The 71,631-nt window shown below is 50.6% G+C and overlaps 1 protein-coding gene across 1 annotated transcript; it reads right to left on the reverse strand.

Annotated features, from left to right (window-relative positions):
• Positions 1–4,738: 4,738 nt before the first annotated feature.
• TUNAR (transmembrane neural differentiation associated intracellular calcium regulator) lies at positions 4,739–49,312 on the reverse strand. The gene is made up of 2 exons (XM_076003617.1): positions 49,050–49,312; positions 4,739–7,282 (listed from the first exon to the last, which is right to left on the reverse strand). Exons 1-2 carry the CDS (start codon positions 49,059–49,061, stop codon positions 7,097–7,099), a joined length of 198 nt encoding a protein of 65 aa, XP_075859732.1. The 5' UTR covers positions 49,062–49,312; the 3' UTR covers positions 4,739–7,096.
• Positions 49,313–71,631: the final 22,319 nt, after the last annotated feature.

The raw sequence follows: 71,631 nt of genomic DNA on the forward strand, positions 1-71,631 counted from the left end.
GGCTTCTCACCCAAAAATTGTGAATGTGCATCTGTTTGGGAACTGACCCGAACATTAGGTAAGCTAACCATGTGTGGGCTCCGACAGAACCTACAGCTGTTCATTCTGGAATATGCAGGCTGGTGAGGAAGGAGCTTAAGTCAACCTTTCCCAGCTGGAGGTCCCAGAGATGAGGTGGCCTGTGGGCATCTCAGCAGCTTTGATTGTGGCTGGGCCACGCTGATGATCAGGCAATCTGTGCCTTTGGCTCTGCATGGTAGAAACAGTTCCTTCCTGCTTAGGAGAAAGATGGCAGCTCAGGGGGAGGAGGGAGATGAAAAACAGTCTTTGGATCTTGCCAGAAGTAAGCACAGACTCAGTTCTCTGTGCTTGTTCTGACTTTGATTCCTTTAGCTCCAGCAAGACAGATACTAGTTAAAAGCGTCATTCTTTTATTTTTGGTTAACTGCAATGCTTAGGACTGTTCAGCTATTACTCCACCGCTTCCTGCCCTTGGGTGGGAGGTGGGATGTGTCCATTGTCTCAACTGGATGTCGAGTTGTGTTGCCCTCTTGGATTAGGGGCAGATGACAGAGCTGGGGGCCCAGACTTTGAAGCAGGTGTCGGCCTCCCTAGCGGGCTGCTGTTCTCGGGAGGGAGGTGGGTGTTACTTTCCCACGGACACCTCCAGTCACAACTCTCTCCACGTTCTGGAAAAGCTTCCCCATTATTCTCTACTAGAAGTGGAGAAAGGAAACAAGCATGCCCCTAAACAAAGAGTCTTTTAGGAGAAAATTTACAGATATCATGTGATCTAATTTCTCTGTAGCCCATATTCTGGGCACACTATATGCAGGTTTGCCTGTTTATGAAAAACAGACAGTATTCACAGTCTGTTCACTGCACCTGCTTCCCGTGAGAGGGAGGAATCACCACAGAGTGGTGTAAGAGGCTCTTCCAGCCCATAAGGGGATCTTTCTGGAGAGGTCCCGTTATAAGGGTCCTGCCTTTAGGGAGGTAGAGGCCACAGGGTCTTCTGGGAGAGCCCTCTCAAAGAGGAATCACGTACTTGGCCCCTGGAAGTTTCTCTTTGCAATGTGTGGCACGCTCACAGCCAGTCTGGTTCACGGAGGAGCTACTGGGAGACTGCCACGATGGCCAGTGGGATTGTGCGTGTGGAGAGCAACGGAGCAGGGAGGTGGGTGACATTCTGCAGACAGCTGATAGGAAGGGGGCCCTGAGCCAAGCATGGGCGTGGCAACATGCAAAGGAAAGGAGGTGAACTGAGGTCCTGGGGCCCAGAGGAGAAGGGGAGGGAGAGACAGGAAGATTTCTTGTGCTTTTGCCATTCTGTGATGTACACAGGGACACCAAAGACAGCCCACCTGTTCTCCCAGGCATTCTGCTGGGAGCTGGAGACACACTGTCTCATTTAACTTCCATAATGACCTGTGATCCAGATGTTATCACCTTGTTACAGAAGAGAAATCCCAGGTGAAAAGAGATTAAGTGGTTTGGCCAAGACCAGCACAGCCACCAGAGTCCTGGAGTCTCAGAACCAGGCTCCCAGCCCAGGTGATCTCCCTGGGCTCTGTCTGAATAGCCAGCTTCCAATTTGCCTGATTGTTTGGGAGACTCATTAAAAAGACGCCCGCAGCAAGCCCACTCTAGAGCTACTAACCAGAGATCCTGAGCAGAGGCCTAGGATGGGCATTGTCAATCAGCTTCCAGGTGATTCCCACCATCACTTAGTTTGGGAAGCAGTGACTTATCTGGATACTACCTTTGACGTGGGCTGTAGAGGACACCACCTGAGAGCACTCTAGGGGTTCACAAGGGGGGGTAAGGGTAATGCTTGGGATGCTTTAAAGAGCAAGGCTGAGAGGTTTGTAGCAAATCACTGACATTAAACGTAAGGCCAACAGGAAGAGAACAGGGACATTCAACAATAGGGTACCAAACAACCAGCCCAGTGGCTTGGCCAAGTGGATTCATTGATATTGAAGTGAATTCACAACTGCCAATGAAAAAGCACGGCAACAATGTTCATAGCATGAGGCCATTGTGTAAATATGATATCCAGTCTACTGTCTATGGGAGATGTCTGGACGGCCTTCAAGGATGCCATCTAGAATGCTCTTGGACCCAGTAAGTAACAGAGATGTGGGGAGTTGTCCCCTGTGAGTCTGCAGGGAACACGGGGACAGAGAATGAAGAGCCTGCCCTGCCTACAGAAAAGGAAAACGGTCTCGCCAAAAAGACGCGCGGGCTGCCTGCTCCATAAGCTATTAGCACTGGGTGCTTCTGGGTGGTGAGATTTGGAATTTATCTTAATTTAAAAAAATTCATATAGCATTTTGAAAATTGTAACTCTTTTTCGAGCGTGACTAAGCATGTGTGATTTATGAAAAGACAAGCACGAATGAAAGAGTAGGACCCAGTTGCTGTGTCAACTTCTGCCCTTTTTGTTGTCGGCATGGGAAACCCTTTTGGGCCCTCCCTGCAGGTGCCATGAGAGCTGCTGACATCTCTGCTCTGGGGGGGCGAGGACAAGAGGCCCCCAGAGCTGTGCTTTTGTGGCTAGGATGCCACATCCTGGGGATAAAGCAGGGGCAGAGCTCGGGATTCCTGCGAGGCCATTTGCTCTGCTTAGAAATCACAGAAACACTGGCTGTGGGAAACAGCCTTGGCGCCCAGCTCATAACCAGAAGCCGTTTCCCAGGCTACCCTTGAGGCCCCTGGACTCCTGAGCTGTGCAACTTTGGGATTCGGCACAGTTGGATCTCAGCTGCCTCACTGGTTAGAACAAAAGAAAAAGTCTTAGGAAAGGGTCTCTCTGCTCTGCCCCGCCTCATCCTGTAGCCCCAACCGTGGGGCTGTGGACCCGTACCACTCTGTGGCCCGTTAGGACCTGGGCTGCACAGCGGGAGGTGAGAAGGTGCGTGGGTGAAGATTTGTCTGTATCCACGGCCACTCCCCATCACTCACATCACCGCATAAGCTCCGCCTCCTGTCAGATCAGCGGTGGAGGCAGACTCTCACAGGAGCATGGACCCTACTGTAACTGCACATGCGGGACCTAGGTCGTGTGCCCCTTATGAGACTCTAGTGCCTGACGATCTGAGGGGGAGCTGAGGCGGTGATGCCAGCGCTGGGGAGCAGCTGCAAATACAGATCGTCAGCAGCGGAGAGGTCTGACTGCACAATAAATGTAATGCGCTTGCATCATCCTGAAACCATCCCCTGCCGACCCCCAGGTCCATGGAAAAACTGTGTTCCGTGAAGCCCGTGCCTGGTGCCAAAAAGGTCGGGGATAGCTGCCGTAGAGCCAGTGAGACCCCAAGACCCTCCTCTGCCTTCAGTGTCCCTCACATTGAACTGGAAGGTCCTCGAGATGTCCCCTCCCCTCTGCTGAACCTTGGGGCCCTTGAGATTCTTTCTTTGGGGGTTTAATTATCTGCCTTTCACGGTAAAGGTGACGGCAGTGGCGCCTGGAGCCCCCGCCTGCCGGCCTGGGGCGTTGGCTGAATCAGCCCACCTTTCTGGGTCTCACTTTCTATATCTGTTAAATGAGGTGGCAAACAAATGAGATGGAGGGTGTGAAAGTGCCTGTAGCACCTGCCCCAGGGTTCCCCGACTGCCTTTCTGTGCAACGGGATTCACTCACCCTTCCCCGGGGCGCTCGCTGCGGGCCAGGCCCGGCCCTCCTGGCGGAGTCGGGTAGCCTGCCTCCCTCAGTCCTCACCCAGCTCCTCCGTTACTACCCCCGCTTCACAAGTGAGCAAAGCTGAGGCCCAGATGGCAGGAGGCAGAGCTGGGACCAAGGACCAGGTGGTTTCTGGACACAGGGCAAGCAGCTTGTGGCTCCAAACCACCGGGCAACACTGCCAGCAGCGGGCCTGGCCCTCTGCCGCTGGGACCCGAGCTCCTGGAGTAGCTTTGGGGGGGGGAGTAGCTGAAATGCGTCGGTTCAGCCACACGCTCTGGCAGAGCTGCCGGGAATCTGCGCGGTGTCGTGAGACAGAGCGGGCCAGATGGCTCCCAGGGAACCCACCCCGCTGCCCGGGCCACGCACGGCACCGACAGCTTGTGGGCGAGGGACAGAAGGTCTGCTGCCGCTAGTTTCTAGCTGCGTGACCTTGCAAAAGTCAAATTCACCTTTCTGAGCCTTTTTCCTCATCTTGTAAAAATGGGAATAAGCACACACGTGTCAGGGGATTGTTCTGTGTGTCGCAGGATGAGTGGGCTGGGGGTCACTTTGGGTGACACAGCCCTGGCGTCACTTTGGGTGCTGCTACTGTGGGTCGAGGCGCTGGGCTCGGGGCTCACTTAGATGCTGAGAACCGAGGGCCACCGCCCACCCCTCCCCCCACATCCCCTCGCCATGGCTTCCGACCAGGGAGACCTCTGCCTTTGCCCGGCGCGGTTCACGGTCCCTGCTGAATTAGAAAGCAGGTGAGGCAGGGCGCGCTGGAGCCGGAAGGAGCAAAGCTCTCTGCCTGCAGCCATGGATGGCAGTTTCATCTCCAGACTCCAGGTTAGGACAACCGGGAAGAGCCACCCAGACGCTGTGCGGAGGACTGCAAAGGCAGTTTCTCCCATGAACAAAGTTTACATTAGGACACTTTCTCGAAAAAAATCACTGGGGCTTCTCCTTCCAAACGAGAGAGTTTCCATTTAATCACATCACATTCAGTTTTTTGTTTTAATAAAATAAAAAGTATGTAGAAGCAGAGGAATGACACTGAAGTTTTTTATATTCCACGAAGCTGGGAAAAAAAGACATCGATAATTTTTTTTTCCATTGCACCTTTATTGTTTACTTTGTTCACTGTTCAGAATTTTCATACAGTCTTTCTCAAGTCACAGAGTCTGTGAGGTGGCTCCTTCCCCTCGACATGCTGGTTTGTTTCCGCCCAGCCCCTCTCGTCCCCTGTCCTCACTTGTATGACATTCTGCCAGTGCCCAAGGGGTTCCCGGGGGGGTTGTTTTCACCAGGGAGGGGGAAGGGAGGTGTGCAGAGCTGGCCCTCAGCAAAACACCCGGCTGTGTGTCCTGACCCCCCAGGGGTCTTTCCTGGACGTTGCCACCTCTGTCCCCTCTTGCCCAGTGGCCTCCAGGCCCCACAGAACTAAGGAATGGGCCAGATTGGAGTTTGAATCCCAACTCCACTAGTGACCATGTGGCCATCTCAGGGAAGGTTCCTGGTCTCTTTGAGCCCTCCTGTCTTCTTCTACAGCGTGGGGGAAGGACTCCCTCTCTCACGGGTTTACCATGAGAAATCAATAATTTAAGGTATATAACATGTCTGGCACGGTGCCTAGCACACAGTATGCCCTAAATACACCTTAGCTTCCTTCCTTCTGGCAGGGAAGAAAAGACATCTGATGAATCAATGTCAGAATCAGGTGCCCTGGGGCACTGGCTTTATTAAAGAGCCTGGTCCCTTAGCGGAGCCCAAGAAATGACTCTCTAATGGTGGAATTGCAGATACCATTGCGTGGAGTGGGGAGAGATCTGGAGGCTGAGACTTCCTCGGCATCACTTGAATCCAACCAGGCAGACTGCTGCTGCTTCTGCCCACGGGCAAGGCTGGCACTGGCAGAAGGAACACGGACACTTTAAGGCCGAGCCACTGTAGCCAGGCAAGGGCCCATTTCCGGGGGCAGGAGAACGGGGCTAGCTTGTATTTATCTGACCATCCCTGCCAGAGAGGAAGCAGCTTCACGTGGGTGTAAACAAGGAGCTTTAAGAAGCACAGCAATCCCTTAGGGCATCGTTACATTCCCCCTAGTGTCCTCCTGAAGTCACCTGTCACAGGGATGTCCTCACGGCCTGAACCACCATGAGCTCTCACAGTGGGGAGCTTATGTGCCATTTGCACCCCAACTACTTTTAAAGAGGATCCCAGGCGTCTTGCTAAGGGAGGGACTATGCACCTAATACTGAGCTTCCTCCTGTGTTCTTCCCCTCGCTCACAGTACACGACCATTAAAATCAAAATCTGATAAACGCATGGCCACAAGAATGAATAATGCTGCCAGTAAGTAAGAAGCTGAATATTCCACCCAACAGGTGATCTGCAAATGTAGCTGCGCTCTTCTTCCTCAATGGTAGTCCTTTTCTTTTTGTTTTTTCCTTTTTTACCCTTAAAGCTGATCTGTGTCACTCAGCCCTTGTTCATGCATAATTCTCAGTAAGGGTATGGTGCGTCTAAGGTCTGCATGCCCACGATCTTCTTACATCTCTGATACAACAAAATCCACTCAAAGGACAATCTTAAAACATGCACAGACCAAAACCATGGCTGGTATTATGGAAACATGTCCTCCAGACCAGAGACAGAGAGAGAGAGAGAGAGAAAGAGAGAGAGGGAGAGAGAATGTGAGAGCGCAAAGGTAAAGGATTCAAGACAAGAGACTAGAGCAGCTCCACAAAGAGCATCTTGCAGTCGATGGGGCAGAGCACAGAAAACCACGGAAAGCTCTATGGATCTGGGAGCGCCTGTCTTGAATATTTGGTTCATGCTAAAAAATAGAGCACATTTATTAAAAATATATATTTATAAACCTTGATATGAACAGGTACACACGTCAAGCCAATGGAGAAAGAAAAATAAGTTATCTCCCTGGTATCAAACAGTCAGACACTGGCGGTGGAGTGGGGGCCTGCACGGGACTGCGCCCGCGGCTCCCCGCCGCACGGCCTGGCGGGTGAAGACGGAACACCTGCTCTGGGAGACACACGGCTGGGCCCCGTCCCCCCTGTTCATCCTTCCGAAAGCGCGACATCTGTCAGCAATCTGGGGTAAGGAGTTTCCGCACCCCTCCGCTCACGGGGGTGTCGAAGGCTGGTCTTCCACGCGCTCTCCCGGGGCCCCTGCCAAAGACGTCGAGTTCCTTGGGGTGTGAATGGGTTCTGTTGGATTCATTGTGCTTTAGTGTCTGCTCCTCTCAGCAGGATCGGTTTATTTTTGTGACCTTTTTTGAGGTTCGAAGGTGCATTTGGTGGGCCGGCGTGTGTAGGTGCAGCCCGCTTGTTCTCGCAGGGTGGGGCCACCCGTCTGCGGACATGCAGGACCCCCGTCTCCGGCCATCCTGAGGCCGCGCTGGGCCATTCACAGAGTGGTGTATATGTATACAAATATGATGACGATGAGGTTCAGAATGGTCCCGATGATCCCCAGCATGGCAAGGACACTCTCCTCTTTGCTTTCTTTTTCTTGCCCTCCTCTGTCTTCATCATTTCCACTCGTGATTACCATCTTGGTTGCAAATGTCTTTATCTTCCTCACCAGGCTAACCTGTCATTGGAAAGAGGCAGCACAAAAGATTATTGTTTATAAGCGTCCTCTCCATAGCCGGGCAGACCTGCTGGGGGTGTGGGGGAGAGTGTGATTTCATGCTGGGGACTAGACCACAGGTGGGGCGACAAATCCCATGGCTCCAACCTCGGGACATCTCGCTCTTGGCCACCGGGAAACGGGCTTATCAATTTCAGGGATGCACGTCCTGGCTCTGGTTTAGAGAGAGGAGCCCTGAGGTGCAGCCTGGGCACCACCTGCTTAGCTGAGCGTGTTTGCCCCATGTCCCCTGAAGCAGACACAGAGACGGCTGCACAGCAGTCAGACTGAGCCCTGCACCCTCCCCCGTGGCAGCAGGAATGTCACGCTTTCACATACGGAGTGGGTCCCACCCAGAAACGTGCTGCCCTGAGTTTTCATGAAGAATGTAGACCCGGCCGTCTACACTGGCTGTGGTGTGGGTAGGGGTGGACAGGACCCAGGGAGGGCGATTCGCTGAGACCAGAGAGGATGGTCAGAGGTCTACACACGGTGCCGATGAGGCAGCACCATGAGGAACTCGCAGAACTCCCTGGCAGAAACATATATCGGCACGATCACCTACAAGAGTGAAGGGACACACGTCCTACAGCCGGGCACCTGCTCTCCCAGGTGAGCACCCGAGAGAGAGCTGCGCTTCTGTGCACCTGCAGACATGGACAGGCACGCTCTCGACCAGATGTGTGGCGGTAGATCCACACAATGCAATGTCACACAGCAGTGAAGCGAATGAACCACGGCTACACATGACAACAGGACTAATGCAGACACTTAAAGAGAAAGAGCATGTCGCGGAAGAATATGTACGGTATGATTCGATTCACAAAGACTCAAAAGATGCAAAGCTATATACTATATTGTTTTAGAGATGTGTATTTTTATTCTTGTAAAAAGTAGGCAGCGGTTAACACACAAGCAGGAGAGGGGCCTCCCCGGGGCAAGAGCAGAGCGGGATGCCTTCAGATGCTGTCGTTTCCCATCTGTTAAGCTTTGGATTGTCCCTTTAAAGTGTAGGCATGTGTTCTAGCTATTCTGTCGTGTGTATAATGTAATTTGCAACAACCAACATTTCTTTTTATTTTTTAAGACAGAAAACCTGACCATGCGGGAGGCACTGTGGGCAGCTGAAGCCTTCCTTTCCACTGATTACTAATCCAAACCACGTGTAACATAGATCTATGGCCATACCACCCTGGACGCCCCCGGTCTCGTCTGATCTCGGAAGCTAAGCAGGGTCAGGCCCAGTGTACTTGGATGGGAGACCGTATGTAACGTAGCACTAACGTGGGCGTGGTGGCGGCAGCCCGTCTTCTTGCTGGGATGAGACCAGGACCAGGCCAGGCCCCCCAGCTACGGTTTCATCCATGCTTCGGGGTTGTGATGGCTAATTTTATCTGTCAACTTACCATGGGACGCTGAGATTTGGTCGTAGGTTATTCTGGGTGTGTTCCGGCTGCACGTGTGTTATGGATGGGATACAGGTGTGGACTGACTGAGTGCAGCAGACCGGATGTGGGCAGCACCTTCCCATCAGCCGGGGGCCTGGACAGCACAAAAAGGCTCATATTCCAGGTGGATTCCTCTTGCCTGACTGCCCTGAAACTGCTATATCAGCTTTTTCCTGCCTTTGGACTGCAACTGTTGAATTCCAGGCAGCCCTTCGTGGGTCTGGAGCCTGAAGCCTGCAGTGGACTGGAACTACACCATTGTGTCCTGTGCCTCTGGCTTGCTCACTCACCTGCAGATCTTAGGACTCGCTGGTCTCCAAAATCACGCGTCAATTCCTTACAACGAATCCCTTTATATATGTGCATGCGTGCACACATATATGTATATGCTGTAAATATGTACGTATATACGTGTATAGAGAGAACATATGTCCATCTCCTACTGGTTCTCTTTCTCTGGAGAGCCCTGACTAATATGCAGTGCAGATGGCATCCCAGGGCAAACATCCGGGAAGGATCACACACAGGAATCCAGGAAAGCGGGAGGATGGCTGGAAGATGAAACGTCTGCGCGCCCCTCCCGCTGAGCATGTGAGGGCCGGGCCACGCTTTGCAGACACAGAACACAACGCACGCAAACCGATGTCTGTGTGAAGGGGAGGCGAGCCCATCTGTGAGGACTGGGAGAATGAATGAAAGTCCTAGAGGGAAGTTTCATTCCTTCGCAACTTTGGTTTACTAGATAGACTTACAGTGGGCTCCTATTCCCATAGCTCTTCGAGGGAAAGCTGCCAGTTGGATTTGTTTGGTTTTTTTGCTTTTCTTTCGCCCTGATGTACTCTTCATGATGTACAGCGAACATACAGAAAACTGCACAAATTTTAAATATGCAGCTTGATCCATTTTCATATCTGTTTAGCACCCAGATCAAGAAGTAGAAACTTCCAGCACCCAGGAGCCTCCACGGTGCCCCAACCAGTCACCATCCCTTCCTTCTGAACACCATTATCACGACTTCTAAAAGCATAGGTTACTTTGGCCTGGTTTTGAATTTTAGGTAAATGGAATCATATAGTATGTCCTCTTTCGCGTCCTATTTCTCACCCCTAACATTGTTTGTGAGATTCGCCTATGTTGTTGTGTGTAGCCGTGCCTCATTCATTCTCAGTGGTGAGCAGATATGCATCATATCAACATACCTGCAATTCATGTATCTAGTCCAGGCATCCTCAAACTACAGCCCTCGGGCCACATGCGGGCTGCCTGCCCATTTATCTGGCCCTCCAGGTGTTTTTGCTCCCTCTGTCTGTCCTGCTTAGCAGCCGACTCGTCCTGGGCCCACAGTGCGCACTCTCCAACGGTCTAAGGGACAGTGAACTGGCCTCCTGTTTAAAAAGTTTGAGGACCCCCGATCTAGTCTATGGTTCATGGGCATTTGGGTTGTTTGAAGGTTGGGGCTATTATGCATAATGCTGCTATGAAGATTCTTCTACATATCTTCTGGCAAACATATGTATATATCTTCCCCCAACATTTTATTCTTTTTTAAATTTTTTTAATTTTTAAAAATACATCAAAGCACCCAGATTCTCACAGTCTAAACTCCACCATTAACATGTTACTGTGATTGCTTTATCACAGTATCTTTCCATCCCTAATCCGCCCATCTTCTTGCCTGGGGTGCATTTCAAAGTAAACAGCAGATAGTGTTATACTGCCCCTTAAATACTGCAGCATGCATATTTTCACTAGAGCTCAATGTTTATTTACAGTTTTTTTTTCTTTTGATGTAAAATGTATACGTGTGCAACTTCCTATTGGCTACATATTCTCAAGAGAGGAGCTGCGGGGCACAGGCTGTGCATGTGCTCGATGCTGGTAGGATACTGCTCAACAGTTTTTCAAAGTGGTTGTGTTTGTTTGCCTGTCTGTAGGTGCTAAATTGATCCCCATTTTATTTTGATGACTCCACAGCCCAGGCTTTGCATAAAGTCACAAGAAGGTGGAAGTAACCTTAGAAATCCACTCTCTTTTCTGCCTGAAACAGACTTGTATCTGAGCGCCAGTCATCTCTTTAACGGGGTCTCTTGATCATTGTCTGTCTTAGACTTCGAGCCCCAAGACGGGGAGCTTCTGAGTCCCATTTCCAAGCACGGTGCCTGCCCTGGAGCGGGTGCTTAGGAGAACTGTGCTGAATGAATGAGTGGGTGCTGGGGGGAGACCTGGCGCCTCCCGGTCTCTGTAGGGCAGGGAGTACATGGCCAAGGTCAGTCTAAAGAGATGCAATTAGTGCTGCCCTTATAACCAAAGGGCCATCATCACAGCCACTCAAGCAAAACAAAGTGCCTGCCATGGAGGCTGCTTGGTTTCAAGGCTTAATTTAGCCTCTTCTCTGAGTTAGCCCGAGATAACTCTGACTCAGGGGGAAGTGGAGGGGAATAATCAGGTCAGCTGTGTTTACTTTCTGAGGACTCTGCAGCAAAGCAAAGGCCCGGAAGAGGCCTTCTCCAACTCACACAAGAGTTGCGTCCCAGAAGTTTGTTTCTAAGTTGCTTGGGTCACCGGCCTGAATTTCCCCGTAGCAACCTTGCTGGGAGTGTGCCTGGATTCCCAGAGGAGTTACTGAGGGCGTCACAGGAGGGAATGGTGAGAATATGGTTCTCTTTGGGAAAAGGTGACTGGCCAGGGTGGGGAGGATGAACAGTGGTGGTGGAGAGAGGCCAGGAGATTAGCCTAGAAACCAGAGCAGAGACAGGGATGCACAAAGCATCCATAAAACAAAAGCAATAAACAGCAAGCAAAGGCTGAGGTCTGCAATGTCTGTCACAAAGCTTGCTACAAGGGTAAACATTCATTTATTCATTCACTCATTCCTTCCTGCCAGGAGCTGGGTGGAGGGGGGCGTGGGGATTGGCTGCTAATGGGGAAGGCATTTCTTTTGGGGGCAATGACAATGTTCTCAACTTAGATTTTTGGGATGGTTTCACAACTCCGTGAATAGACTAAAGCTGTCCAATTATACATTTTAAATAGGGAATTTTGTGGTTTGTGAATTATATCACAATGAAGACATGGATTTAAAATAAACAGCATTTGCGATGGTATCTGAAGTATAAAGTGCTTAGAAATAAGTCTAACAAAAATGTCTAAAATTGTATAAAGAATACTACAAAACTTTACTGAAAGACATAAAAGCAGATCCCATAAAAATGAAGATATACCATTTTCACAGGACACAAGATTCAGCATCCTAAAAACGTCAGCTCTTCCTAAAGTGATCTATAGGTTTGTTGCAGTTTCGGTCAAAATTTCTAAAGGATGTTTGGTGATATTTGACAAGCAGATTCTAAAATGTATGCCAAAGTGCAAAGGGATAATAGCCAAGATACTTGCTGAACAAGAACAAGGTAGGGGATTGGCCCCATAGCATACCGTACAAGCCTTATCATACAAACCTTAGACAAACAGGCCAAAGGAACAAAAACGGAGTTAGGCTACATGGACACTAGTCAATGGGGAGAAATGGATCTTTGATAAACAGTGCTGGAATAACTGAGCATTCATATGGAAAAATAAATAAAATCAAACCTGTATCCCATCAATTCCAGATGGATTATAGGCAACTGCAGAAAGGGAAAACCTGAAAACCTTCATAAGACAATATAAATGAACATCTTTATGATGTTGAGGTAGAGAAGGATATCTTGATAAGGTTTAAAGCTCAAACTATAAGGAGAGACTACTAATAAAGTCAGGGACATTAAATCTAATATCTCTGTTTATCAAAAATATCATAAAAAGTGAAAAGTTAAGCCACAAACTGGCTTGTACTAGATATATCTATTGTATACTGGTATACAGTAGATACATAATATATATCACGCTAGTACCAAATGAGTAAGAACATTATAAACTTCCAGTAGAAACTGGGTGCCAAGTCCAGGCACTTATCAAAAGAGTAAATGGCCACAAAGAAGCTAAACTTCAGTAATGAGAGAAATGCAAATCAAAACACAGTGAGCGAGCATCGAACAACCATCAGATAGGTAGGAACTAAAACATCTGATAAGGCCACCAAACACTCACAAAGGCTGTAAAGCAACAGGGACCCTCAGACACCAGTTGCGGTAGTATCAACTGGGACTGTCACTTTGGAAAACAGGATGACATTATCTCACGAGACCCAGCCATCGCACCCTGGGGTACATTCTCTGAGTACACCCGCACACGTGCACAGGGTACGTGGACAAGAACGTTCACGGACAGCATGTCAGTGTGAGCGAAATGCCGAACACAACACAAACAGCCATCAGCTGCGGCCTGGGTCTGCTGTCATATATGCCTAACCCCGGGATACTAGACAGGGTGGAGGAGAAACGAAATGCTGGAACATGCCCCGGCATGGATGAACTGCAAATATAATGCTGAGTGAAAAATCACACTGCAAAAGACCACAGAAAGGATGCTTCCATTTATTTGGAAAGTTCAGAAACGTGGACAACCTAATGCTATGTTGTTTGGAGATATAAATGTGATAACACTACAAAGGAAAGCAGAAGAATAATATACCCGAAAGCCAGGGTAGAGGTTCCCACTAAGTGGATGAGATGGGGGGACGCTCGTGGAATCTCTTAACACTGGTAACATCTCCTAAGCTACTAGTGGATACATGAGTGCTTGTCCTGTATATCTTATTTATTCAATGATTAATGCCAACTAATGATTTAACAATTATCACAGCAACTGAATAATTGCATAATTAGTAATAAAACAATACTGACCATAAAAACAAATAACTTAATAAAAACAACTTTAAAAAACACAACAGGGCTTTAAAGACTGGGCATAGTAAGTGCTGTGTGCTAAGTGCCAAAAGCAGCCCTGCATTGTAACCAGAAGGGCAGCCACTTTTCTGGAAAAACAGAGCGCACCTCATCAGCACCCCTACAGCCCCAGGATGATGGGCAACTCGCTTTCGAGCAGGTTCCCAGCAAGCTGGTCCTTTGCTGGGTTGCTTCTGATAAACACACTTGAGGGTTTTTAATCGCTTGCCTAATTGGGACCTGTGTCTTGGAAGCTGAAGCACAGGAGCACAAGGCGATGCAGCGCCGTGCCTGTCCCGGGCGTGGAGGCTGCAGGGCAGCTGCGATAGCCCTGCAGGGGGAGCCCGGGTTCAGTGTGGCCCCTGGAGTCCCCACCGGTCAGGGCAAGAAGATACCGCTGCTCACCCTGCCTGCCCAGGGGCTGGCCCCTTCTTTTGGTAGCAGTGTCTCCACTTAGCTCTGGAAAATTACCCTTCCCAATGGAGGCTGTGAGTCAAGTTGCCAAAGGGATGGGCCTGGATCCAGGCTAAGCCCATAGGATGCTCTCTCTCTGGAGCCCGATCTTAGGCAGGGTGAAAGGGGAGGGGCGGTTGCAAACGCTGACTCATCCTAGCCATGGTGCAGAGATGAGATTCCATTAGCTGCTGCCATCTAGATGCCTGGAGCCAGGCTAGCATTTGCCCTCTTTAAAGCTCAGTTCACCATTTTATTCTATCCCATGATCTACCCCATATATCCCTGCAAAAATAGTGTTGTTGCTTAAGGCACTTGGAACCCATTTCTTATCAATATCTGTTGCACGCAACCAAAGAACTTTTACTCGTACAAAAGGGGTATTCGAGTTTATTTTGTTTGATTCTTTCAATGCCCCTTAGAAGGACTCCACTAATTGCTAATCGAGCCTCCTCTTGAATACCTACCTCCCAATCATTCTGGAATTTACCACCTCTCAAGACAGCATATTCCACCCATAGCTTAGTCAGGAAAGTTCTTCTTTACTTTGCACCCACGGAACTACTTGTACAATTAGGAACTAAACAAAAACAAGTACTCATTCTCTGCAAGGCAGCATCTCAGTTTCTGAAAAATTGATATTGAGCAAATGACTACTCTGGCTTTGGATACAGCTGGGATTTAATCTTGTCACCATGGTTTAACCAGCTGTGTGACTTGGGCAAGCTGCTTCATCTCTCTGAACCTCAGTTTCCTCATCTATAAAGTGGGGGTACTGCTTAGCTTGTAGGATTAAAGATAATGGTTGCTAATTGCTTAGCTCAGTGAATGGCAGCTACCATGATTCAATGATGATGATGATGATGATGGTGGTGGTGATGGTGGTGGAGGCTTGTGCTCATGGACCCAGGAGCCCCTTTTCTCCAGCTAAGCACCCCCTGTTCCCTGCCTGCCCAGGTAGCCCCTCTTAATCATGGTCCCCTGTCCTGGGAAGGCTCAAGCTAAAATCACAGAATGCCTAAGAAAAACATTGCTACGGAGGAAGTTTTCTCAGCCCGGTGGGGCAGGGTCATCCCCTCCCACTTCTGGAGGCAGCACATCCATTAATGCTGCCAGGAACCACACCGGCTTTGGGGCTGCTACACCGCGCTGTGGATTCACAATGCCGCACAGCCACGTTGCCCCCTCCTGCTTGTGGGAGGTGAGCGTTTTGACCCCACAGGACTGCACATTCGCATTACATTCCCGGGGGCTGACCTCTGCCCATCGTTCCGCCCTGTTGAGATCACCCTGGCTCCTAGGTGATTCTGTTTTCCTGCAGAGTCACTCTCGTTCCAGCTTCAGATAATCCACGGATTGGATGTGCACACCCTCCAGACTGTTGTATAAATGACTCCCCTTTCAATGTCTGAGTAGGTTTCCAGGTTAACAGCAAGTCCCTCTGTTGCTGTTTCCTCCCCTCCTCCACCCCGTCCTGCATTTCTCTCCATCTTCTCTCCAAGGATGCCATGAAGTCCAGCTGGGACTGACAGGTCTCCAGGTTGGCGACCCTGCTGCAGAGGCCATGGCAGAGAGACACCCAGTCTTAGGAACCCATGCTGGGGCCTGGTGCCCTCTGCCTCTTCTATTCGCTTGCAGGTCCCTTCTTTATTACTGCACACCAAGTTCTCGAAGCTGCCTTTAAGAATCAGAGCTGGATCCTTGCCACGCCACTCAAGGCTCAACAGCAAACGGGGAAAAGAAAAAAAACACAGGATTACAACTCGCTGAGGCATCACCTGGCAGTTAGAAAAGGACGGTGACAAAGACCAGGTGGCAAAAAGGAAGATGTCCACGCTGGGATGAGGTGAAAAACACAGGATATTAAAATTCAGGTCTGCCTAGGACTGCAAGTAATATTTTTAAAACCTCACTTGTCCAGGGAAAAAAAAATGCCTGGGGGAAAAACTCAGGAATTTCCTGTTTATGTTAATTTACTTCTATCCCATTCAAAGCAAGCAGCATATAAATAAACAAAGCTACCAAGACGGTGCCTGCTCCTATTTTCCTACAATCCTGGAAGAACCTCACCACCTAAGTGACAAGAACAATGCCAGAGTGCAAGGAGAGATCTTTGTGTCAACATCTCTCTGCCTCAGAGGCTGAATTTGAATGGGAAAGGGGTCGCACGGCGTGTGAAAAATGAGGACCGATAAAGGTTCTGACGGCCTTTCTAGAGCAGAGCAGAGACGCCCGGGCGGAATGGGAGCTGGCTCTGGTGTCATTTAATTCTAGTACAAGCTTGTTTTTCAAAATAATACTGGTCTCCGAACTAAATCTTTGCTCCCCGACACGCTAAAATGTACCAGGCATCCACGAAAAAGAAAGAAAGGACTGTTTCGTCCAAATCCATTTCATTATTCACTCACTGCCTTCTCTGGAGTGGCTCAGGCTCCATTGGAATTCCAAGTGCTTTTCCGTCTTGGGAACATTTCCATATTTTGGGGTGAGGAGGGTTCATTCCGATCATATTTACAAGGACAAGCTCCTGCCTGGAAATTTAGAATAGCTGGTTGACAAATCTAGTTCATGATGGCAGAGCGGTGAGGAAGCATCAACTTCTCCCCCAAGAAGAGACTTCAGGGGCCACCTAAAACATAGTAGCTCCCTCAGGGAGCTGAGACGCAGGCTTTGCACAAATATCCTCTGAGCATCTGCAAGGGGCCCTGCACTAAGCAATGGGCGTGTGCGAAAAGACAACACCTCTGGCCTTCCGGGAGCCCATGGTGCAGTGAGGGGAAAACACCAACAGATCAGCACGGTGATATGAGCCCAGCATTGCCCCGCAGCACGGGGCATCCCCACCTGCCTCGGGGGGTGTGCAGGGCATTGTCCCCAGGAGGTGGGCAGTCAGAGCTAAGATGTCTAAGGCTGGTGGGACTAGCTCAGCCTACAGTGGGAGACAAGGGGCATCGAGGCAGGACACTGGCAGGTGCAAAGAGAAGTGAACGTGCAGAATGCTGCAGCGGTCTGGGCGAGGCAGCATCCCCGGGGGGTGGGGTGGTTGTGGTAAGAGCTGAGGCTGGACAGGGGAGCAGGGGCCTGAACAGGGGCCCCGTGAACCCGGTAAACAAGGGTGGGATTTACTCAGTAGATGCAACGGGCACACGATGTTCACTTCCTATTTATTTTCTCAACCATGCACATGCACTATTTATGATTTTTGTATGCATGAGATAGTTCATAAGTTTCTGAAACCTGCTTATCAAAACTCCTAAAATCAAAGCACAGTAAGTAAATGTGGGTAACTCACTCTCCAGGATGAAATGTCTGGACAGGTTGGCCACCAGCTCTGGCTCCATTCCAGAGTGAAGTCTTACTTGCTGCCTTCCGGGCTTTTAGGAAAGTGGCTGGGAGCCTCTGTCTGAGGGACAGATACCCTGCACTCAGGCAGGGTCCTCGGCAGGGGCTGGGCAAGGGTTTTTCAAAGGACAGACTCCTCCATGTGTGCTGGTGCCCGGCTCAGGCAACCACGGAATGGCCTGGGAGTCGTCAGAGAGCTACTCGAGGGAGAAACCAGCCAAGTCATTCCAGGGTGATCGGAATTCACTCCCAGGAGTTCCAAAGAGCCAGTGGAGACAGAAGACATTAATTTGTAGAGTATTTAGTCTATGCACCAAAGGTTCACAATTATTAGTATAGAGTGCTGTCCCTCCCTAATTGCTAAGGTGTTGCTGGACCTAGCTTTGCACTTGACACCTCTCACGATGGGGCCAGTAACCACTGTCCAGTCACACCTGAGGATAAAAATCATAGTTACTACTCAGTAAGTGCAGGGTACTGGTCAAGCGCTGTATGACCATCTATCCACTCAACAAGTATTTATTTAGCATCTACTACATACCAGGCCCTATTCTAGAGTATTGAGACACAGCACGGACATAAATGAGTGTTATCTGCATTTAGAAATAAGGCATTGAGACTCAAAATAAATAGTGAACATCTACAGCACTCCAAGCACTGTTTGCAAGTACCGGGAGGCACATGGCAGTGAATAAGAAAAAGAAGTGATCAAAAACTGAGGCATGCTTTGCACCCAGCAGCCAGTGCTTCTCCCGACACTACCCATCTCCTGCCTGCCCTTCAATGCCCCCCGCATTCCAGTCCTACCACCCCCCGCTGGGCCCTCGAACCCCAGTACATTCGCTCCCATGCTCTTCTTGGCTTGGAGAACTGTTGCCCATCCTCTGAGGCTCACCCCAACAGGCAGCATCTCCAGGGACCCCTACTTCAGACTGTAGGTGAGGAGGCCCTATCCTGTAGTTTCTTCTTTATCTGGGTCCTCCCCCACTAAACTGTGAGCTCCTTCAGAAGGGACAGCCCTGGGTGGGCCTGGTTCACCTCCACGTCCTCTGGCCCCTGAGCCTGGCCTGGAGAGCCGTGGTGCTCAGTGTACTGAGTGGGTGAATGAAGGAATGGATGGATGAATGAATGAATGAATGGAACTTTCGCAAACCTGGGGAGGCCAGCTCCCAGGTTAGGGGAGGGAAAGCCATGAGAGGCAGCTGATAAGGGTGACAGGGACAGGGACAGCCTAGCCCACCTAGCTGGACCTCATTATAAAGAGACGCAGTGAGGAGAACCTCGTGTATTTTCTTCCTCACCTTGAAGGGTGATGGAAAGGAAGGTTCCTTCCTGTGTGTTGAGTAAGAAAAATTTAAACACTGATAGAAGGAGAAAAAAGCCAGCTCCCTGGACTAACACTTGAGGGCAAATTAATCACTGCTTCCCTTGCTCAATGAGAATATATGTTTTAGTTGTAGGAAAAGTTAATTGTATTAGCCTAGACTTCCCTGAGGAACGGAAGGCATCAGGTGGCTCTGAGGCCAGGATGCTTAAACTCAGCAGGAGGAACAAGACACAGGCCCACGCACTGCCCTCCAGCCTCACCAGCTATGCAGCCCTGCCTGCCGCTCCTGCCGCCGGCCCGTGGGCCTCCCTCGCCAGCGGACTCCATCCACCCCCATGTCCCAGGACCAGCAGGACGCAGGGAAGGAGCTGGGGGTTTGGGTTCTAGACGTGGCCCCCGACGAGCTGTGTCACCTGAAACACATCAACTTCTCTCTCTGGTCCTCATCTGTAAGGGACTACTTAGGTGGGACTCAAACTGAGTGACAGCCAAGTCTCTTCTGGCTCCAATAGTGCAACAGAGAGGCGAATAAAATCCTATAATTTGAGAAAACTGACTTTGAAGCTTTGCTGTGATCCAGACTAACTATGAGAACTTGGGAAAGTCTCTTAACTTCTCTGAGTCTCAGTTTCCTCGTCTATAAAATGGAACCAACAGTAGAGTAGCTTTGGCTTTTCCATGCGGTTGTTAGAGGATGAAATGAAAGACCTCAGTGAGCCGTCACAGAGAGACCAGCATCTGCTCTGCCACGATTCTAACGGGACGGATGGGAGGAAATGCTCTCTCTGATAGGTCGTTGCCTGGTGGACCCAGAAAAGAGCCTCCACCAAAGTAGCAACGCACCCACCGTGCCCATTGCGTTTGCAGTTGACTTTCAACAAGGAGCAAATGTTTTCCAACACTTGAAGGCAAAGCTACCAGGAGAGAAATTTGGCAACACCTAACACAACTACATATGCACTTGCCTTCCAACCATGCAACCCTAATTCTTGGACTCCACCCTGAAAATAACCTCCAGCACTACACAAAGCAATGTGTGAGTTCATCTGCTACAGCATGACCTGCAAATGCAAAACTATGGGAGGCAACCTAAATGCCCATATATAGAAGAGTTTCTGAGTAAACCACAGTACATCCACACGTGGAGTACTATGCAGCTGTGAAAAGTGAGGAGGAAGCTCTATGAGCAGATTTGGAGAGATTTCAAGGACATACCGTTAACTTAGAAGAGCACAGTGTGAAAGAGTATGGTGCACACATGTAACATACAACAGTATGCTACACTTCCTGGAAGAAAAGGGCTACAAAAATATATTCTTGTTTACAGGAAAGATAAAGTATTAATGGAAATTAAAGAGACTGGCTACGTGGAGGAGAAAGGAGCAGAGAGAAAGGGAAGATGGGGATTGGGTGGCAAGGACAGGGAAGAAGTGACACTCCTCCGAGTATATCTTTTGGTGTTGGTGTGGCTTTTGGAAACATTACAACGTTCCACATGTCCTTCACGTGCCCAGGGAACACACACAAAACAATTAAAACTAACCAAGACGTGAAGGCAATCCAAAACGGAAGGCAAACATTAACAAGCAGACAAAACTATTACAAAGAAATAACATACCAACACTGACAGGGATGGGAAAGAAGAGAACTCACCTGAGTCACTTTGGAAAACAGTATTTTGCCTGGATCGTGTAAAGCTAAGACAAAGAGACTGCACGCAAATGCCACCATCTACTTAGTAAATGTGTTACTCCCAGGGTACGGGTCAGGCTGAAACTACTTCAGTGTGTACACTAGAATTAAATAAATATATCTTAGTGAACAAAAGCTGGGTTTCTTACTGTTGCAGAAAGTTGTTATAGGAAGGAAGTGAGGCTAACATGAGCCTCGTGTCGTCGGACTGGGTTAGAGGTACCAGTATAAACCAGTATAAACTCGTGCTTTTCAATAGCCCTCCAGCTGGGCAGATACAGAAATACACATGCGTGTGCATGTGTGTGTCAGTGCATATCTATGTAATTCCCAGCTCTGCCCCCTAAGACACCTAAAGGCAATGACAGCCCCATAGCAATATGCACACTTGGCACCCAGCTCTGCACACCATTCTCCGAGGAAAGGAACCAGGGCTCCTTGGAGAAGTGGTCGATTCCAGGGTTTGGGAAGATAAGTTACAAGATGAGCCCTGAACATCGTGTGATGCCACAGAGTTAAGGAAGAGCTCGCGAGAAGGTGGGAGCGGAAGGGCTGGTGGAAAACACACAAGCAAACCTGATGGGGCTCTTACCACCCAAAGCTGGGGCGATTCAAGCAAAAAATAAATAAATAAATAACCACGGGGTTAGATTGTAAGTCGCAGAATAAAATAAATATCCACTGATTTTTATCGATATAAATAAATAATCATACAAATCAATGGGGCAGAAGGGCCATTCTTCCGTACAGTAGAATTCCAATCAATGAATGTAAAAGGAAAGAGAGAAACAGAAAAATCACCTGCAGGCGATTAGCACCATGGTAAGTATTGCGGATAAGATGCCGAAACGAATGTGCTCAAGTGTGCGGGGAGACAGACCGAAGTGGTCTCAAATAGCTCCTCCCGGATGTTTGTCAGTTACGGAGGAAAGAGAGTGACCTTAGGAAGGTCAGGCAGAGGGAAGCCGGGCAGGCTTCAAGGGCAACATCACCGGTGACTAAGACAGAGACACCACGGACGCCACACGAGGCACTAAGGACAATACGTCCCTCAATCCGTGGGATTCTTGCCAGAAATGCACAAACTCAGCCCAAAACAAGACATCGGATAAACTGAGAGGGACGTTCGACAAAATAACTGATAAGGGCTCTTCCAAAGTGTCAGGGTCACGAAGGACAAAGACAGGCTGAGGAGCTGTCCCCGACTGGAGGGGACCAAGGAGACGCGACGACCAAGCAGCCCGGGATCCCGGACGGGGACCCTGGACGGGAGAAGGGTCCTAGTGGGGACGGTGAGAGCTGGGCCGGGCTGCAGTTCAGTTCACGGCGCTGCACAGCGTCAGCTCCTGGGTTTGCCAGTCGGACCAGGGTTATGTAAGATGTTGACTTCAGCGGAAGCTGGGTGAGAGAAACTCTACTATTTCTGCACCTTTTTGGTAAGTCTAAATTAGCTCAAAAAAAAAAAAAAAAAGAGAGAGAGAGAGAGACAGAGGTAATGCTTAAGGCTATCATTCAATTATTTCACAAATACTTATACCAAACCACCAGGGCCTTTGCTAGGTTCTACTTAAGGTGTTGCTTAAATACAAATCCCTTTGGGGTGGGGGTAAACAGATGCTCAGGAGCCTTAGATTTGAACCAGAGCTCCCAGGGGCCCGGTGGGAGGAGCCGGTCTTTGGTTACAGGCGCTGGGTCGGCCCTGGGTTACTGGGAGCCCCAGAACTGAAGGGAGCTTATGGAACATTCTGCCCAGTGTTCTCAGCCAAGGCTAAAGTCCCAAGGGGAGGAGGCTGTGGACTCAGGCCCTGTGGGGTCCCCGGCCTGGGCAGCCCCGGCCCCTGACTGCTGCTCTCTGCAGACACTGCCTGCCCTGGTCTCAGAAGCAATAAGGACAGAGGCCTGGAAGCCGCCCTGCCACAAAAGACACAGGCTTTTGTGTCTGTCCCTCACCTCTGCCCCCAGGGGGATGTTCTGCTCTGAGCTCTGGCCTGGTGGCCGCAGCTCTGCTCCTGGGGCCCCGGGGGTCAGCCTGCCTGCCTTCCTGAGTCCTGCCTGTCCCCTCTTCTCCCGTCCCATCCCCTGCCCCTCGGCTCTGCCCACGGGTCCCACACGTCGACTGCTTGCCTGGTTCCAGTCTGTCTGCCAGACTGACTTTTTCCCAGCTCCCCAAAGAGGCAGGTCCTGGCGTTAGCCAATCGCCCGCCGTGGGCCTGTCTCTGCAGTATCCCCCGGATGCATTCTCAGGGACCCGGCAGAACCCACGTTATATGGGAGTGAACTGACCTCCAGAACCTGCAAAATCCCCCTTCCTCAGCTGTGGGGGATTACAGGTGGCCACGCGTCCTTTGACCTCCCCTCCCATCATAAGGCGGGCTCTAGGCCCCCTCGCCCTGGGTGAGAGCCCGAAGCAGGTGAGCCTGAGCAGGTCCCGGGCCCAGGTGGACACTGGCAGCATCCACCTCCCGTGTGGGGGAACTCTCCACTCTGGGGGAAGCCACGACAGAAGTCCAAGTGCCCCGAGACCGCCTGCTGTGGGCAAGCCCCAGGGAGCGGGTGGAGAGAGAGGCCCAAGAGTGCCCGCCCAGGTGCCAGCCCTGCGGGTGAAGGAGCCTCCAGTGGCTCCAGCCCCAGCGACCCTCTGACCCAACCCATGGGACATCCCCAGTGAGAACCGCCCGGCCGAGTCCAGGCAGCAGCACTCAGAAGGCTGAGAAGTAACAGCAACCTTCTGTACTCAGCTGCTGAGTTCCGGGGTGGCTTGTTACGCTGCAACAGTGAACGGCAACGCTGCTGGCGGCGGCTTCCGTTTGCAATCCTTAAGCAAAAACTTTTTCTTCTAGCAGCAGCAGCAAGAGCCTCCAGTGAAATCTGATAAACAGGCAGACAGCCTTCTGGGGAGCCGCAAAGATTATGAACATCCATTTTTCCCGTCCGTAAGGTGGGGGCAATAATTCCGCGGGGAATCCAGTAAGAACTGTGTGAGCAGGACAATGCTCATCTGCAATTTGTGGGGAATGGTGCCCTGTGATTGCACAGAGCCTCTCAGCTTCATTTTGGGCTTACCCGCACGGGGACCATCACGCTGGGCTGTGCCGACGCCCTCATCTCTCACTTCCTGCTAGCTGAGCGACCCTGGACACATTACAAGCAGTCAGTGGAGCCCCCGGTGTTGCTGAGCACGTCCTAGGGGCCCGGCAGTGTTCTAAGCACTTTATACCCACCGACGGTTTTTAATCCTTGCAAGGCGGAGGAGGGGGTGGTGCTACCGTCCGCCACGCTATGCAAGAGCGAAGTGGGATGGGTGGGGGTAGGAACGCCCCAAGCAGGCCCCTCAGCTGGCAGGCCTGAGAGAGCTGGGACTCAGAGCCACACAAGTTGGCACCGAGCCCAAGCTCTGAAGGGCCCCACTATATTGCTTCCGAGCCTCAGTTTCCCTGTCTACAAAATGGAATAGCAATACCTACCTGAGAGCTGCCGTATGGATTAAATGTGTAGTCACGGTGCCGGGTCAACGTCATTTCTCCCTTCTCTCTGCACTGCCATGTTTGTGACTCAAGTTACTGGGAAAACTGTACTCTCATTTTTTTTTTTCTCAAAGACCCACAAAGGAAAGGATAATGCTTTTTAAGGAAATCCAACTTGGAGTCCCTGACTGAATCAGAAAGAGAAGAAGGTAGCTACGTGCATGGAGTGAGTGCAGGGGAATGTCGATCCCCTCCTCTTGGCACTAGGGAGGTGACGGTCTCTCTTCTGTGTCCCCAAGGTCCTTGCTGAGAGGTCCGAGTGGAGTATGAAGGGATGCGGCCAGACAGGGCTTTTAAGAAGCGGGCTCCCCCATCCCATCTCATGATTACCCAGCACCGAGCGTCCCCGTTTCCAAATGCCCCTAGGGACACCGGGGTTTGCCGACGGCACCGCACACAACAGCTCCCATAATTGAGATTTCCTAGCGCTCGGGTCTTGCTGAGCGAACGGCTTGGCCACGCTAGCGGTGGATCCACAGCCTGTATTTCATGAATATTTTCCTCTGGCGGGCTGCACCCATCAACATTTCAGTTACTCAGGAGTATTTGCATTTTAATGTGATTTTTTTTTTTTTAGACACGACCAGACAGCCGGGTGGGTTTTACCATCTCCTGAGATACGAAAATCTCATCTTTGCCTACGGATCCCTCCAACTGTGTTTGTGTCCGGGCTGGAAACTGCATCCTTCTGAATGGTAACTTTTTGAAGAAACTGCTAGTGACGTGCACAGAAAAGTCAAGCTTACAATTTTGATCTAATACTTGTCTAATCGGGGGGAAAACTTTTTTTTTTTTTAAGAAAAGGAATTTGCTATAAGGTGCCATCACCAAAAAAGACACATGATGGGGGTCCCCTGCCTGCCCGTCCAAATTCCTCCCACTCTTCCCACCTCGTAGTCAGTCCTGCAACAACTACACTGGCACTCTTGATCCTTTTTGGAAATAACCACCCCAGGGCCTTTGCACTTGCTGTTTCCTCTGTGGGAACACACTCTGCCCACACTTTTGCACTGGCTCGCTCTAGCACAGCATTCACACCCTGCTCAGACCCCAGCAGAAGCCTTCCGGGGCACCCTGTCCACCGGGGTCCCCACTCCCATCCCCCTACATCTACGTGCCCTACTTCCTGTTCTTCAAGGTACTGATCTCTACTCGAAAGCACGTTATTCTTTCATTTCTCTTCCCCACTTTGAGGAGAAGCCTCTTGACAGCAATCTTGACCTTCACTGCAGCCCAGTGCCAAGGACAATGCCAGGCATATCGCTGAGGCCCGATCAGTAGCTTTCGAATGAATGAGTGTAAGTGCCCATTTTCCAGAAGGGGAAGTTGTGGCTCCCAGAGGCTGAGCAACTTGGGCACGACGGCACTGCTAGGAGCCCTCGGCTGTCATGAGCCCAAATCCACAGGAAGATCTCTCGTGCCCTACATTTCCCGACTCTCTCCCTTGGCGTCTTTGCCGCTAGCATCTCTCTCTGTGGGCCTGGCACCCAGGGGGCGCGCACCAAATGCCCGCAGAAGGAGGGTCTCAGCACTGGAGCAGGATCCCCCGACGCTCCGTGGAAGAAGAGGACACTTTTCCAGTCTGACCCTCAATCCTCTCTCTAATAATTTCGCCGTGTGGTCGCCCCTCTCTGAGCATTTCAAGGGCCGCGCGAATGACCGCCTCCCAAAGCGGTCCACAAGCAATCACGCCCGCCAGCTCCACCTGCCTGAAAGTCCCTCCGCCCAGCCAGACATCCGCATGCGTGCCTTTCTCGCTGCTACACACACAGCTTCTGCAGCTGTTTCCTGGGTCGTCTCTTACCCATCTCAAACATTCCATTAGAAAATAAAAGAATCAATAAATGATTACTGGAAATAAAAAGCTGAGAAAAATACGCTCTTAATAATAGATGGAGAAGGCACACATAAATAAACGAATAAATAAAAAGCAGCAAAGAGCAGCTAGGAAGCGCCTGCCCTCGGTCCTGTCTCAGCGCACGTGAGCAGACTGTTCTTTCCCTCCGTGAGCCTCTGCCTGTTCGCAAAACGGGGCTGGGGGTAGGCGGTTTCCCCTGTTCTAAGCGCCATGGCTTCAACTCCCCTTTCGCTGAGAACTACTCGTTCAAGCCGATGGTTCTTTGAAGTCCAGAACGGCTCGCCCTACTACAGTGCTCACTGCGCGCCTGCCTGGAACGGCCGGCCGCCTTGTCGTGAGCAAGGCCAGCTACCCTGGACTGAGGCTTACTGTGAACCTGGCATCGAGCCTACCCCCCAGCCCCCCAGCCCCTTTCCTCCCCAGCACAGACCGAGGCACCAGGTAGGTGACTGTGCCCTCCCAGACGAGAAACCCAAACCTCAGCGCGGCCAAGCCCTCCGCCGCCCAGGAAAGGCGCTGCGCTGCGTGCCTCTGACCCCTGGCTCTGCTGTGTCCTCGGCACGCCCCACCCCCCCTTACTGGTGCCAGGCTAATGACACTGGACTCACGCTACTGAGCCCATCCCTGGTGCCGCCCCTGCTCCAGTCACTTCCCGGAGCACAGCCGGCTGCACGTCCCGCTAAGCGCACGTCCTGTGAGCGTGGCCTTCGCTCCACCTCGCCGTCTCTCCCACTAAGCTGCAGGAGCCTTGAGGGCAGACACTGAGTCTGAATTGCTTAGGCATCCTCCTCACCCCTTGTATTTAAGCACAGTTTATGCTTACAGGAAGACTGCATCTATATCTGCTGAATAAATGGAAAGAGAAAGCAATAAATAAAAGATCCCGTGTGATCTAAGGAGCTTTCCGAAGCTGGAGGACCGAGAACTCCTTTTTAATGATCTTATTGTTTCCTCTCTGCAAGTCAGAACATTCCAAAGGAGAAGGTTCCAGGGGCAGAAGAAGACGAGGGTAAAATGAGCAATGGTTTAATGTTCTGTGTCGCATTTTCCTAATTTTGCACTGCTGTGGTCTAAATGTTTGGGTCCTCTGAAATTCCTATGTTGAGATCCCAACCCGCAAGGTGATGGAATTAAGAGGTGGGGCCTTGGGAAGGTGACTAGGTCGTGACGGTGGAGCCACAAGAATGGGATCCGTACCCTTGTAAAAGAGACCCCGGAGAGCTCCCAAGCCCTCTTTCCATTATGTGAGGACAACAGTGAAGATGATGTCCGTAAACCAGCCCTCGCCAGACACAGAATCTGCTGGCACCTTGATTTTGGACGTCCAGCCTCTAGAATTGTGAATAAAATTTCTGTTGTTTACGAGCCACCTGATTTGTGGTATTTTGTTATAGCAGCCCAAATGGACCAAGACAATGCAACCTGCCTGGAGTCATAAATCCCCTTGAATTCTTCCAAATGCAGGTGGGGATTTACTTCTAAGCAAGCCCCGGGGACCCAGGAGGACTTCTAGTGGGTTCTGTTGCACAGGCAGCCAGCAAGAACACTGGGTCCCCATCCCAGAGTGGAGGGTCTCATGTGCTGACAGGGAGACGCCTACGCTTCCAGTGGGGGCTGCGGGACAACTGGGAGTGGATTTCGAGGCCTCACCTTTGGCAAAGGACATTGGGCCGGTGAGCAGAAAGCAACCATGCCAGGATGGGGGTGCAAAGACTCCTGATGACCACAGACCTCCGGGGACCTCCAGCATGACACAGATAGTGACCGGAATGCCAACTTCTCCCACAACCCCGATTAGTGGGAGATACTGGCCTTCACCCGGTAGGCAAAGTGGGCCAAGGCTGTGGCCTAAATTCTACCTGAAATCAATCAAGTCTTTTGGGGCAAGAGAGGCAGCACAGAAATCCGAAGTGGACGTCTGGTTACCGGCTACGCATCTCTCCCCGTGTGAGATTGCCCAAGTCCCCAGTCTTTCTACGCCTGTTTACCTGTTGGCCAAAGAGGAAATAACAGCTGCTAGACCTTTGTCAACCCTGAATGAACAGGCAGGAAAAGAAAGGGCAAAATAAACAAAAATTGACCTTCCAGGAGGCAGACATAATTCATGGACTAAAGCAAACAAACAAAACACTTTACTTGCTATTCCAGTCCTCAATATGCTAGTAGCTATAAACAAAAAGGGATTCTCGGAAAAGAAGAGATTAGGGACAAGAAAAAGTTCTCAGATATTTAAAGTATTAGTACCAACAAGCTCATAAAAAGCGAAAAAAAAAAGATGAACTGAAAAATGAAGTCAACAAAATGTAGAATAAAGAATAAAAAGATGGCCAGGTGCAGTGGCTCACACCTGTAATCCTAGCACTCTGGGAGGCTGGGGCTGGAGAATCACTTGAGCTCAGGAGTTTGAGGCCAGCTTAAGCAGGAGCGAGACCCCATCTCTACTAAAAATAGAAAAATTAGCTGGGCATGGTGGTATGCACCTGTAGTCCCAGCTACTCGGGATGCTGAGGCAGGAGGATCATTGGATCAGGAGTTTGAGGTTGCTGTGAGCTATGATGACACCACTGCACTCCACCTGGGGTGACAGAGTGAGACTCTGTCTCAAAAAATAAAAAAGTAAAATAATACAGTCCCATCCTAGAAGGCTTTAGAGCCAACAAGTAAGAAATTCAGAAATGGAGAATGAAAAACAAGTGGGGGTTTTAAAACAATCAAGTGCATTTAATCTCCCAGAGGAGGACACGTGTGTTCAGATTTAAGGGTCCACTGAGCGTTCAGAACAATTAATGAATGAAGACCCACCTTGAAGACCATCCTCATATAATACATGAACCCCAAGAATGAAGAAGAATTTCCAAAATCTTCCAGAAAACAGAAACAGAAAATAGATAATCTACAAAAAACCAAGAATCAGATTTTTTTCTCATCAGCAGCAAGGAAAGCACTGAAGTCTTTAAATCTGGAGGAAAAAGATTTTGAACCTAGAAATCAACCCTGAGTGTGAGCATAAAATGCAGGCATTTTCAGACACTTTACTTTCCACGTATCTTTTCTTAGGAAGCAAGCTGCAAGAAGCAGCTCTAACCCAGAAAAGCAGCGCAGGGGAGCCTGGGGTGACCTGTGGGCAGCAGCCCTGGAGAGGAGGTGCCACGACTCTGTGCAGGAGGGAACTTCCGGAGAGGGAGTTAGTTCTCCGGGCTGGAAGCAATGGGCAGGGTGGGGCTCCACAGAATGGGTGGTGTGAGCAAAGGGAGAGTGTGAAAAGGCAAACAGCAGTAGAAGAAAAAAAGAAAGGCAATGAGAAATTCCAGGGGAAAAGTCCAGCACAAAAAGGTCATGATCCAGAGACGAAGCAAGCTGCAGCGTGGCGGCGTGCTTCTGCAACCGAAAGAACACACTGGGCTGTCCCCGGGCCATCCCGCTGTGAGTGGTGCAGGGCTTCTGAGTTTGACCTCAGGAGAGAGAAAGGTCATCCCCCCCACGGGATTTAACCTGGCACTAGGCGCCTCTGAAATGGCAACAATTACACCAGTGTCGCCCACTCTTTGCCTACTGTTCCCAACTTTTAGTGTCAAGCTATGGATGAGGCGTATGGCAGAGGACACAGGACGGTATGCAAATGTCAGTGACCTTGAGGGACCGTCAACTCTAATGCAGTAGGTGGGTGATACTGAAGCCAAGAAGAAAGGCAGGAGAAACAGGAGGGCATGAGTAACCTCGTCTCACGAAACGAGGACCCAGAAGCCCTGTGCAGGGGTTTGCACATGAACCAGTAACTAGGCGACAGAAGTACTTTACTGAGCACAGGTAAGACGGTGGTGGAGGAGGCAGTGGTATGGAGTGCTACACGATTTGATGTGTTACAACGTGCATGTGCTAGCTAAAATTTTGTCTTAATGTTAAATAAAAAGATACACGAGCAGAGCTATTTGAAGGAACAAACGTGAACGTGAGCCCTAATCACAGCTTAAGCTGTAAAGTCTATTTCAGAGCCTGCTGGGCAGGCAAGCAGCTTGCGCTGGGAGTGGCTCGGAACATGCAGGAGGGCGGTGGTGACAAAGGCTTCCCAGAGCGAGGCCTGAAGGAGCTTCTGCCCTTTGCATTCCCAACTGTTTGCAAACTCCAAGCGCTCTGCTGAGGCTTGACAGCGACATAACCCAGTGCTATTTTTTTGCAAACAGAAAATAAGTGTTTCCTCCTTTTAGGGAACCTGGGCACTTTTTACAAACTGCTTACAAGTGGGATTCAAACCGCTACTCTTCTGATTCCATTTCTATTTGCAGAGTAAGGCAAATGCTGCAGTGGCTTTCTATTGATACTTCTGTTTCTGTGAAAAGACAAATAAGTGAAGTTCAGAACGGCCTCTAGATTTCGGGAAGGGTGTGGCGCAGCCCTAGCCAGGCCCAGCCCTTCGTGGAAGTCTCAGATTTATTCCGAGCCTGACAGGGCGGGGGGTGCCTCATCCTAGGAGGTGGGGCAGCGACGAATCTCGAAGCCACAGACGAACTCGCCAACCGGCACAGGTGACGCATCACCCTGTGCACTTCCCCAGCTTAGCTGGACCAGCCCAATCTTTGTTTTTGGGCTTCTGCCTCATTTTCCCCATTGAGCCCGAACACTGAGGCCCTACCATCCTCCTGCCTGACTCACTCCAGTGCCCTCCTTCTAGGAGAAAGGGCTCTGAGGTCCATTTCTCCCTCTCTGTCTGCAAACAGAATCATTCAGGTCGGCGCAGGCAGCAGAGGCCGGGTGGTACAGTGAGAGCCGCACAGGGCTGGGGCCAGAGAGAGGGCCAGGGTTGAATACCCTCTCTGCCACGCACGGGCAGTGTGGGCTCAGGAGCATTTCTTAATGTCGCTGAGCATGGGCTTTCTCAAGGATTCAGTCATTTACTTACCAAATACTTTACTGCGCATCAACCTGGGGCCAGGTACCGTGCCAGGTACTGCAGAGTAGAGTCAACAGGCGCACAGGCACACTAAATGCCTGCAAGGGACTTCCCGAGGAAAAGGGTGCTTGGTGGTGGACGCTGGGACGGGCAGGCCCCATGTGCTTGAGAAGCCCAGAGACCCGGAGCAGCAGCCTGCAGTGGGAGCCCCCGTGGTGGGGGAGAAGATGACAGCCAGGCAAGCTCTGAAGGAGGGGCGGAGCAGGAAGAAGTTCCAGTGGAGGGGACACCTTGTGCCACAGCTCCAAGGAATGAAATCTGGGCCTGAAAGAAGTTCCAAAGGTCTGGGGCACAGGGTGCTAGTTCCCGACAGAACTATGTCGGGAAGCTCCGTAAGGCCCTTGTAAGGACTTCAAATCATTGGTAAGATCACCACTTTGTAGAATGTGAAGTTTAGCGAACCATGACCCTGGAGGGGGCTGACACTGGAACCCAGTACTGTTATGTGTTGGGAACCACCTTGCAAAGCAGAGGGTGGCCTGAGCCCCCCACTGCCTGGGTTTGGGCTTGTCTCATTTCACAACTCTCTGCGCCCTTGCACCCCCCCCCATATGCTCCAAGTACACGCACACACATGTGCTTTGCTAGAACCCCGCTCTCTGGCTACTGAGCTATAGAACAGGGTCCCACACTTCCCCCACCCAGTCAAACCTGCATGCAGATCTGTCTGTCTCATGGCCCCCTGCCACTGGCCCATGCTAAGCCCCAGCACGCCCGGCCTAGAGCACCCGTCCCAGGGTAGACACAGAGCTGTCATTCCCACCTGGACTGCCCTTCTTCACATGGCTAACTGCTACCCTTCCTTCAAGATGCAGCTCAGACATCCCCTCCCCAGGGTGCCTTCTATGATCCCCGTCGGGTTTTAAGGCTGGTTCTGCGCTTCCTGGACTTACCTCTCCGGCAGCATCTGCCACCGGTCCCTGGAGATGCTGTCTGGCTGGACTCCCTGCCTCAGCCATACCTGCACCCTCAGCCCCAACCAGGGCCAGCAGAGAGGGACGCACAGCAGGAGTTTGCGCTGGAACGAACACTCCACCCAATGCTGCCCTGCACCAGTGCGTACTGATTGTGGATTCCAAGAGAAACCCTCCGTGGCTGAGGACACTGGGTCTCAGAGTCTGCACACTCTCCTTCACAGCAACTATGTCTACGCTGCACCGTGCAACAAACACCCCAGTCCCATGTGAGGCTTGCTGTGTAGGGGCTGCCAGACTCTTAAGATCTCCGGAAGCTCTGCATCGTGCAGAGGAGGCTCAGACTCTGGGGAAGCTCGCTCTTTCAGGCCTGGCCTTAGGGGCTTTTCATTTTATGTAATATCCTGACAATCTATAGACCTACAGCTCTGCACCTGCAGAAGGTCATGGGCCTGGTTCCAAATCACCTTTCTCATTCAACTGGGAACGGTTTACACTGAGAAAAGAAAATGTTTCAACGAGCAGGACTATTGCCAGGAGCCCCCGAAACCCTGTTCCTTGCCAAGGTTTCAAGCCCTGATCCTTATGTACGAAGCTCTCCCTCCCTGCCTTCTCCAACTGCCGTGGCTGCCCTGGGTTAAGGTGCTGGGGAGAGGGGACCCAAAGCCCGCTGGGCCCTCACAGGGCATGACTAGGTCTAATGTGTCTAATTCATTCAGGGGTCCCCAAGCCCTGGCACAGATGTGGCACATAGCGTGTGTTCAGCGAGAGCTCATCAGAGCCAGCTACACTGCCTTGTCCCCAAGGAGAGGAATTTCCGACAAAATGCCATTTGTCACCAAAAGGAGACCTAGGCCAAGGAAATGAGTTCTGTCCCATCAAACACTCTCAAGCTCCCCCGGACCTTAGCAACACACCCTAAACCAGTGCTCACAGCCGGCCGCTGGCCCAGCTTGGACATGGGGTCAGCGCTCACTGCTTGTCTTCCCGCCTCTAGAAATCTCCCGGCTTCCATGAGGACAGTCCCGTCAACAAGAGGGAGCTACCCACCAAAACAAGGCAAAACCATCTCGGGACGTTGAACCAACGTCGGCCAGGGTGGCTCTGTGTGCCGGGGACGTGCTGGACCCACCACATACGAGTCTCTGCAAGGCTGGGCCCTGGGCCGTTGCAAACGACGGAGTGGGCCCAGAAAGGCTGGACGTGTGCCCACATGGCGCAGCCACCACCCAGGCCTGGGGGTGGATGCAGTGTCAGTGGGGAACTTTTAAAATCACTGGTGCTTAAGCTCCACCTGAGACCGACTGAATACAGACTGAGGGGCCTGGGCAGGAGCATTTTCTAATGCTCTCAGGCAGGCTGTTCCTGCACAGCTGGGGCCGAGGACTCCAGCACTCAACAAGCTGCCTCAGGTGACCTGTCTTGCCTTTTCTTGTTAACTGAGCACCTTTGTGCAAACGTCGCTCTGCTGGCTGCTGGGGGAATCCTGTGGCCTTCCAGAAGCAGTGCCTGTCCTCAGGGAGCTTTGAGGATCAGGGGCCCCCAAAGGAAGTGAGGATGGACCCAAGTCCTCAGATATAGAAGGAGTTAGCCCTGGGTGGCCACTTCCCAGCTGGCCCCTTGCCGAGCTGGAGTCCACCTTGCAGAAAACTCTGCCAAAGGGCCAGACAGCCAAGATTCTTAGGTTGCCCCAGGCTCCCTTCTCCTAAAACCACCAATTCCCAGCCTCCAAACCCGACCATTCCACGCTGCCTCCTATGCTACCAATAGGACAGATTCCTCCTGCCCAAGCTCCCACGTTACCTCCTGTCCCCTTGGGTTTCCTCTAGTCCTTGGCAGAAGACCCCCCACGAAACTGTAGAGGGTCCCTGTACCCCTCTCTGGTCTCACCCAGCCCATGGGCCACAGTCACCGGAGACTGGATGGATCTAGAACACAATGCACCTTCAGGCATTCACTGCGCAACTGCGACGAATTTTCACGGGGCCGTGTTCACCACCTTTTGCCATAAGTGGTTCCCACTGAGGTCACCGAGCCTGCAGCCAGATATATCCAGGCACCATCTTCGACCCTGTTCTTCAGTCAAGTCCCGCCACTTCCTCCTTAAGCATCTTCCATATTACAACAAGAGCTCCTGGCATTTACCGAGTGCATGGCTTGAATATGCATCATCTCACTGAATCCCACAGCAGCCCTGCAGGGTGCTCAGAGTGTGAAGAGACTCGCCAGGGGAATCTCAGAGTCTCCAGGCTGTGGCCACATGGAGACTGAGGCTGCAGACTCGTGGCAGCTCGCAAGCACCTGCAACTGCTGAAAGGAGAACAGAGATGGCCAGACGTCCCTGCCCCGGAGATGCTTGTCATCGGGTGGGGGAAAAAGAACCAGAGGAGCTCAAATGTCCAAGCTCCACGCCACTGCCCCCCACAGCTCCCTTGGCTACCGTGGGGATGAAATGATACCGTGACCAAGGAGCACGCCAGGTGCTGCCAGGAGCCCCAAGGAAAAGGACGCGTCCAGCTCTGCTCTCCAGAACACACGACGCTGCCACCCACTCACCAAGCCCAGGCGCTGGCAGCGTACCAAACAGATGCCAAAGCGGCACAACCCGTCCCCGTAAGTGCCACGCTGGTGGCAGCTGACTTCACACGCGTCCTGGCAGAGGCGCCGGAGGACACAATGCCCCAGCATGACTCCTGGGCCTGAGCAGGGGACAGGTGAGAACCCATGAGGGGCCAGCACTGACCACTCACGGTCCACTGGGGTGGGTTCCCCAACAATCTCTCAACTAGGTTAAATTGTACCCCAAAAAGACATATTCAAGTCCTAACTGCTAGTACCCATGACCGTATTTGGAAATAGCATCTTTGCAGATATAATCAAGTTAAAATGAGCTCATAGTGAATTGGGGGAGGGCGGTCCCTAAACCTAATGACTAATGTCTTTATAAGACAAATAAGAGGGAGATTTGGACACAAACACGCAGACACACAGGGAGAAGGCCATGTGAAGACGGAAGCAGAGACTGGAGTGATGCAGCCACAAGCCAAGAACACCATGGACGCCCGGCAACCACCAGAGACTGGGAAGAGGCAGGGAAAGACCCTTCCTAGAACCTTCAAGAGAGCAGGGTCCTGCGACACCTCCTCACCAGAATTGTAAGACAATACATCTCTGTTGTTTGATGCCACTCCGTTAGCGGTACTGTTACAGCGACCCTAAGAGACTAAACACTCAGCTAGGACACATGACAAGCAGTAGAAAACCAGGACCAGAAACACCCTCCCACCCGTAAGTGTAGTGAGTGCATAACAGTGCGGAGATGAACTTGGCATGGTGTCGTCTGGGCTAGCTTGGCAGCAGAAACCCTGATCCACACTCCTGCTCCATCCCTTAGTTGCTGCGTGGCCCAGGGCAAGCTCCCCGGGCAGTCTGTCATGTGGGGCCATAAGCCTTGCCCACCTAAATTGCTAAATGCCACTGTGTTCATGAAGGGGCTTTACAAACAAAACTCACTATGTCAATCACAGGGCTCTTACAGACAGAGGGCAGAAGTTATTCCAGTGTTTTCTCCAAGAAAGCAATCAACTCTCAAAGTTGAGGTCAATCTCACAGTTGTCTCCTGCCTGTCTTTGGATGCAGAGGTGGGTGAAAGGCGCCTCCCCTCATGCTCCAGGGAAAGCCCCGAGGAGGTGGGACCCTGACTCCAGCTTCCAAAGGGGACGTGCTTTCGGAAATCGATTTGCACGTACGTGCATATGCCAAATATTTGCTCTGTTTAAAAGTGTTTGCTAGACCACATTTCTAATTTGCAAATGTTAGTTCAACCTCCGTGTTGCCAAAGGGCTATCTTTTTAAATGACGGACTGGACATCACGTCACTTTCTTGCACCCCAACCTTGGCTGGCATCGGACACAGTTCCCTCTTCTTACTGCTGTCCAGGTTCTGCCATTATTGTTAAAAATGACCCCTGAGGTGTCCTAATGCCATGGTCCCCAGCACGAGCCCACAGACTGGTTCCGCTCTGTGACCAAAGTCCCTGCTGTCTGTGGCAAAACGAGAAAACCAAGAACAATGCACTTTGATTGATCAAGGTAATTATCCTTGATTAATTTAATTAACTAATTAAAATGCTTTAAAAAGTCTAATATTAAGGTCTTCCAGTTTTTCTACAATTATTTATCATGTGATGCTGATAGAAGAGCAATTAAAATTGGGCAATCTGTGCCAATTCCTCAATTAAACACGTTTCTTCACCTATGTACATCAAAAGGTTGGCAGCTGCACCCCTAAACCATGAATCAGTTGAGGCAAAGGCAGAGTGAAGGTGACATTTCTTTCTCCCCAGCCTTGCACATGCTCCCTGAGGACCCTGTCCCAGTGACAGCCCCGAGGGGCAGCTCTCCCCACCATGCAACCCCACCACCTGGCCACAGCTGTTTAGACAGAGGGCTCCTCCCCCAGCCAGGCCACTCTGCTTCCCTCCTGGGAATTTAGGTTCCCAGGGAGAAAGAGTGGTGAGGTCACACAGATGTGGGGCTAGGGCTGCCACTCTGGGGTCATCATTATTTGGCCATGTGCTCAGAGGAGCAAGAAGAAAAAGCCAAAGTCAAGAGAGAGAGAGAGAGAGAGAGAGAGAGAGAGAGAGAAAGTACCAGATGGTAAGACCCGGGGCTCCAGGGAGGAAGGAAGACATCCTAGTCACATACGATTTTCTGGGTACCATTGCTCCTTCATGAAGCCAGACTGCACCTGCTTCGGTTTCCATGAAATGCCAATTCCTTATCCAAAATCTCCCATTGCTCACAGTCATTTGCTGATGATTTTGCCTTTGTGCCACTCAAAGTTCCACAAGGACAGAGACCAGGGAGGCCTTGCGCGGTGCCCCACACCGGGCCCGGCACAGAGCGGCTGCTCCACAAAAAGCCGTTTCCCCTACCGGTGAGTGGATGGTTCTGGATGGATGAGCTGGCTGGGGGTGTCTGATGCTTGTGACCCCAGACACGGGAGCCCCAGGCGGTAGCGCCCAGAGCCACCATCTCTCCACACCGCCACCGCCCTCTACAGCGCACACTCGCCCCTCGCTGCCAGGGAAACGCAAGGGGAGGCCCTTCCGGGGCTCTTATTGCAGAGACCGGCCCGGAGCCACACAGGATGGCAGCTCCGTGGGCTCACGGAGGAATCTCTGCTCCTGTCCCTTCTCGCCAGGGAAGTCTATGCCCGGTGAAGGGCCGGGAGAGAGGAGGGGCCCAGAGTCACTGGGAACGGTCAGCCCCGGTCACAGGGCTCCTTCACAGACAGGCAGAGGAGACCAGGACAGAAGAGAGGACAGTGGACGCCAGGCACGACAAGGGGGAGACATGGGGGAGAGAAGGTGGCCTCCCCGTTAGACGCGGCAGGCTCAGTACCCAGCGCCCAAGAAGATGGTTCGTTTTCTTTTAAAATCGGAAGGGAAAAAAATGAACTTTGGGGTAGAAGAAAATGTCTCAATATATAACATTACCATAGTCATCTTCCTATCAACTCAGCCATAGACATAACTTTTATTCTTATTTTTAACGGAGGGAGGGGCCCACGAAGGCACAGAGGCACAGGGACAGGGAAAGCAGGGCTGTGGGGGATGGGAAGAGAGGCCAGAGGACCGCAGGGAGGTGAGGACGGCTTGTCTGCACCGGGGGCTGGTGCCAAGGCCTCTCTCTGAGCCACGGGCTCACGAAGCTTTGCTTCCTTCTTTGGGGAGGACATCTGAAGGGACAAGGGGGAACGGCACAGATCTTTATGGAGCTCCAGCTTCATATGGCACACGGTGCTCAGTGTTTTAAACTTCAGAGGGGTGACAGGCCAGGCTCGGATCCGACCGCCAGGGCCACACCCCACTCTGCTGCCTTCTAAGGCTCTACCCTGTGCAAGTCAGCTGAGCTCTCCGTGGCAGCTTAAGCATGCTGCCTGTGTCAAAACGTCACACGTCCCCTATAAATATACACAGCTGTTAGGTACTCATAATTATTAAAAATAAAAAATTTAAACAACAACAACAAAACATGCTGCAAATTTTTTGGCACGCCTCCCATCCAAAGATGGAGTCTGATTATGCCTCCAACCTCTTGAATATGGGCTGGCCTTGGAGACCTACTTCTAATGATATTCCGGAAGTGACACTGCATGACTTCCAAGGCTTGATCACAAAAGATGATACAGATAGATCCCCCCACCCGTAACCCCCCACCCCCACTCTCTCTTGGGTGCAATGGAGCCCTGAGCCACACGGGTGAGAAAAGCGGCTACCCTGACGGCTACCCCCCCTCTCCCCGCTGTGCTGGGGAGACCACACGGGGAGTCCCGGCTATGCCAGCCTCCTCCCCCACACCCCGTCCCCAGGCTGTGTGCCTCTTCTCAGCCTAAGTGCCAGAAATGTGAGGAAACCTTCCAGAGGATTCCAGCCCCAGTCACAGTCTGACTACAACCTCACATGAGGTCCCCAGCAAGAACCACCTAGCTGAGCAAAATAAATGATTACTGGTGTTCAAAGCCATTGTTTGGAGATGTTTTTGTATGCAGCAATAAATACTCTCGAAGCCTTAGTTTCTCCATCTGTAGAATGGGAATAATAAAGGAGGCTACTTTCCCGAGCTGTCGTGCAGATTTAATGAAAGAGTTCATGAAAAAGTACTTACTTAGTACAAGGTCCCCACCCACCATGAGCTCCCAGTATATAAAAGCTAGAATCATGATTAATTTCCATTATTATGCCCACTTTTCAGAAGAGAAAATAGCTCTCACAAAGGCTACAGCAAATTGTCCAGGAACTACATAGAGAGTTAGAGGATGATCTCTGATTTTAAATCCAGGTCTGTCCAGTGCTCCACAATTTGACCTTGAGAACAGCTTCAAATAAAAGGCGCAAATCCCCTGGAAGTGCCTGTGACAGCCAATCAAACCTTACTGTAGAGCTGCCATTCTACAAGCGGGATTTCAGGTACAGGGAATCGGTCAGCCAAGTGCAGCAGAAACCGGGAGGTCCCAGGTCCTTGCCCAGAAAAACAAAAGGGGCAGAGGTCAACAACTGCATAGCCCCCATACATTCCTAAGCTGTTCTATCATCCATCATCTGGTTGAGTCCCCACCCAGTGAGGACAGTTTATAGCTTTGCTCTCCTCTTTCAATGAAATCAGAGTCAATAAGGTGGTGAAACCTATGAAATCTGCCAGCAGTAGATTACTTCTGTCCAAAACTGCAATAACTTATGGGCCTCCCAGGATTATTTATCTAATGCACATATTTACTCAGTTTGGGGGTAATAACCTGGGAAAGTTTGCAAACAATTCCTTCATGTCCCACAGGGCTGTGATGGATGCATTTTGTGAGCAGGAAGTGTACTTACAGATCTGTCTAACAGAGCCCTGAAGGTTTTACTGTTGTGAAGTCAGCCGGCAGAACTGTCGTCAGCTTCTCGCACATTCAGGAGAACCGACTTGACAAGGTGCGGAGCAGTCGGGACCGCCCGGTTGCTGCAAAAGCTCAGCTGGGCTCAGCGTGGAGCAAGTCCCAATCCACACGACATTCCTCACCCAGTCACCAGCAGTCTGGGAGCAAGTGTACCGGGGATCCAGGGAACAGGCAGTTGAGAGACAGAGCCGGAGCCTGCGACAGTGATAGCACACGGTGGTTTGGGCTGAACTTAAGGGAGGCACTAGGATCTCTGGGAGCCGGGACGAGAAGCTTTCCCAGGACCCGAGGTGCATTTCACGATTCCCCAGAGCTCCCTCCAAACAGAAAGCTCAGGCTCATCGGTTTCCATGCCCAGGTCTTGACGACTATTCTAATCTGCTCAGATAACTTGCTACTACAGTCCTTTCTCTGCTCGCATGAAACATCCACACGAGCTTCGGAAACCACGGGGCAAGCAAAGGGCCGGAGATGGAGGGCCGTGCCCTGCTCCCTGTCTCCAAGAGGAAAGACACAGGGACAAGGAGGAGGCCCCACGCTCCGTGCCTGGTGGACAGCAAGGCAGAGTGAGTATGGACGGCCCACGTCCGAGCGGACTTCTGCCAGCACAGGCCCTGGGCGTTGGCCAGCCCCAAAGGTCATGACCGATTCCAGAGCGATGTGCGGTCCTGCTCGGTCACAATTCCACTTCCCTTCTCTTGGCCTTGGTTTGCTGACCCGTAAATGGGCCCAGTGAGGGCAGAGCCGCATCCCTCTCCCAGGCCCACAGCCCGGGGCGTGGAGCCCTCCAGAGCGCGGCAGCTCTCCAGGCAAACTGCCCGGGCTGCTTTGCCCTTGGCGTGATTTGGCAGCCGGCCGGTCGTGAAGAGGGCTCTTTGCCAGGTCCAAACTCCCCAGAAAACAGCTAAACATTTGCCCACTGGCTTGTGGAACATGCTTTTTTCCCGTCTCTCCTCCTCTTAGCAATGAGAAGGTGAAGGTGGAGGACAAAGTCAGCGTAACCACCCGCGACCCTGGGACATTGTTCCTGTCCCATCTGCCCAGCCAGCTCTGCAGAAGTCACTGGCCCGTCAAGCATGTGGGTTTCAAAGCAAATGGTCACGGAGTGGCATAGGCTTTGGTTCCCAGCACTGACCGCCTTTCCCGCCCACTAAGCCCGCTGCTGGGGGCAGCTCGGGGAAGCTGGCCGGCACACGCGAGCCCCGGATTCCCTCCGCTGTGCATGTAGGTCTGCAAGCGTTGTTTTTAGGCCAAAAGCAGCCTGAACGCGTTTGCAGAGGCACAGGGAGACCCACGGCTCGGTGAATCCGGCTGGGACACTGCCCGCTCCATTTCCTGTTGGCCGCAGTCCACGATGGCTGGGCAGCAAGCACTGGAGCCAGCAGCTCCCTCGCTTTCCCTCTGAATCTGGCAGGAGGGTTGGTGGGGCCGGGGGCCGGGCAGCAGGGCCTGGAGGATCAGTCAGTAGGTACAGACGAGAGGAGACACTGCAGTCAGAGAAACAGTGGCCGGAGGTCACACGCCGACAACCAGGCTCACTCTCGCACAATGTTTCTTCTTGAACGTCTTATACATCTTTGCTATCCTATAATATAGAGGGCACAGGAGGGTTGTAAACAGGGCTACCAGCTATCTTTTTAAAAACCCCCACCCTCACTCAAACCCCTGCATGGCTCCCCAGGGAACATGCCTTACCTTGGCATTCAAGCCCCACTGCCAACTGAGCGGGACTGAGGCAGCCTCATCTCTGTCCGTGCAGCCTCCGCCCTACAGTGTCACTTGTCACCCATCTCCGACGGTCAGGCCTCTGCGTTTCTGCTCACGCTTTCCCTCCTACCTGGAAAGGCTCCCCCCTCATCTCTGCCTGACAAATTCCTACTCATCTCTCCAGGCACGGGTCCAACGCCCCCGTCCTCTCCCGGCCAGACCCGTCCTTCCCACGTCTCAGGGCACGTCAATCACTCTAATTAGCTACACGAGGTTGCGTAGCAGATTCCCCGATGGTGTCTGAGTCCCTGGAAGTTGGGAACAACTCGTTTATCTCCAGCCCCCACACTAGCCTGCCTGTGGTCTGTCGGCAAAGGCTTGGTCCATGTGGCCACAGCAGCCACCCCAAAGAAGAGCGATGCTAAGCGTGAAAATGTTTCCCTCCATGAGATTCAAGGAAAAGCAACTGCAGCAAGCAGGACCTGGAAGGTCTGAAGTTGCTGTGGCCTTCTTCATGCTCATACGGTGCTCGGGAGGCTGGCGTCCAAGGACCAAGTGCCAGCGCCACGTGCTGACCAGGTGTCCCACGTCAAAGATGCCATAGATCTCGCAGTTATGTCCTCAGCTCGCCTCGGAAGTAAATCCTACAAGACGTCTGTCTCTCTTTCCTACTCACCAAGGGCTCGGTATATCTGAGTACAGTTTGTTTAAGCTAGAGGGCCATGGTTGATAAACACGCCAGAGCACCTCTTCTTTGACAGAAGGGGAAAAAGGCCAGAGGAATACTTTCCAGACCCCCCATTCCATCTGTATGAAAACAAGACTGGCAGGTGGAGATAAAACCCTGCAGACACATCTCATGGGCCCAGATGGTGCCTGGACATAGCAGGTGCCTGAGAATATTTGTGGAAGGAAGAGGAGGAGGGACGGCAGGGTTGCTGGGATCAAAGGCGGCTGAGCAAATAGTCCAGCCCAAGAGGGGTCCAGTCTATTTCTAGAAACTGCCTCTGAAAGAGATTTCTAGAACCACTTTGACAATCCAGTCCAGTGGTGAGTCAGCTGACAACATGGTGCCCAGGATTAAAAAGCGGCTTCTGAATGAACAAGTCCTATGCTGGTGGAGGGCCCAGAGACAGATCTGCTCAAGCGGGCTTAAGGGTATGAGTGAGGGTGGGTTTTCAAAGCTGCGGTGGGCAGAGAATGGCAGCTCCACATGGCCGTTCCCACCCTCCCAGCACCCTGCCTTGCCAACCCCCAGGGCCCATGGCTTCCTCAGAGTGCTGGCCCGCCTCTGGGTGGGCTCAAGGCTGGCACGAAGGCCAGTGTGGCCAGAAGGCGAAAGCAAGGGGCAGTGGCAGGAGGGGAGGTGAGATGGAGGGCCTGTTCGTGCAGGTCCCTGGGCCACCAGGGACACAGGAGCACTGAAGATCCCTGAGCCGAGGCTCACTGTGGGTGCCCACCCTGGGAGCAGTGGGCAGGCGGGAAGAGCAGGAAGAGAGGTTAAGAGAGAGCCCAGAGGCTTGCAGAGCTCGGCGGTGGTGGAGGGGAAGTGGCTGGCATGGGGGGATTGCCACATTCTGAGGACCATGGCGCAGGAAGGAATGCTGGTGACCACCCCCTTGTAAGAACCAACCGGTGGTTCTCAACTTCATTGTGCCTGAGATGAGAATGGTCTGGGAGCGTATCCAAAATACAGATTCTGGGTGCCCCTGCCCAGAGGTTTTTATTCAACAGGTCTGCAACAAGGCCCACAAAGGTGCATGTTAGTAAGCTCACTTGGCGTGTTCATGGAAGTGGCCCTCATGCCAGGCACACAGATGAGACAGAAGAGAAGGTCCCCTGACTGCCAGCCTGCCTCCATGTCCCACTGCAATGCTAAGTCCTCCAGATTTTGAACAGACCCATTCAAAGGGACAGAGGGTGACCTGACGTCCTAGGCCTGCCGGAATAGCAGCCGTGTGTGACACACTCAGCAGGCTGTGTCCACTGCTGCAGCCTCAACGCCTGGCAATGCCGAGCCCAGAGCTGATGCTCGATATGTTTCAGTTAAACTATCACCTGCCTGATGGAAAAATGACGCGGGGCGGATCCCAGCAATGAGCCGGGACCAGAGAGAGGCACGCCCTGGTGGAGGAGATGGCATCGCCTGCACAGACGGACACAGCAGCGCTCAAACACCCCGGGGGGATCCTCAAGCAGCCCTGAGGACACCCAGCCCTGGTGTAGAAGCTACATCTACAGGGAATTTTCGGACCGAGGCAACGCTGGTCTTGCCAGTAAAACTGACGGAGGAACAGTCTCCACTTTCCTTTTTAGAAACCAGGTGTGTTTTTCCACTCCTGCGTTTCAGATGAGGAGCACAGGATGCGGGCTGTCACGTCTGCCTTTAGATTTTCACCATGCAGAGCTGGGCTGGCTGTTTCAGGAGTATTCTGTAAAGCCCGCTCAGCAAGTTGGAGGGAACCGTGTGCCCTCCCAGATCGTGCCACGCTTGCTCGGCATGCTCTCCAGGCACATTCGCTTTGTTTAAAAACCTAAGACTTATCGATGTGGACCATTAGCAGATGATTGTCATTATCGTCCAGTTTTTGAATTCAAAAGGATCAAGGGTCCTGCGTGGGTCAGATTACCCAGGCCGCGTGGGCAGATACAGGCTGGCAAAACATGCCCTGGGCATTCTCTATTTGCCCTTCTGCGCCAGGATGCTAAATGAGGCACACACAGCAGCTCCTCGCAGATTATTAAGAAACAGAACCAACTGGGAACACATCGACCCTCACAAACCTCTACTGACGCTGTGACTCGGGTTTCAACAATGCCGGTCCACTGAGGCATTTGGCCTCGCCGATAGGAAGCCTCGCCTGTCTCAGTCTACCGGGGAGGGCTTGCGAAGGCATGGGTCTTCACCCACATACAAAGTGTCACCTACACTTGTCACAAGCCACACACAAAGACAACACGGAAACAGCTAAAATTCTTTAGTGAATTTATTCTGTGATTCTTGATGCTGGAAATGGATGCTAAATCATTTCTACTACTACCTGTATGTCCCAAGTAACTGTTCCTAGTGATCACAAATCAGAGGCTTCTGACTGGACTTCACTGCCTTCTCAGCTTACCCCTTCCATGCCTCTGCACAGCTACGTTCACATTTTCTGCTTTTTAATCATCACACCTATTAGAAATACATCCCAAAGCTAAAGCCACTGGGCTCCTGTGCTCTTAAAGTTTGGAGACAGATGATGCAGACTCTATGGGCCTCACTGGGGATACCCAATGTTATTCCTCGTTTACCAACTCAAAAAACTTGTGCTGACTGCTAAGATCTTGGTATTTCACGGATCACAGATGAATCACAAGTCAAGTTTTCTAAATCAGACAGACTTGTTCTGTCTGATTTTTCTCATTAATCACCTATCATGAAACTTGAAGCTTTTGGCACATAAGCAGCTCAGTCATCCGAGGGAGGCAGGGAGGGGGTCTGTTTGTTAAGACATCACTCACATGACTTGGGCAAGGCCAGCTGCAGAGCTGGAAGTATTTTCAGCTGCTGGTGAAGAAAACCAGTCTGAGTGTCTTCGCTGGAACGAAGCTGAGTGATGGGGCAAAAGTGTATTTCAGTGATTCTCCTTTATTCCTCGTGAACTGTGAGCTGCAGATGGGACTCTGGAATCTCCCATCCTGCGTATGGTTGACAGCCAGCTCTGCAGACCTACGGCAAAGAACGACAGCAGCTGTCCTGACAAGGCCACCCTCAGTATCTGATGTGAAGGCGGCTCTATCCAGTAGCTTGAAAAGTTCTTCAAGGCCTGCATTTCCTTCTGAGTCCTAGAAATTCTGCAGAGCTGTAGGTGAACCTTTAAGGTCTAATATATATGTGTCTCCCAATTCCTTCTCTAGTTTGTTGTTTGGGGGAGGAATTAACTCATTCATCATCCGGGAGGGGCAGACACAGTCCTTTTGAAAGCTTATGTCACGTAACTGTTATTCTATGCTCCTTTTCAGGAGGGACAGACAAGCAGCGTCTTCTAAAACGTCCCATGCGTCGGTTTGTGATCGCTTCCCACAGAACCCCAGGGTGACATGCAACCTAAAGAAGTTATATTAGCTTCTCCCAAACAACTACCAGCCCTAACCCTTTTAGGGGTACACTTGGCTTATTTCTGAATCTCTCTGGAAACGAATACATCTAACATCATGTGGTTAAAAGAAACCCAACGTCCTAATAAATATCCAGTGAATTCAGAAGTCTCTTGGTAGCCATATCACCTCCGCATGCTACCTATGCCAAATCTTTCTCGTGCTTTTTTTAGTGCCATGGTGTCATCTAGAAATTCGGGAGGAAGGACACAATTTGGTTGCCAGACAGACACATGGCAGCAACAGTGAAAATGAGGTGTATAGCATGGGCTGATCTAAACCCTAGCAGAGTACACTTAAAATCGTGCTTGGTTCTGCCCTTCCGTAATCATTAGAGACCGAGTAAGGCACTTCAGCTCTCTGGGACCGGGTTCCCTGCCTAGAACATGGGGTTACTAACATCTGCTTTGCAGAGTGGTGAGGACACAGTGTTTAAGGACAGGTGGTTCCTTTCTCCCGCTCTCTGTCTGAAACCACTGCAGCTTCACCGGGGAGCCTGACCTCAGGCAGCACTACCTTGGATCTTACAAGGAAGCCTGCGCACGGAACCTGGCAAACACGCCGCTGCCTAATTGACAAACTTCTTTCTCACCATTTCTCAGCTTTAGCTGAGTTCAAGCGCTAATTAAAGTACTCTCCATTTTCAAAACAACTGCAAACAGTAATTACATACTTCCTTCCTTACCTTCCAGGAACAGCCGGAGTCGGAGGCGACATTCCAAGTCCCCTGGACCTCGAAGCCATACAGATAGAACGTCATATTCTTCCTACCCCATTGACCCAAATTACATAATGGCCCCTGCATCTCCTGCCACGTGGATCCCAGAGAGGGTCACAGCTCGGGCTAGTGCTCTCAGACGTGTGCCGAAGGGAACCCTGAGAGGGAAGCTGGCAAAACTGCCGTTAAGAGGAAAGTTCCATCCTTACACAGGCAGGGCATGGTATGTCCACTTAGCATCTTATAAATAGCATCTTCTGTAAACGACCAGTTCTTTATTGTTTATATAGATGTCTAATTGAAAATGTTATGTAACCTTAAAGTACGGAGCATTCTGGAGCTATTAATAACTAGCTGCACCCAAAATGTGAGGATTCTTCAAGCTTAGAGTAGGAGGGCATCATCCGATACTAGTATGCACACACACACACACACACACACACAAACACACACGCCCACTGCGTACATGTCAGCCGGGAGACCCAGAGAATGGGATTAATTTGTTCAAGGCCACAAAGCCAATTCACAACAGAGTCGGGGATCAATCCCAGGCTTCCAGGCCTCTGGAAGCTGTTCTCCACCCGATGTACCCCCAACACGTCCACGAGCACGACCCCAGTGACACACAAATGCTGCAGCCCTCGAACTGAGTCCTCAAAATGCCGAGCCTGACAGCTAGGATCTTAAGAGTTCACGGTCTACAGTCCTGAGTTAGAAATGGTAAGCACATAAGGGAAATGTCTCATTGCTGTTATTGATTTATGATACCTACCCCTCCTGTTCTCCTAAAAGAAATCTGAGAAACTTCAAACATATTTTAACACGAGGCCATTGTACACACAGCATGGAAGAGTTCAGTTTTAGAGATCTCCCGGACAAGAAGTGGGTTTAAGACAAAGAAAAAAATTGAAAAGGAAGAATTTATTCTTAACTGCTCATTTTGACACTGGGGGAAGAAAAAGAGCAAAAAATGTGGGAAAACTGATGAATTAAAGACTAAGTATTAGTAATGGGAGTAATGTTTTATTGTGTAACCCAGCTTGTGGCTATTAGTGGTATGATCTATGACATATAAATCGTTATTTCATAATTGCATTATCATTTTCAAAAGTAACTTAATGGAGATTGTTTCTCCACATTCATTTTTATTCAAAACCTTGCCAGTTAATCATGAAGAGCTAAAATACACAATGCACGGAGATTAATATCCCCACACACGATGCATTACTTTTCCTCCATAGACCCTAGGAGCCTGTCAAAAATGAAAGCTTTGTTCTTTGGTCACAAAACCTACTGAGAGCTTAGCTTCTGGGAAAAAGATGGGACATGCCCACTTCATTGGGGATTCAGTAAAACTTTAAGAGGTTTATTAATCCACATCTTAAAAAGACCAATGACAGCCCCATTAACAGCCCATAGGTCAAGTTGATGAATTTAGCTATTAATCAACAGCCAAACTCTAAGTCAGGGTCTGAACATCCTTGGGGCCCACCTTCCTGTCCCAGCTCCCCTGAATCTACAATTGGACAGGCGCCACCTGCCACTGACATAATAATCATCAAACAATGGAGTTAGAGAGTCTTAAAAAAAATCACGTTATTTACTTGCACGAATTGTTTAGGCTGAGGTTTTACCTATGCAAATACGATTGATTCTTTTGGGAGGGACAGGCAAGGCCCACCAGCTTGCTGCTTTCTAGCTTGCTGGGCGTTGGTTGATACACTTGCCGTATGCCATCATTTCTTAGGGGCTAATGTCCTCTCTCCTACTGAAATGCCTAACCTCTCCCATAACCCCAATCTGGCACCCTTGGACATTTTATAGCCACCATGCTTTACCCCAATAAATAACACACTTAAGCACAGCTCCAGTTTCACAGCTCCTGCTCCAGTTCCTTGGGGCTAAACCTGCATGTCGCAGTTCCCTGGGTACCAAGTCTTCCTCTTAGAAATCAAAAAGCCATTCAGTGTAGAACTCTTAGTCCAAGCATCTGGACTAAAAGGGCCCAGCTCAGCCTGGTAACCCACTGGTTCTCCCACTCACAGAATCATTTAGTTGGAGGGTGTCTGAGAGGTCATCCAGCCCAACTCTGCTCCTTTTACTAAAGGGACAGAGGCCCCTGATTGTCAAGGAACTTTCCTGAACCAACACAACATCGTACATGTCGTGTAGACAAGTGAGCTCAACACTCTGTGACTCAACCATTGAAACAAGCCACTCAGACCGGGACCAAATGATTCCAAATGGCTTCCTCCCTTAGGATCAAACTACATACACTTAAGCAAACAGTTAAAAGCTGCAAACCACAGAACTGGGGGCAAGCAGAAGGCCTCATGTCTGCATTGAAGCCCCTTTTCTTTTGGGCTGAGAAGTGTGAAGTTCTGCTGACAAGGAGGGTTGACAAATGTGAACCAAGATCAGGTCCACCCCTGCTTGGTAGCCATCTGGGATTAGTCCCAGCACCTGCCAAGTATCCATCTCCATGACTTACACAGCCAGGGGCAGGGAGCCTCGGTCAACCCTCACCCCATGGAAAGGTCAGGATGCCATTCCGAGGCCTTGAATGTGCTGGGTCACAGGAGGAACCAAATGCAGCCAGCTCCATCCTTCAAGAGGCCCGGGAAAGCAGAATCCTGGGAGAGGAATCACCCAGGGACACGTACTATCCTCTCACCCTAACTAAGCGAATCAGCTTCACACTTGGAGCACACATTAGGGGTGAGCAGCAATGTGATGGAAGGATGGACAGAAAATACATGCTACCAGCAATTGATTTCATCAGAACAGATACTCATTGGACAACTATTCCACACACATGCAATGACTCTTCAGAGGCATGCAGTTAGGGGAAGAAATGGGACAGGTGTGTTTGTTACCAAGAGATCAGCTTGGCAAAGAAGCAGAGCACCCTGGTTTCCAATCCGGGTCTCCCACGCCTTAGCCTTGTGACCTTGATTAAGCCATTCAACCTCGATGGGCCTCAGTTTCCTGATCTGAGCCATGGAAAAGGGGGACCTACTTCCTAGAGTGGTTTTGAGGCACACCGGCCAGCGCAGCCTGGACACGCACTCAATACGAGTTGAGTTGCATCCCTCGAATGATAAGTCTGAACCCAGGCTGCAGACTCACATCGTTATCTGGACCAAACAGGTCTCCTGCCTGCATGTCAAGCTTGCACCTGTCTCCTCGAAGGCCGAGGAAAGCACCAGGTCTTGAAGGTGCTGGGGCAGTTCAGCCTTGAGGCAGGGTTTGGGGTCAAGGAAATTGATGGATTCAATTAGTAGCCCTGCAAGTTTCCAGGCTTTAGGGTGAGGGCCGGAAAGGGGGGTCAGGAGCGGCCCCAGAGCTGAGCAAACGGGCTTTGTTCCCGAGGCGGAGGGCCTGGCTTACCGAGAAGCGCATCCGGAGGCGGTTGGGGGGCGCGCGGGGCACGCAGCACAGCCACAGCCCGGCCCGGGCCGGGGGCGCCAAAGCCGGAGGAAGGCGAGAAGGAGGGGAAAGAGGAGGCTGCAGCCGACTCCTGCCTCATTCTCCCGGGCAGCGTTGACCCGCTGGCCGCCGCGGGCTGGGGCTAGCCGCCGGGCGCCGGACCCCGCGTTCGCTGCTCATGTCCCCGTTCGCCGCCGCGAGGTGTGCGCGCAGCTGGATCGTCTCCGGGCGGCACCCGGGGCTCCTCATGCCCCGCGCCGGGGCTCAGCGGATGGACCTCGGGGAGGCAGCACGTAGGGACAGAGAGAGAGAGAGAGAGAGAGAGAGAGAGAGAGAGAGAGAGAGAGAGAGAGAGAGAGAGAGAGAGCAAGCGTGAGAGCGCGCAGAGCTGCGCCCCGCGGGGCCGGGGGCGGGAGGGCGCCAGCAAGACTGAGCGCCCCACCCACCGCGCCTCTGTACCCCGCGCTGCGCGCCCGGCAGGACGCCGAGCCCCAGAAACTTTAGCACATGGCCAGTCCCGCGGCCGCGGGGGCCGAAGCTGCCCCGCTCGCCGAGCACCCCCCAGTCCCTCCTGGCCCCAGCTCCCGCCCGAGTGCGCTTACCAGCGGCGACCGCGTCCGCAGCGGCGGGGCGCCCACCCGGCCGCGCGCAGAGCGATGCGCACCGGCTGGGCTGGAGGAAGGGGCGGGCGGCGTTGGGGGTCCCTGCAGGGGAGGGGCACCTCGGCGCAGGTTATGGCATCCTGGGAGGGGGCTCGAGCCAGCTGGGTGTCCGCAAGCCCGGAGCGGGGAGGGTCCGCGTGCCCCCGGCCCCCGCTCCGCGGCGCAGCCGCTGACGACTCGCGCGGGCTTCCCCGGCCCCGGGTCTGCGGAGCCCGCCCCGTTACCTAGCGACTCGCTCCGGGGAGCCCACGCTGACGCGCGACAAGCGGGCTGCGGCAGGCGAGGGGCGGGGAGGAGAAGGAGGGGACGGGGAGCTCCGGCGCGGGGAGGGCTGGAGGCCGCGGGCGGAGCTCCTCCCTCCGCTTCCCCCTCCGCGTTGGGGAGGGAGCCCGGGGAAGACGTGGCCTCAGCCTGGCCATGGAGGATGGGGGTCTGCGCCTGGCGGGGGCGGCTGGAGGGAGGCACCGGAGATGCTCCTTCCCCTGAACTGGGGATGCAGCAGCAGGTGGCGGCGACGTGGCCCGTGGAGGCCGGGCGCCCACAGGCGCGCGGATGAGCCCGGCCCGGCGGGAGGGCCGCAAAAGTGGCCGTGGGCGCGTGGGTGTGAGTGACACGCTCCCGCCCACGTGGCGTACCTGGGGACCTGGGGATGTGGTGAAAGAGGTGCCTGCTTCTTCCTCTGGTCTCCCTCCCTCCTTCCTGGACACTGCTCTGAGCCCCTATTTTCCTGAGAACGCTAGGATGGCCTGGCGGCAGGAGGTAGCTGCATCCTGGTCAAACCACCATCCTCCAATCCTCCACCCTGCCTGTTGGCGCCTACCCATGCCCCCGCCCCCCCCCCCCCCCCCCCCCGTGTCCAGTTGCCCACCTAGTGTGCCCTATAACCTGCTCTGGGTCGTCTTCCTCTTTCTGGACTTGGGGCCTTCACACCGACTGGGGTTCAAATCCAGGCCCTTCCAGTTGCTTGCAGTATGTAGGATGTTTTTAAGTTACTTAACGTTTTCAGTAAAGTGGAATCTTTGTCCCCGAAGGTCGTAGCTTAATATTAGTACGTAGGCACTCCATGAATGTGAGTATGCATTTCTGTAAGGTGTGCAGCCTGCCTCCTGCTCCTCAGGGGCCTCACAAAACACACTCTAAGGCCGGGAAAGTGGGGCAAGAGCCTTGAGACACTGTCCGAGCAGGCAGGGGCCACTGCCCCTAGTGATGGCGGAGGTGACTTGTCCCCAGTCCACTGGTGCCTTGCAAGCAGAGCTGAGCAAAGAGCCCAGACCTCCTGGCTAGGGTTCCCAGGGCCCCTTGCTGCCCTCCTTCCCCAGCGGGGTGGAAGGAAGCTTCCTTCCCTACTTCTCAGAAGACGCACATGCCTGCCCAAATGCTGCCTCCCTGTCATCCCTGCCACAGAATGGGAACCACCTGCCACCTCACCCACAGGCCCAAGCCCAGCCCTTCCCCAATGTGCTGTGCCCTCTACCTCTCTGGTGTGGATGTGGGGAGAAAGAGGCGGAAGATAGGCCCTGCAGCCGGAGTGAGGAGTTGGCGCCAGGAGCACCCACACCCTAGCCCTGGATCTCGGCGGGGCAGATCCCCTCCCTGAGAGGCTTTGCAAAATGGCAGGGCCTGAGTGGTTTTTGTTGGCCCAGTGACAAGACATTTCCTCCAATGATTTATTTATTTACATATTTAGCGATGCCAGTAACTCCTGTTGGAAAACCCTGCAAGTCCATCCAACCAGAAACCTGTGTCTGAAGAAACCAAGGTCCAAAGGCAGCACTTTTCTGGGAAATGCACTTTGCATCCCAGCCCACGTGTGACAGTTGCATTCCAACATTTCCCAGTGAGATCAGGAGGGACACCTCTTCATCTCCCAACCAGTTTTTATGGGTGGCGGCAGCCAGGCCTCTGGTCCACAGAAACTCCAGGACTATTTCCTGGTGCCCAGCTCTTTCTTCAGCCCAGACTTCCCAGTATGCAGGTACAATTTGACACCTGATTTGGTCCGGGAGCCCAGTGCTTTCAATAAACAAAACCTCAGAGGTTGTATTCCATGCACAGCCAGTATCCACGCCCCACTACTCCAGGAAACAAAGCAGCCTATAGGGAAGTGTGATCTGACGGCACAAGCATCTCATTCACAGCTTGCAGAGATTTGAAAAACCTTGGCTTGCGAGTAGCAAAAGCGGCATGTTCATCCTTACAGTGTGTGTATGGGGGTGGGGAAGAGGGTGGCAGGGAGGACTCCCCCTACATGGCATGGTGATACTTCATGTTTTTCTCAAATAACAGAAGTGGGATACACACAAGCAACCCAGGATTAAGGAAGCCCACGAACCCCTATGGCTGAGTCGGGATTGTTCATTTGCAGTGCAGTAGAGGACCGTACCCTCACATTTGTAAGGGGTATCCACTGAAGTCGGGTACAGCGTTAGGCAGTGGGGATGCAAAGATGACTCAAATAAGCCTTTGTCTTCTGTGACCCAACAGGGTCTTTTATAGAGGGCGTATCACATGCCAGGTACTCCTGGTATTAAGCGCTTTATCTAGGAGAGCTCATTTTAATGTCACCAAACCCTATCAAAAAAGGTTTATTATCTTTTCTTAAGAGAGAAAACTCAAAAAGGCTCAGTAAGGTCCCTAAAGTCACACAGCTGGCAAATGATAGACTTGGGGAGTTGTAACCCAGTCTTCCTGACTCCAAAGCCCATGTTCCTGACAGCTACCCTACAGTGTCTACCAGGCTAAAGGAAAACAAGGACAATGATAACACAGCCAGTGCCCACTTGGCGTTTAGGATTACTGATGAGCTGTATGAATATAGTCTCCAGCACAGTTTCTGGACCAGAGTAAGCACTCGATGAAAGATAGCTACAGCCCCTCAATGTGGTCTTGGATTGCTGCATTCTGTCTTATAGAGAGTACCAAGTGCTACTCTTGGAGGCCTGGAAGAAAGTGACTACGCCTGTCTGCAGGGACTGCTGTGGCCCACCCAGAGGAGGTGGCATCTGAGCTAGGTCTCCAAGGATGAGTGGGTGTAGGATCATGGGGAAGGCGGTAGCGGGAACAAGCTTATCAGGAGGAGTGTGCAGGGGAAGGTCACAGAGTGGGCAGGAGCTAGGAAAGACCCAAGACAGGGAAATAAGAGGATGAAGAGATGGAGCAAGTCCCAGGGACACCGAGGGACACAGGTGGAGGAGAAGTCTCTGGACTGTGGAGAGACTGCCCCTCTTTTGAAGTCTTGAGGGAGGCAGGGAGGGAAGAGAGTTCTCGGCCCCTGTTAGGGCTGGTTTCCTCCCAGAAGAGGCAGGCAAGGGCGCCGCCATGCAGGTGCGGGTTTGGGGGCGCAGGGGAGGCGGTGGAGCGGAGAGCTAGGAAAGGTCCAGCCTCTCAGCAGCCACCCACACAGAGGCTTGGTGCCTGTGCCTGACCGAGGCACCTCCTTCCATCACTCATAAGGGCACTAGGGTCGTGATCCCTGCCAGCCCCCGCACTTTGCAGAGACGTTGTGAGGGACGCAGTACACTTCACCAATTGCCGCGTGTGACAGAGGGCTTGGCTACTCGTAATGAGAGTGTTGTTTGCACGAGAGGTATAAATAGTCTACTTTCTCGGCATTTGGCAGGCATTAGCCTATTGTTTCCACAACCTGTTCATTCCTTTGTGTATTCATTCATTTAATAAATGTTTATTGAGTGCTTACTGTATGCCCGGCACTCTATTGGCTCCAGACACTCAGGGAAGAACATGACTTCAAGTCATTTACACTCTAGTGGAAGAGGGAGGCCGTGGGCAGGATGGTGCGGTAAGAACTGGGACCAGGTCTGTGGAGTCTATGGGTTGTGTGGTTTGCACAGAAGAGACGCCCGTCCTTAGATCTAGGGGACTGAGGAAGGCTTCCTGGCCTAGGAGATTTCAAAGATGATACCTGCTTGGGACCCAGTCCAGTGGAAGGGAAAGGGGATGGGAGCAGGAGGGGAGAACGTTCCGAGTTCAGGGGCAGCACTTGCAGAGCCCCCGAGGTGAGTTATAAGAAACTTCAAATACTGAAAACTAGAGCCCACTGAGAAACGTTGTTTTCCTTTTAGAGAGGAAAAACTTTGTGTAGTTGATCCCGTTAAGTGTAAGATGTGGTGGAGGGGTATTGGGATCCAAGAAGGAGAAAGGAATTCCTTAGAAATGGCTCGGGAAAAGTTAGAAGTACCTTCCTTATTCGAAATCAGTACCACTACTCGTTAGTGACTTTTCATTTTGTTAAATAGTGCCTTGCAGTTTGCAAAGCACTCGCCTTCTCACTCTGCAGCGATTCTCATCGCATACGCGGGAGGTTGGATCAGACAGTCCCTCAGTCTCAAAGCAGATACCTGGCAGACCCCACAACTAGAACCTGGGGCTTCCTCCTCAGTGGTCTGGTCCTGATAATTCCTAATAATTTCATGTGGCTCTTTACAGGTCACAAAGCACATCCACCTCCCTGAGCTCGCCTGGCTCTGTTAGCGTCTCCAGCTTCAAAGGAAGAACATGCCAACCAGGTAGGGGCAGCGTGTAACCAGCAGAGCCCCTGAGCAGCAGGGGCCAGGAGGTGACCAGCTGGGCTGCAGCCTCTGGACCGAGCAGCTGTTTGACCCCTTTGCATTGGACTGCCGGGGTCAGTGACCGGGTCTGAGTTGAGAGATGACATTCCAGGACAGGTAAAATGAAATGAAGAGGACCCAAACACCTGTGTTGGAAAAGAGGCCTTAGGGTTGGAAATCTTCCTTTGCAACACCCATATCAAAGAGGTGATCAAAATGAGATCATCCAACTGACCGCACTGAGAAGGTGGTGCGAGACGTGGAATGAGGACAGCCGAGAACTGCAGAGAGAACTGGAGAAAAGCAAAGAGACAACTTAGGAAGAGGGAACCATCAACTTCAAACAGCTGAAGGGTCTTCTCGTAGGGCAGGGCTTGGCTTGCCCTTAAGTGTGGCCCCAAGACGTTGAGTAGGCCACCAGGCACACAGTTGCTTTTTGCAGGACAGGGAAGAGCACTTAAGGGCAATGGTTGGTAAACTGCAGTTCATGGGCCCATCCAATTCACCAGTTTACTTGTGTAAATGAAGTTTCGTTGGAGTACAGCCCACCCGTTCACATATGTATTGTCTACAGTGCTTTTATGCTACAAGAGCAGAGTTGCATAGCTGCTACAGAGGCTATATGGCCCACTAAGCCTAAAGTATTTAGTATCTAACCCTTTATGGGAACAATTTGCCAAGCCATGACTTAGAGCAATTCAAATACCAAATGGCTGCCTTGTTGGTAGTGAGTTTCCCATCACCTATGGAACTCAAGCAAAAAGTGAAGGCTTGTTAAGTAGTGATGTTGAAAAGGTCCCTTTGAGATTATAAGACGTTAGCAGCTAATGACGATTATTCAAATTCCTTTGCTCCCTGCCAGTTACAATAGTCACAGTTATAGGTAAATGATCTACCTATAGAGCAGCCTCAGCAGAATCTCAGGTCCACGGCTTTTCATCACCAGTATCTGATGCCCATCGGAGAGAGCAATGGCTTGCTCTGTCTGTTTAACATGACAAGACGGATGAGGTATAAAGTCAGGCAATCTCAAGGGTGAACATCTGTTGGAAATCTTTTCACACCCAAGCCTCTCCCACTGGGAGGAAGCACTCACGTGCAAGTTCATTGATGAATAACTCTCGTGGATCACTTCTGGGCCCCCATGGCACTGACATGGCTGTCACATTACTGTGTGTTTGAAAGGGTCAGGTATGGTATCAGTGACATTAGCTTTGTTGGACTTCTGTTGGGGCATCTGGGGACATTGTTCAGCACACTCGCAGCCAGACCTTGAGCCGGAAAAAGCACTTGCGCTTGAGGAACTGGTCACTTAGGCCCCAGATTGCTTGACCAGAATGAGATGAGTATCTGGTAGATTCCAAAGGCAGGGAGAGATGTACTCAGCCAGCGCCTCTGGCCAGCAAAGCAACGATTCTGCACAATGGATGCTAGTAACAGAAATTTGCTTTCTTTCCAAATGCAATCACCAAAAAAAAGTTCGTGTGTGTGTGTGTGTGTGTGTGTGTGTGTGTGTGTATGTGTGTATATGTCAAAATGATCTCATTGAAGAAAATTTTTTAAAGGCCCTGGCAAGTTCACTGTCTTTTTCTCAATCAGATTGGATACAAACAGGTTCAATTTTCCCATCTCAGACTGTCTTGCAAACATCGTGATGTGATGGAAACAAAGGAAAATTTTCTCATGCAGTAATGCACAGCCTGCGTACAGAAGCAAAGATTTTCCAGCCAGAAATGGATAACGTCCCCTTATAAACAGCATCGGCAAAGGCCAAGTCGATCAAATCCTGTTTCTGTGCTGTCTGTGCACAAAGGACCACTTCCCCGTTCCCAAGCGGCCGGGTCCAGTCCGCACACAGTGAACTCCCAGTACTGATTTCTTTTAAAGCCCTCGTCGCTTTGAGTTTTTATTCCTTTCCCCATCAAAGTGAGACAGCAGCAACAAACTCATTTTATATTTTTACATTTTGCATTTTTCTTGCCGCTGGTTTTGTTTTCAGGCGACAGATATAATCAAGGTGTTTGGTTGCGGGTTGCCTTTGGCGGATTTCCGCAGCTGAGTGATGGAGCCCTCTGAGAGCTGCTCTCCAGAGAGACGTTCAGGTATTATCCAGGCCCTAATGCATCCATTCTCAGGCACCTAATGATGCTCAAAATCTATTCGAACCAAACATGTGCTTGCTCCCCAGCTAGGAAAAGTCTTAGAGCGCTGTGGCTGTGTTTACTTTAGAATTTTAAAAGACCACAAAGAATGTTGGGGACGTCCACCTGGCGGGACACAAAAGAAATGTCATGAAAAATACTTCAAGTGTTCTGTACCTTCCTGGAGATACCCTAAGCCTGTTAGACCTTTGTCTTCTACGCCCACTTTTGTCTGTGACACGAATTGTCTGATCTAATTCGGGGGCCCCATCTGTAGCCTGACCCTCCCCTTTGGCCTCTGTGCTGAGCCCAGGAAACATGAACCTTAACCTTGTCTCATGTTCACTGTCTCCCTGGCTGTAGCGTGGACCGTGTTGAATTCTGAAATGAGAGGTGATTCGTGTGTGTGTGTGTGTGTGTGTGTGTGTTTAGGGTGACTTACAGCGCATCGGGTGAGGCTATAATAGCCTTGTCCTCAGTTAATTACAAATAAAATGATTCCTCCATATTTTATTTGTAATTACTTGGTGTCCGCATGCTTGGTTTCGGTTCCCAAGGTAAAATTGGGAAGCGTTGTTCAATTCATTGCTCTGTGTACACTCGAGCACACATTACCTCATTCTGAGGATTAATATTAATGTAGTAATTCAGTCCTGCTGGGGAGATTGTCCCATAAAACAGACATTTCTGTGAAATTACTAAAAATGTAAAGGTTGTTGGAGTCACTCATTCTTCCTCTTAGTCTCGGCTTAGTCCTTAGTGTTCATTGTCCTAAAAGTGATGAGTATTCTCCAATGTCAGGTGGGCATGGCAATTAGGAGACAGAGCTGATCTATGGTCAGACCATTTCTCAAATTGTCTCCAACCACACACACACGGTTGACCATGTCATCTGCTGATGTCAAAGCCAAACGTCATACCGTCACCTCAGTCACGTTGAAGGAAGGACTCTCTTAACTGCAAGGAATACAGGGGTTTCCCCCTGGTCTTTGAAGTCAAGATCCTTGCTAAGACTTTTATTTTATTCCAGCAGATCAGCCAGAGGCTGACTTGACCCATTTGAAAGTCTACATAAAGCCAAATCCAGCTCAAGGTCCTCACACTAGTTTTGTATAAAAGAATAAGGAAAAAGGGGGGTTGGGTTGCTTAGGAATATCTCACAAAACACAGGAATACTGAATTGCTAGGCTGACTATATTAATAACCCATCTAGGAAACTTCTAAGGGCATTTCATTGAGTAAAGAAAGCTGATGCTGTCAGTAGGAATGATGGGAATATACAAATCTCCCCTATGATTTCTTCATCATAGCTATCGTCATCACCATCATCATCGTCAGCACCAACTGAGCTTCTATTCTGTGCCAGGTACTTTCGCATATATTATTACATCCTAAAATTCACAAAACCACTACAAGTCTATATCATGATTCCCATTTTACAGATGAAGAAGCAGGGATCCCTAAAGCCCAAGATGTTTTAATCTTCAAAAATCTAAATACGAATATTTCAAATTGTTAGAAGCCATTACTTTACTGGTTACAGTAAAATAAAATGTATATACAACTGGCCAAAGGCTATCACTAATAAAATGCAACACCTTCTGTCTCATCAATGAACAAAATGCAGAACTTTCAAGAAATGATTTCTCCCTTTTCAGAGTAACCAAGCAAACAGTGGCTGACAGCCTTCCTTCTCTGCCTTCTGAATGGCTAATATGTGAAACTACTGTTATTTTTAGAGTTCAGCCACTCGAAACACTTAGTCACTATACCTCCTTCTGGACAAAGAAAAAAATGTTCTTCCATCTCTTATCTGTTTTTTCTAAACCGTGAAGATGTAAGTATCAGCAACCTTGCTAAAACATCATTTGAATCCATGACGTTTTTAGAGGTCGTTGAAAAGGCAAGTCCAGACGGTACTTCTCTGTTCGCTTCCAACCCACTTCAGTCTCCTTAAGTCCTTTCAAAGCCTGGTCACTCCCTGCATTTCATAGCAGCAGCTTTTACATTTGAAAAGCAAAGTCTTGCTGCTGGCATGAGGAGAATCGGAAATGTATGTGAAAATGAAAATGCATTTATGCTTTCTACATTTTCCAATCAAATTGTTGCCATTTTAGAAATGGGTGTCCTCCTTGATATGTGTGTGTGTGTGTGTGTGTGTGTGCATGTGCTTCATCAGCTGGCTGGAGATATTGTAAGAGAAGAGAGATGCAAGAGATAGCACAGAACGCAGCAGGCAGCGGCCAGTCTCTCGTGATGACTTTGAGTTAATGCTCCTCTGGGGAAGGCAGAACAAAAAAAAAAGAAAGCACCAGTACAGCAAAATCTGCCCTACAGAGTTCAAATCTGTTGGATCAGCCCAGCTTTTCTGGCAAAGCAAGACAGAATATGTGTTTACCCTGTCAATTTTAACTCTTACAACTCTCCAGTTGTAAGACTTATCTGAAGGTGGTAATCTGTATTGGGGGTTGAGTGTGATGGATGAGTGATAAAGAAAATGCAAACTTTTTTTTACATTAACTTGAGGATGCTGCCTTAAAAAGCTAGCACGACATTGTCCTTCTCTCCCCTGACATAAGATAACTAATTAACATGTGTCACAAATCCAGGCATAGTACTGGACCCAGGGATTTCCTTGGTGCAGTGTGATAGACATGTCTGTGCAGTCAGGGCCAACCCTAGGAACCCAGGGGTTTAAAGCATCCAGAGATATTTTGTCTGTTTTTGCCCTTATTCTGGAGCTAAGTTTCTGGGAGAGGTTCGTGGGGCCATATTGATTCTTCCATTAAGTGGCAAACGTGCACAGCTTGTGAAACCTATTGGGGGTCATTTCTCCTTTATCCATGGTTGATGGTGGCAGTGGCTACCAGTTACTGAATACCTACTAGCCTTGCAAAATGCTGGCATTCCACGTCTTATTTTATATAATCCCTCCACCAGACTTGAGAGGTGGTCCACGTGTTACCCTCACAGAGAAGAAAACTGAAGGTCAGAAATGTTAAGAACACGCCCAAAGCCACTGCATCAGTGAGCTTCTGCTGTGTAACAAATCGCCATGACACTTAATAACTTAAAACAACACATGTTTATTACTACCTCAGTTATTCTGGGTCAGAATTATGGGCATGGTTTGGTTGAGTCCTCTGCTCAGGGTCTCTCCCAAGGCTGAGTCAATGTGTCAGCCAGGGCTGGGAGCTCAACAGGGGCTGTATCTGCTCCGGGCTTTTGCTAAAGACATTGCTGACAGCGTAGTTCCTTGAGGGAAGCCGGACTGCGGGCCTCACTTCCGAGCTGACTGTTGGCCGGAGGCCACTGTGCATGCCTTGTCACACGGGCCTCGCCGGCACTGCAGCTTGTTTCATCAGAGCGTGCAAGTCGAGAAGACAACAGGAAGAGCCTGCCAGAAAGATGGAAACCACAATTTTAGGTAACCTAATCACAGAAGTGGCATCCCATTACCTTTGCTGTGTTCTACAGGTTCAAATCAAATCACAAGTCCCACCGCACTCAAGAAGAGGGGACATGCAAGGGTGTGAATACCAGGAAACAGAAACCCGTGGGGACATCTCGGACTCTGCCCACCACACCAGCCATCGAGTCCCCGAGCGTGGCCTGGCCAGCATCCAGTCTCCGCAGATTTCTCCTATTGCTCCTTTGTCCCCTGCAGAGCTTTCCTTGGAGGCTCAGCTCCAGCCGCACCTTCCTCTAAGAAACCTCCTCTGGCAACTCCAGCCTTCCTTTTCCTCTCTCTCCCCAGCGAATCCCCTGATATTTATAGCAGCAGACGAGGTAACTGTGAACCAGTTCTGCTGCTAACCGTCTTTGTGTAAGCTGTTAGGTGGACTCTCAGGACATGTTCTCAAATTGTGTGCTGTGCAGCCCCAAGTCTTCCTCAGGGCTGATATTTTGGGGAGAAAGGAAAGGCAGAGTTCTGCACCCTAAGCCCCCACACTCACCCAAGCATCCACCCTCATTGGCTTTATATTTCATTTGAAGAAAGATTCCATGCTCATTACATATTTGGAAGCCACTTGTCAGAGAAGCAATAGTATGAATGATAGTTAGGTCCCTCGCGTAGCCTACCACTGTAATATTTCTTCAGAAAAATGCATTTAAAAAGCCAGATTTGACCCTCTCTACAGAAGAGGATCCCAGAGAGTTGCAAAGATGGGAGGTCAGAAAGGGCAGGTAATTTTTTGAATATTTGTATCTACTTGACAGAAAATACTTTTTGACATGCCTCCTAGGATCCACCCAGGGGTGTCTTTCACTCCTTCCATTGCCCCAACTCTATTTCAGGCACCCAGCCTCCCTCACCTGAATGCCTCAACAGGTCTGGTCTCCTTGCCTCCAACACCCCCTCCCCCCTCTAGGCCAAGTGAACTTCCTAAACTATAACAGTAGCCATGTCACTCCCTTACCCAAACCCCTTCGATGACATCCCCCAAAACAAAGGTAAGACCATTGGATGGCTCTGGACACCATCATTCATGATGTCTAATATCTTTTTAACAATCTCTTTATGCTTTGACAGTCCCCACATGTGATTCCCACAATCCCGTGGTGGAATGAAAACCAGCATTCATGACGACATCTCCCAGCCTCCCTTGCAGCTAGGGGGCAGGCACGGGACCTGGGTTCTTCCAATGGATCCCTCCTGTGAGACCTGGATGACAGGGTGTTACACGAGGCAGCAGGCCCAGCGGCACCCTGGGGGTTTGTCTTCTGTCAGGCATAACGGCAGAGGAATCCTCTGGGACGACTTCTGGAATCCAGCCTGGGATGACTGGTGCCAAGGGGGGGCATTGGCAGCCATGTTGTTCTGGCGTGCTGGGTGTCAGTCGTGGCTGCTTGGTTTCTGGTTGTGTGGTGTCTTAGCTACGGGCAAACTAACCGAGGGGAGGCTGCCATGTGTCACTAAGAATCCTGACCAATACCGGGTCTCTTAGGTCCCAGCCCTGACAAACGTCTTCAGCCTCCCTCCTGGCACTTCTACAGCGAACTCTCCATGCTGTGATCTGACTGTGTTAAAGATATTTGGAGTCCACCAAATACTTCATTTTTTCCCCCTCTAGTTTCTGAGCTTTTTCACATGATGTCCCCTGGGTCTTCCTTATTTGCCTGGGTTACTCCTACTCAATTTTCAGTTTTTATGTTAGGTGTCATTTTCCCTGGAAATTTTTCCATGACTCTCAAGTCTCTGTAAAGGTCCCTTTTTAAGACCTGTCCTTTCTTTTCTGTAGCACATAAACAATTGATTTTGATAGCGAATTAACTCATCCACAGCTACCTCTAGATTAGAGGCAAAGAACATGTTTACGTTGTTCACCATCTGCAGTGGGCAGCTACTGTTTTGCCTGCCTGTAACTGAACTTTCTCTTATTGTGAGAAATGTTCTACCTAATCCAGTTAGCAAGGATGCTAGCAGGGGGCTGCTTTCTTCTTCTGACTCCCTCCTCCCCAGCCTCAGGGGGTAGCAAGGTGGGCGTCTAACACAAGTTGGCCTGATCAAAGCTCTTCTTTAGGAGTTCTTAACATGAAAGGAAAAGAAGTGGTTTTCAGATCTATCCAGGTTCTAAAACTCGAGATGTGGGCCTGGGAATGTTAATGGCCATGGCTTTCATGTTATTTATCTATTGCACAACAAATGACCACAAACTTAGTGGCTGAAAACAGCACACATTTTTTATCTCATGGTTTCTGAGGGCCAGGAATCCGGGCACAGCTTTGCTGGGTCCTCTGCCCCAGGGCCTCATCTGAAAGCTGTTATCAAGTATAGGCCGATGCCCCCATATCATCTCAAGGCTCAAATGGGGAAGGGTCCTCTTGGAAGTTCACATGGTTATTGGCAGAATTCAGGTCCTTGTGGCCCTTGGTATGGAGGGTCTTAGTTTGTCATTGTGGTTGGTGGCCTCAAGGCTGCCTTTTGTTCCCACCTGCCTGTTGGCTGGAAGCTGCCCACAATTCCTTGCCACGTGGGCTCTCCCAACATGTCCACTGACTTCGTTCAAGCCAGCAAAGGAAAATACATTAGCTGGAAAGAGCTATGTTACAATGTGATCAAATCAAAACAATCAATGTAATCAAAGAAGTGCTGTTCCTTCCCTTTACACTGTTGGTTAGAGGCAAATCACAGGCCCTGCTCACACTCAAAGCTAGGAGATTACACGAGGATATGAGTGCTAAGAGGTTGGGATACCAAGGGGCATTTCAGATTCTGTCTGCCACATACCTTCTGAGCAGAAGTCATTCTGGAATAAATAAATAAAGCAAGAAGAACTGAGAGTGTTCCAGGTTCTCATTCCAATTGTGCCTGACTCCCAGCTAGAATCCTACAAATTTGGTTACATGACTCAATAAATTACCCTGTCATTATTATCATTTTCCTAATAAGCCAGTGCATTTTGTAACACACTTTTATTTCAACCAAAAAGGTTCTAACTAATATACCATTGTATTTTAGTGCCCACCACAGTACATGGAATATGAAAACAACCGTTAATAATATTTTGCTGAATCAAATGGAGAACCCTGCCATTTGTTCAAATATTTTGGCAATTTTAAGTCACCAAATCATAGGATGTTGGAGCTTAGTTAGAGCTTTCTTTTCAATGTGCTCATATTGCATTCTGAGGAAATCAAAGGTGAAAGAGAACACGTGAGTCATTTGTCCCTGGTCACACAGAGAGTGTGAAAGCTGTAATCAGGATCTAAATCACAACTCGGCATCTGGTCCTCTTGGGAGGAAGAGACACAACCAGACCCTAACGCAGGCGTCCTCAAACTATGGCCCGAGGGCCACATGCCACCTGCCGAGGACATTTATCCGGCCCGCCGGGTGTTTGTGCCACCGCTGCCTGTCCTGCTTAGCAGCTGACTCATCCTGGGCCCACACTGCACACTCTCCAACTGTCTGAGGGACAGTGAACTGGCCTCCTGTTTAAAAAGTTTGAGGACTCCTGCCTAACATGAGAAGGAAGCTAACTCAGGACCATGGAGAGCGACTCACATGTGCTGGCCCTTCTATGCATTTTAGCCTCGACTGGCCAATGGATTCCTGAGTCCAAGAATTGAGGATTGAAATAAAAATATCTGATGCACCAAGTAAACACTTAGCGGGGTGAAATTATTAGTTTTGATGTGATTTACAGTCTCAGTATATAGGAGAATTATATAGCACATCCCTCTTGCGGCTGTGAATACTACATAATTTTCCTTAATGCTTGTCAAACATAGAATTTAGATTAGTTGCTATTTTTTAACAGAAGTTCAGTAACTCTTTATAATCAATTTATTTCAGAAAGAAATCAGCATTCTTGCAGCTCAATGATCTAAAAATATGCTCTAGGAAAAAAATTATTTTATAGCCTTATGCAGAATGCATGTCTTTTTTGCTGAATAATGTGCTTTGCTTCTGCAGAGTCATGTGCATTCCCCACTGGTTTGGTTCACATAGTCAAAATAGTCGAAATGTTTTGCTTGCTCTTTTTAATACTTGAAGGATGTCAGCATGCATTTTGGCGTAGTTGGAAATGGCCCGCCAGGGGTTCTCTTTACAATATCTGAAAAAAGTTAATAATCTCGCAAATTTGCCAGTTGTAGGAAATTGAACGTAAATACTTTCAGCTGAAAAACATTACCTGACTTAAACGTCTCTGATTCTGTGGTTTTAAGGCACATTGAGTGGGACAGTGGTTTGTAAATGTTGAAGGACAATACAAGTGCCAATTGTCTTTGTCAGCAATGATAGTATTATTGCTGTCGAATTCATTGTTAATAGACATGCAGGGCATATATGCCTTTTCTATTACACACACACACACACACACACACACAAACACACGATAGCTGCCAAGTGCATAAGAATTTGGACTTCAGTACAAGATGCTGGGAGGAGGCTCGTACAGAACTCTCAGTGGGCTTGGGTCCATCTATCCCAGCAGATGCTGAACCCTTTGAAGTCAAGAACTAACCCATTTATCTTTCTGTCAGCCCCTTCCCAATGCCAAACACTAGACTCTCAACAAATGTTCCCTGCTTTGAAATGAATGCCTTTCAAAAGCCAGGTCACTCAAACTGAGCAGTTACTCCTGTTATGCTTTCTCCGCCAATTGTATCTTGTGATTTTTCTTTTCCTTCTCTTTTGGTTTTCTGTGCAATATCAGAAGTTGTACAACTCCAAAAGGATGCTAATTAGAAATCAGTGTGACTCACAGAGAACATCTTTAAAAGGGCAGCGGTGACAATGAAACATTATAAAGGAATGGACAAAATGGGTAGTCATTTTGTTATGCATGTAGCATTAATTAAAATTTTAATGTAGGAATTTCAGTATAGGCAATCTCTTTGAAAGGCTTCTAAGAGCCCCATCTTCGAGAAGCTGAGGGCCATTGTTAGCCTTTTTCATTGTAACTCAGTGAAGCTCCATCTTGCTGTTAGTTGATGGGGCAGGTGCAACCTCACTCCATTTTGGGGTGGGGCGAGCAGAGTGGTCCACACGTGGCTTATACTGGTTTTTGTTCTTTCTCTTCCCCATCCTGTTGTCAGCTCTGAAGACTGGGATCTCAAGGAGAGCGAGAGATTTCTTGGTTCTGCCTCTTACTAACAGTGTGACCTTGTGAAGAGATTTATCTAAGTCTCAGTTCTTTCATCTGTAAAATGGGCACCAAGGCTTGCCTCAGAGGCTTCTTAGGAGCAGTAAATAAATGTACATAAAAGTACTTTGTAATCTTGTAAGGGGTTTCCCTCCTTTCCTCCCTCCCTCTCTCCCTCTTTTCCTTCCTTCTATCCTATTTCATTACCTTCCCCCCATATTTAAAATCATTTCAATCTTTTAGCAAAATATCCCCTCTTTGAAAGTGGAGGAGGAAATAAAAGAGGAGAAAGATCGAAATAAACAGGCAAACATGGAGATCTTCCCAGTTTGTTTCTGTTGGTAGCAATAGAGTAAACGGGGGAGAAGTCAGAGAAGGGGGTACGGGTGGACCCTCAGCCTGCAATGTGGAGAGGAGGTCACCAGACTCCTGCCCCAGCTCAGCCCCTGACCACCTGTGAGACTCCAGCAAAGTCACTTCCACTCTCTGGGCCTTGGTTCCCTGACTTGCAAGATAGGGATAACCACTGCTGCCTCACAGCACATGACGTGGTGGATGGGGAAGTCTTATGTGAACACAAAACTCCACAAAAGTCCCAGCAATAATTTTATTGTCCATTAATAATGAATTTGAAAGCACTTGGAAATTTGAAATTCTACACTCAAAAGGGAATTTTATCACATTAATCCTTTCATTTTAAAGATGTGGAACCATGCAATAGCAGAGCGATGACTGAAAGATATATTTTATGCTCAGGTAATTGGGAAGGACTGTAATTGAATTTCATTATTGATGAAACTGATGATTAGGAATGTGAGTTCCACTTTTATTTCTTCAATCTATATTTATTTTATAGCTACTATTGCCTGGATTTGGGGCTGGGCCCCAGAGTTAGAGTGAGGCAGACCCTATATCCCCATTCCCCACTGCAGACAGTAGGTGGAAGGGTGTTCTAGCAGAAGGAGGGGTGGGATCAATAGAAGCAAAGGTCTTCCAGGGTATTTGTAGGTTATGTGGTGGATTGAGGTTAGGATATGAACTGTAAATGAATTAATTCTACATTGAATCTAGTAGGCTTGTTTCTAATAAACTTCCCAAATTTTATCTTTCTTAGTATTTTTGTTACATTTGCTATTTATTGTTGAACACTTGGAAAACAAACCTACCATTTATCCTGTTACTAGAAAAATTCTGTCTCTGTTATTAACCTATGAGTCATTCTTGTCTTTCCAAATTAGCTTTACAGATATAAACACACAAAACTTGAGAACTGGGAAGGGCTTTAGAGAAAATATATTCTGGTTCCCTCATTTTGCAGAAATGTGAGCCAAGACCCGGAGAGACCAGTAAATTAGTGACAGAGTTGGAAATATAATCCAGGTTCCTTTCTCGAGCTCTTCCTGCTCCTCCAAACTGCTCTCAGCTCTCAAATCTGTTCCCATCTTCCATGCTGTCGGCAGCCTTCATCCCAGGGATCCTCTCCTGTTTTGTGGACCATTCATTCAGGATCCAGGTTAAACTAACTATTCCCTGGGTACGAGTCTTCCAGAGAGGAAGCTACTGCTGAGTGATTGAGTTTGGCATCATGGGCAAACACACTCTGGTTTGGTTACTTTGAGATAACTTCTACTTGCTCGGTGCACTTTGTGGCACTCTAGAGACCTAAAAAATATTCTAAAACCAGTGAAATCCCCAGCTATTTATCTACACCAGGAAGTGTTAGAGAGAACAGAGAACTGGAAGCTTGAACACCAGGGGGTGCCCAACTGTCCCTGAACTCTCTGTATGGCCGTGGGCATATGTCACTTACCTTCATGCATTTGGTCAGACAGTTCTTCAGCCCATTCTGTCATTAAAGCTAGGGACTCGTGCCAGGCACTAGCAATATGTCCATGTATGAAACACGGTCTCTGTCCTTGGGTGGGACAATCTAGTGGGAAGGCAGACTCACAGGAAATATCTACTGTGCACAGTACCTGGCCTTGCAAAGGGCTTGATGGAATTGCACCAGATCTAGACTGTGGGGTGGTGTCCGGGAAAGACTTTACCAAAGACCGGAGGTTGGTGGTAGGGAAGCACTGAAAGATTCTCAGGAAACAGGTGGACTCCAGAGGTAGAAAACAGTGTTCATCCATCCATTTACTCTTCTGTTCATCTATTTATTCCATTAACAAATATTAAGCATCCTCTGCAGACCATGGAATAAGGGAACGAAAAGACTCAGTCTTTGTTCCCAAGGAGCTCCCATGAGCTTGAGCAAAGGCTCCAGGGCCACAAGGAGCAGATGGGCTCAGGGAACAGCAAGTGACCAGCTCTGGCTGGGGCAAAGAAAGCCCCCTGAGTAGGAGCAGCGGGAAGAGAGACTAGAGAAGTGGGCAGGGCCTTGTGTACCATGAACGGCCTTAAGAACTGTCACAGGAAGTATGTAATTTACCTGGAGGACAGGAGAAATGGTCCTAGGAAGGGGGGTGGGAGCGACATCACTCCACATGAGTTTTTGGAGGCCCTTTCTGGGTGAAGCCTGAAAAATGAAAGGAAGTGGGGAAGGAGGGAGCAGAGAAAAGGGGGCCAACCAGGAGGCTGCTGGCGCAGTTGGGGACATCTCATGGCGACCTGGACAAGAGCAATGGCAGGGAGATAGAGGGGATCTTGCTGAGCAGTAATTATAAAGTCTTATTTTCTATGCTTATTTTTCAAAAGAGAGAGCTGTGAGATAAGAAGTCTTGCCCTGGTTATGATCCTTCTCAGAATTCTCCTACACGACGTCTGATGCCCAGTCCCGGGAAAGCTGGACCCTGCCCTGGCTCCACCGCTGGGCAGGGAGGTCCGTGCCGCTGAGCTGGGCTGCGGTTTCTCATCAGTCACACCTGGCACTTGAGCTGACATCCCTCTGGCTTCAGCTCTGTGACTTCTATGCTGACAACTGAAACTTGCAGCATTGCTTCTCCCAAGGACATTGAGTGTCTTACAACTTGCTCCATGTGATAGCTGTGGCTCTCTAGGAAGACAGGAGCCATCTGAGGAGGAGGCGGGGTTGGGTGAGGCACAGAAATGGGCGGGAGGGCATCTGGCTAGGAGAAAGAAAACCTATGTGGTGGGAACAGAAAAGACTGAAGCTGACCCTGGCAGGATGGCCCTGGTCAACAGCTGTCCTTATCAGCCACAGCCTCCCAGGCTGGATGGTGAATATGGTCCACACCACCTCCGATTGTTGGACATTAAGGGGATGACCTCCCTTGCTAGGATGCATTTGCAGAGCGGGAGAGAGGAAGGAAGAGAAAGGAGGAGGTGTAGCAGGAGTCAGATGGACTTGACAATGGAGATCTTGGGCACCAGACAGAAGACACGCACAGACGGGTCTCCACCCACCTTCTCCCTGCTCTCTGAAGCCATGATGCTGGCAGTCTAGCTCAGTGTGTAAGAGTGGTGGCTCCCTCTCCAGGTCTTGGGCAAGTTACTCAACCTCACTGTGCCTTGGTTTGCCCACGTGGAATATGGGGTCAGTCGTGACAGCACTAGTACCTTGTGTGGGTGGAGATGACGAAGGGAGATGACGCATGTAGGACCCTGGAGCGACTCTTGGCATACAGAGTGCTCAGCTCAGGTTGGCAGTTGCCACCATTTCGGAGGGACTCACCGGGTCCTTGGTTTTCTGTCTTGTCCAGTGTGTTGCGTGTTGAGTATCTTTGCATGGGTCCCCCACCCTCTCCCACTGAGGGACCCCCAGAATCCCCAGCTGCTCCCCAACCAGGCCATGTGATCCTTTTCTTCCAAAAGACTCCTGTCAGTTTCATACATTTTGCACGATCCCCTCCTTTAGAAAGTGGGGTTTCAAAAATAAAGCAATTTAGAATGATGTGCTTTCCCCTGCCTGCTTCGTTCCAAGAGCCCCGTACGGCAGGAAGAAAAATCGGCCAGAGCTTCTCAGTGAGTGTGCTCGGCCGTGGAAATCCTCGGGCTATAAATAGTGCTTGTGTGGGTTTTTTTTTTTTTTTTAAATATGATGGACTCATTTTCTCTGATCATAAAATCCATGGCTTCTATTTATAGCTACAATGTTGCTCGCTGGAACTGAGAGATTGTAAAAATAGGCTTCAGGAAAGAAGATGTGCTTGGCCAATTCTCTCAGTGTGGGGGGCAGCCGGAGGGGCCTGCGGTTTTGAGGCTGGGATTTAGGGTCTTTGCATTAACCCCTTGCTGTCTCTGAGACATCCTTAGTTCCAGGTTCCCTCAGGCCTTGGGCCTTCCATTTGCATCTCGTTGGCTAGGGTGGGCAGATTTATCCATTCACTCATCAAGAACTTGCTCTGAGCCAGCCACAATGCTACGCTTTCGGGAAACAACGGAGCATTTGTGGTACTAAAGGGTGCAAAGCCTAGCGGGCAGGTCTACACATACATACAGGATTCTAGAATAGAAAAGTAAACGCCATCACATACGTGCTATAAAGGCCTGGGAAGCGCTGAGAAGGTGCACTTCATTCTGCCCGGGGCAGCAGGAAAGCCACCTCTGATAGGCATAACAATGACCCCCGAAGACGTCTAGGTCCTGATCCCTAGAACTGTGAATGTGACATGGCAAAGGGACTTTGAGGAATTGATCAAATTAAGGATCTTGAAAGCGGGAAACCCCCCTGGTTTATCTGGGTGGGCTCGGTGTAACCCCAGGGCTCCTGACACGAAGGAGGAGGGAGGGTCAGATCAGAAGGAAGGGGGAAGAGGAAGATGTGATCACAGAAGCCAAGAGAAAGCGGAAGGTGCTGTGCTGCTGGCACTGAAGGTGGAGGAAGAGGCCACGAGCCAAGGAGTGCAGCGCCGGGCGCTGGGAAAGGCTGGGACGCGGATTCTCTCCTGGAACCTCCAGAGGAGGGCGGCCCTGCCAACGCCTTGGCTTCAGCCCAGTGTAAGTGATTTTGGAGACCTCTGGCCTCCAACACTGCAAGAGGATAAATTCATGTTGTTTGAAGCCATCAAGACTGTGGTGATGTGTTTCAGCAGAAACCATTAGAGACGAATACACCACCCAAGGTGACAATTCAACCAGATTGTTGTGGGTAACTCACATTTGGCGTATGGGCTGCCCAATTTCCGTTCTCCTCTGCCGGCACCTGCACCCCTGGTTTTGTTTAGCTGGCCCCATCCTCGGGGCTTCAGCGAGGCAGGCTCCCCTCTAGCACAGTGGTGGGCACAGGGTGTAGACTTGCGCTGATTAGCACAATCAGACCCCGGGTTCAGGGCTGAGCGTGTGACACATGTCCGCCCAATCAGACGAAAGCCCCGGCTGTCGCACGGTTGTGCAAGGGGAAGCCCTCCCTCCATGCCACATCCCACCTCCTGGGATGAACAAGGAAATGTGGCGGCCCAAGAGACAGGGGCCGTCTTGAAATCACGAAGGAAGAGTCATCCCGAGAAGAATGGGAACACTGAACAAACGGAACCCGGGAGACGACTGAGAGAAACAGGGTCCTGTGTCTGTCCCCCGAGCGGTTGGACTTTCAGTTGCACAAACCAATTACATTTTGTTATTTAAAATGACTTGGATCATGTGTTCTGTGGCTGACTCCTAAGGCATCAAAATAAAGAATAGGTGGGCGTGGTGTCTTGCTCCTATAATCTCAGCTATTCGGGAGGCTGGGGCAGGAGGATGGCTTGAACCCAGGAGTTCAAGGCTGCAGTGAGCTGTGATCGTACCACTGCACTCCAGCCTGGACGAGAGCACAAGACTCTGTCTCTAAAGAACAAAAACCAGAATAGTGAGGTTCTGATATTAGCACGGGGGAAAAAGATGAGGCAGGTGCTATAATTGGAACCTGCGTTTGGTGGAGAAGAAAAGCGGAGCCCAGAGCCAGGAAGGCCGGCATCACTCCCGCGGCCGTGAGCGCTGAGGGGACTGCAGCGCTGCGGAGAGCCGGAGCTGGAAGGAGCCCGGCCTGGCTTGACCACAAGCGCTCCGCGGTACAAACATGGAGACTGAGGCACGCAGATGGGGATAGGCTTGCTCAACGGCACACGGCGAGTTAGTGGCTGACACAGAGCCGGAAGCCACCTCCCTTGTCTCCTGGCCTGTCACCTCCCTGGTCTCCACCCGGGCTCTGCTCTGGCCCGACTCTGTCGAACAGCAGTTGGGCGGCCGAGAGCCAGGTCTGCCGTACACACGCAGGTGCCCGGAGCCCCCGCGCAGGCTACACCCGGGGCCTCCAGGGGATCCAGGCTGGAAGGGGATGTCCTTTTCTGCTTGCTCTGTGTGTGTGTGGCCCGCTGAAGAAACAAAGACGGCTACACAGGACCGTAAGTGTTTTCTGTAACCCAGCAGCGTGGTGTAGCACACAGAACATGAGAAGAAGAGTCCCAGAGGGCCTACACCCATGCGCAGCAGACCCACGGTTCCCTCGTGTGATCTTCCTAGCTTTCAAGGGAAGCAAAAAGGCAGAGATGTGGGAGGCAAGGTGCGCTCTGAACCGTAAAGGGCTGCACACCCACAGGACGGGCATCACCCGGGTTAGCCCTCTCCTCTACAGCTCCACGGGCATGGGGGTGTTCACGCAAGCCCGCACGCACTCCAGGGAATGGGCTGCATCC

Source organism: Microcebus murinus, chromosome 6 (genome assembly GCF_040939455.1).
Source record: "Microcebus murinus isolate Inina chromosome 6, M.murinus_Inina_mat1.0, whole genome shotgun sequence".
NCBI classification, from domain to species: domain Eukaryota; kingdom Metazoa; phylum Chordata; class Mammalia; order Primates; family Cheirogaleidae; genus Microcebus; species Microcebus murinus.